Source organism: Corvus cornix, chromosome 13 (genome assembly GCF_000738735.6).
Source record: "Corvus cornix cornix isolate S_Up_H32 chromosome 13, ASM73873v5, whole genome shotgun sequence".
In the NCBI taxonomy this organism is placed as follows: Eukaryota; Metazoa; Chordata; class Aves; order Passeriformes; family Corvidae; genus Corvus; species Corvus cornix.
Window position 1 is genome coordinate 9217037 of NC_046343.1, and position 72089 is coordinate 9289125.

Sequence of the window (72089 nt, forward strand, 5' to 3'; positions counted from 1 at the left end):
TGGAAGAAGTAGATCACTGGAGAACAGAAGTGTGACAGTATTAAGACAGATAAAGTAATTTATTTTATAGGAAACGATTATACAGTTGAGAATCGTGGGGTGCTTTCTTTTCCATCAGAGTGAAAAGGAAAGAATATCTGATTTTATTCCACATGATCCACAAGATGTGTCATGTGCTCCTAATGGAGTCAGAGACATAAAATGGTTTAGAGAGTGGGTGAACATTTGGATTTCTACCTGATTGACAATGTGCAAGTCAGGGAATTGGCCCAGCATCAATGAGTATCTCATTAATTTTGTCATTAAATACTGTCAACACTGAGGGAAGAAAGTCATGTAACAGGTTCAGAATCAAGACATTGCCCTGTATCTGAAGAATCAGCATTGAAATTAATATAATTTTACTAATTCCCTGTCCCAGGATTTGCCCTGTGGAAGCTGGAGCAATTCCTATGTTTAGGAGTGGGGGTTTTTAACCAATGTTTCTCAGTGTCCATTTAATCTAGTGACCAAACATAAAACCCCCCAAAACTCCGTGGGCAGTCACCCACTGGGAGTTACCTTGATGTCAGCAAGAACTTCCACCCAAATCTGGCAAAATATGGTCTTCTGCTCTGAATTACAGGATTTTGTATTGCTTTGCAGCAGTGACACCATGCACAGATCAGAAAATATTCTGCATTCAGGTGTTAATGCTTCTGTCTTCTGTACCAGGTTAAGGTGTGCACAAAACAGGGCTGATTTCTAGCAGCAGAATGGTTTGTATTCTTTGTGTTCTGGCATGCTGAGGCCAAATCCTCTCTTATAGACAACCCAGGAGTTCTACAGAAATTAAAATATGAAATCTGAAATTCTGCTTGAACAGGATGGAAGAAAATGAGTCTTTAAGGAGGAGAAGCAATTTGAAGTAGCTCAAAATTATTTCAGAAATTAATTGACTTTGAAGTAATTGGCAATGCTATCTAGGCACCGGGTAGGCAATTATTTATTTTATAAAGTAAGAGTTCTAAGGGATGTTGAAATTGGAGGGCAGAATACTTCTATAAAATATATGTTTTTTCCTGCTAGTTTTCCATAATGTTGTCTGTACATACAGACAGTACAAAGGCATCAGAGCCTTTCAAAGCCTTTTGTGTATTCTTCCTCTGCGCATTAGAGAAGGAAACATTAAGAGTTGAGCAAATCATCAAAAGAAATGTATGTGCCTAAATTCTCTTTGTTTGAGTAGCCTACATGTTTCCTGAGGATCCAAGCCCAGAGACACCAGATGGTTGTTTTTCTCAGATATTTAGGCACCTACACATGCAAATAGATGCCCAGCAGTATTCTCAAGCATGTCCAACACCTCATTCTCTAAATAACCATTAAAAATATTGATGCTACAATTTTATCCTGTGATTTTTTTCTAAAATATCAAAGGAGAAAAACACTTCTGTAGAAATTTGTCAGTAACTGAAGAGATGAGCACCTGCAGGCTGCAGAGCAGGGTCCACACAGATCTGGGGTATTTCTGCCAAATGCAGCACTAGACAGCGGAAAGCCATGGCAGCAGCTCTAGGAACAACCTGGCACTTGGAGGAGTTAAAAACTGCAGTTAAAGAGAGGTAAAAACTACAGCCAAATTTAGTTGTGTTGCCACCATGTAGTTAAACATCTCTGTCCCTCCTTACCTTCCAGGGTTCATTAAAACTGAATGGGGACACAAAAATACACTTGGGAGGGGTGATTTGAAGAAGTTCAGCTGACATTTACCCTACAAAAATTCAGCAAGGAGTCCTTAACCCCAAAAAGAGAAGATGGAAGCAGCTCAGATAGGAGAAGATGAGAACTATAAACACTAAACAAAAATACCAAATTTACTCCCCCTTTCCTAGGAACGTGGACCTTGTGTAGCTGAGCGCCAGCAGAGCTCTCTGATAACCAAACAGCCTGCGCTGGGTTCTGCTGAAGAGGAATAGGGTGTTACTTCTGTTCTTAAGAAGAATATATGTTAAGAAGAATACGTGATGTTTTGTCCTAGAGATACTTTTTTTAGATTCCTGACACTTCGGCAAATTAGATTATAGCAAATTAGAAAAGAAGATGGTCTTGGGGAACAATTAGGGAGTTTTAAAATGCAATAAAAAGTTACAGGGAACAATCTCTTTGCTATAATTGATAGTTTCATCTCAAAGGGAATTAACAGAATTTTATGACTTTGATCTTCTAAAAAATGAGGTCCTTAACTTCATTAGTCGTTTTTCTTCTGTTTCAGTATGGATGCCACAGGAGAGAAACTCCCAGCCTTTTAAAAGGGGCCATTCTCCTACATCTGTCACAGCTGCCCTACTGAAGTTCCGTTCAAGAGATCAGTTAAAGAGATTTTGTGGCAGAAAATCCATTATAATTAATGAGCATTCATAATTAATGGCTGGCCTGATGTAGCCTTTGAGAACGATCACAGATTTTCTCTTGATGATCTTAATGCAACAATTTAACTTCAGGATCACAACCTTTCTCTCTACTTAAAAACTTTGCAATGGGTTAAATGATAGCAGGAGTTAGATAATTCCACTATTAACCAAAGCTAAAAGCTCTTTAGTTTGCTGTTCTCAGAGACTGTACTAACTGTTCTGATTATAAAGCATGAATTTTAATAATAATGCTGTACTGTACTCCTCACCTGCATAGGTTTAGAACTAATTAAAATATAACAGGAACGTATCTGCCTCTATGTAGGCAAGGAACATGACTGAGTAACATCTTCCATCACCTCAAAAGAACCATCTCTTAATAACACTGCTTTTCTCTGCAAAGTTAAAAATCAGGTGAAGTTTTTACTTTACTAAGGGGGGAAATTAGTTGCAAATATTTTTATTTGCTTTCTATTTCATGCAGTTTTATGAGCACTGTTAGAGGTGTGAAAAAGATAATATTGTTTTTCTAACTGATAGTGGGGTTTGAGTTTTTCAAACTTATTTCCATGAAATTATGGCAATGAAATTAAAACCAATTTGCTTGCTCTGTGAAAAAGCAGATGTTCCAGAAGCAATAAGATTTTAGATTATTAAAATAACCCTTGTCACACCCTGATAGATTTTATTTCAGGGTACATTCAATAAGCACAAGTTCCAGACCATTTTTGCTGAGGGCATCTTCCAGCTTTCCTGGGGGTGGCCAGCGAGCACCAGGACACTACAAGCTCGTGGCTGAGACATGGCCCTGCCATGAAGCCCTTCTCCAAGGCTTCCCAAAGCACAGGCTGCTCCAGCACGCTGCGCTCCCATCCCCTCTGACAGCCGTGGGCAGGCACCTTGCCTTGATCACTGCTAATTACAGGCTCAGGCAATGAGAGCCAAAGGCACGGAGCTGTCAGAGCCGGGAAGGGGACGCAGAGGACGCAGAGGACTCACAAGGAGAAGCTGTGCCAGCCACAGGGATGAGTAAGGGTGGATTCCCCTCCTGCAGACATTGACAGGTGGGCTTCCCACTCACAGATCTCATTTTCCATCCCTCCCTGGCACCTGGGCTTTCTTTTCTTCTGGCTCTCCCCAAAGCTCTGACCAGTAACTGCCCACAGAAACGAGGAGAGGGTGCTCCAAGGTTTGCAGAGAGACTGAGAAATCCTGATCACCAGAAAAAATTCGTCTGATTCAAGGCTGGGTCTGCTCAGGCAGGGACAATGCATTGTCATCTCTACAATAAAATATATCTGAAATATAAAGTGCTGACAATATGCAAATCCTTCTCTGGGATTCAGACTCCACAGAACAAGGAATAAACAGACACAGAAACCTGATGTACAGGTCTAAGAGCCTTTTGTCTCCCTTTTTGGGTGAATATCTTCAGTGAACAGTACAAATCTTTCAGATCAGCTCTTCTGTAGGAATGGAAATGACAAATTTACCCTTTCCTTGTACATCGGCAGGTGTTTTTAGAGAGCATAAAAATAGGGAAGAGGTTGCTTTTCTCAATTAAGGATTTCATACAAAGAAATCGAAACAAAGTTTTTGTTCTGCCATCCTACAGATAATTTACGTCGGTTTGGGACGCAAACAAGATTTCAACTGATGGAAACCTTGTGTCTACTGAGGACAGAACATCCCCTGCTATGGGCAGGCCCTGTTTTCAGAGGTGCTCTGTGTGATTTAGAGAAGGTTTCTATCATAACACCAAAAAGACCCTGGAGTTAAAAACAAGCAATGTGATTTCTTCACTCAGACTGTTCTGAATGACAAATTAGGAATCACAAAACTGTTTTTCTTTATTGAGCAGCACACAAGCAATTAAATTCTCCAATCCCCTGGTCTGCTGGAGAACACTGTGTTCAATTTTCCTTTAATTTTTTCACAATCATAAATGAAAATATGTCTTAAAGCAGCAACCAGCCACACTGAGGGATTGGTATTTCAGTGGGATGATGGTTTAACTTTCCAGAGTGTCAATACCTTATTAATATTTCAGCTTCATCACCCCCAGGGTTCAGCTCCATCTTCCACCCTGTTTTAGATGGTTCTTTAGTCTTTTTTTTTTTAATTTTTTAACCACACCAGAGCACCTTGCCACCTTTACTGATTAATCCTCTGGATCCCTGCAGGGCAAGGAAGTATTACCAAGTCTGTTTTTCAAACTAAGGAGGAGTTTGAAAACAAAGATATTGCAAAATAGGCATCTTGTTGCACAGAACATGACCAGAGATATCCAGGCTTAGCATGCGTGCAGGGAGGCAGGAACACCCCCAGTCTGTAAAAAAACCTTCCATCTGTATGTCTAGGGCATCACCCAGGTTTAATAACTCCCCTTATTACTTGGTGTTGACTCCTCTTGGAATTTATAATTAATACCAACCTTAAGAAAAACAGAGCAAAAATCAATAACCAGAGAAGAAAGAGGAACCTCATCTCCCCAGCCTGTCACCTGCTGCCTGACAGACACAGCCACAGCTGCCCACCACTGACAGACCCTGCCCAGGGGTCAGAAAGAGAGGAGGAAAAATTTCTGACACCAGACAGGTGAGTTGTACCAGCAAGAAGCTATAAATAAAGACAGATTCTGGTAATAAAAGATCCCTGTGATGATCTATAGCTTCATGAACAATCCTTGGCTCATCCCAAATACCTGATGCTGGCAAAATTAACGTAGGAAGAAGGAGGGCAATCTCTACCTGATTTCTACCCGAGAGTTCAACACTTTTTCAAAAGATGATGGGGACTCCCAGCCACTCCTGATCTGAGTTCCCTACAACGAAGTTAACATTACAGTTAAATAGGAAGTTTTGCAGCATACCAGTGGAACAGGCAGGAGGAGGGTTATACACACAGGTGGGATGTTTTTGTGCAGCAGCCTGGAGAAAGACTCCTTTTAATCCTTTTGAGAAGAGGCATGAATAGGAGAGAGATGAAAAGCACAATTTTCCACAGCCTCCCCAAATCCACTTCTGATCCCCAGAGGATCTATTCAGGATGGGACTGATACTGCCTTTTATTCATGTTGCAAGCTGGTAAGGGACTGCTAACACCAGAAGCAAATAATATTCAAAACTGAAACCTTGTAGTGAGTTGTAACCCTTCATCTTTTCTTAACTAAACTTCAACCCCCAATAATTGGGGTTAAACGCTGGGAACACGGCCCCTGTGAACAGCACACAGCCTTGTTACGGCACGTGCCTGTTCTTGGACATGTCTCCCTGTCTGAGAGAGCAACAGGCTGGGCCAGAAACAGCCCCAGGGAGAGGGGAGAGTCCTTGTGCTGCAGGAACAGGACTAACATGGTCCTGAGCCAACATGTGCAGGCAGGCAGCCCTGAGAGCAGCACCCCTGTGTCCAGCCAAGGACTGAGCTGACACCCCTGACCTGGGTGAAGCTTTTCTCCTGCCCAGAGCTGGGCTGCTGCAGAGCCCAGAGCAGCATCCACGGCCCCTTTTGTTCCCAGCTCAGCTGACAAACCAGTGCTGTTTGACTAGAGATCAGTTCAAGTGTAAAGGAGGTACCAAAGACAACCTTTCTCTACAATTAAACCTTTTGCTTTTACTTCCAGAACCCCTTCCTGCTCGTGTTCTACACGTGTGGATGTACGGAAGCTGCATCCCCAGGAGCGCCACTGGATGCCCACCCACATGCTCCTGGCTGTATGAAGCTCTATCAAGCTGTGCTTTGCCTTCTGAATGCACCAAAAAAGCTACTGCACAATGGCAATTTTTGTCAGGACACGGGGAATCCATGCATGACCACACCCAACCGTTCACTATGGGTGAAGCTCTTTGCCCTGCGAAACCCCCCGGAAGCCGTGTGGAGCTGCCTGCTATGCTGGACCAGTGAAGGCAGGGCAGGGAGGCTGGGATGCTCCCCCCATTCAGGTAACAGCCAGAGTCTTTTCCCTACATCCACTGGAGCAGTGGCAAAGCTTACTGGGCTTGCAGGAGGTGTGTGGTGCTTATTGCCCACCCAATGCCTTGATGAGTCACATTGCTCCTCCCAACCTAGAGAAGAAAAAAGGATCTGGATGCAGCACTGACCAAATGCACACAAGCTCCCCTTTATAGAATCATAGGATGGTTTGGGCTGGAAGGGACCTTAAGATCATCCAGTTCCAGCCCCATTGCCTCAGACTTCTCTGGAAACTTCCTAAATACTCCTCCTTTAGCTGGTGCAAACATGTCCTCAGAAACCTAATGGTAGAAGTGAGTTTTAAATAATACACACAGGCTCTTCTGAAGCAAAACATTTTCAAGACTTCTCTGCACTTGAGCCGATTTCTTCAGGCATCCTGCCCCATATTTAAGAACCAAGGGCAAGATCCCCACATTAGATGTCTAGTGCTAAGTTTTATGGCCCTGAACTTGAAAATATGTTCCTAAATATATGAATCTCAGGCACCTGAAAATAAGTATTTGCCTTGGGATTGAACAAAAAAGGAAATAATCCCTGTATATTATTTTTATTTTCTTTCCTTTATATGGTTTTAAGCTGCTTTTATGCGGCACTGGAAAGTTACAGCCCGTGATTTGTTGCATTCTGGTCTGGTAATAGAAACATCCCCCTGACTGCTGCTCACTCTGCAGAGCAGAAGGATCGTAACGCAGATTGTAAATGGTTGCATTACGGAGAAAGATAATGTTTCTTTCCACTTTCATTTCCCTGGGTTGGTATTTATCGTGGTAGGGGTTGCGTAAGCATATGAGAGAGAGATCATGCATTATTTACCAGGCTGAAACAGGGGAAAGGCTCCAGCCTTCACAGTGTGGATGAACGCCCAGCAATTCCCACCTGCTAAGATTTGTGCTGTGTTTGGTGGGAGCTTGGCTGAAGGATTGTTAAAGCAAATAGGATCATCCTGCCAGCCTGGAGAGTGGCAGTGGATGGGGCTGAGGGTCACAGGCTCTGTTCTCCTACCTTCCATCTCTGGACAGTTTATGTCATTATTTATTTCACACCTTGGCAAGACTGGACCAGCACTGTCACCGAGTCACCACAACCATCAGCAAATTCCTTAAGGTCTGCTGGGGCTCCAGCTCCAACACATCTGAAGCACATTTCTTGCTCTTTAATGTAGCTGAGGGCAGACAAACCTAGAGATGGGGGTGACACAGGAGGAGGCAGAAGCCTTTCCAGCTCCATGCTTGTCCCCATGATGCCACCGGAGCCCGTGATGCTGACCCAGTTTCTAATCAGGACAGGAAGTTGCAACACTCTAAGGTTTATTATCATTAAACTCCAGCCAGTGTCAGAGGCTCTGTGTTTGTCCTTGCAGTGCTACTGCCAGTGCACATAAAAACTAACAAAATAAGCCACAAAATGCTGACAGCCTTGGGAAAGAATTAAAAAAATCCCAAAAACCAAGAAACAAACCTATTGAAACTCCTAAATAAGGAATAAGTTAATGAGGAAAAATTACAAGGAACTGAAGACTTTAAATGCTCTTCCAAATTAAAGAGAACAAAGGGAAAGGATCACCTCTTATTTTTGCAATTAAGGTGCTATTTATGGCAATTTAGCTGTTTTAAGATTAAGCCTGGATACAGTGCCACAGAAAATACATCTGATTTACTCCCAAGGCTTCTCATCAGTTTCTATATAAGCACCAGCCAGCCAAAAAGCAGAAGTTCTGAACTCCCTGCATGCACACAAAGTGGCTGTAAAACACCCCGAGGATTTATCCCCATGCTGGGCAGCTGGACTGTGACCACTGGAATCAATCCTCAACCCACAGTGCTGGCACTGGAGCTGAACTACTGCATCTTCTGAGAATGAGAGAGAACATTTTGTAGGAGCAAAAGGGAAAAATAAAGATTCTGGTTCTGTGTCTACATGCAACCTGCATGTGAAGAGGGGTGGAAAGAGGATGCTCAGAGGGGCACCCTGTGTTTGCAGGGAAGGGACACAGCCCCACGAGGCCGTTTGGAGGCACTGACCTGGCAGAGTAAAGAGCCCCTCTGCCCTGTCCCAGCAGTGAGGGAACCATCCCACCCATGGGACTGTCCCATCCACCTCCAGGGACACATCAGTTGGTGTGGGGGAATGCTCCCCACAGGCTCAAGGGAGGGAGGGAGGTGAAAGATGCCAAGGAGCGCCTGGCAGAGCCCTTTCTTCTGCACCACACTTCCGTGCAGGGAGAAAACACACAATGACCATGACATCCCTATGCAACTTTTGTAGTATTTTCCCCCTATTACAGAGTTTATTTGCAGAGAACCTGTATGTTAAACATTACGACTGTGCACACTATTTGTAGGATTCAGCCCCACATGCCTTCTTGTTTTTCCTACATATTAATAAAGGAAATAAATAAAAAAGGATGTAAAGCTTGGTTAAACTCAAAAACAGATCAGAGAGGAGAGAGCTGAGGATGGGATGGTGCTGAGAAGACGTTCAGCCTTGCTGTGCTGCTGCTCACAGACTCCCTGCTTTGAAGGAGACATGAAAGGAGACATTGCAACATGACAGTTGCAAACTCTGTGGCTCTGTTGATTTTTCCAACCCCCACGGCTGCCTGCCTCGGCGTCCTGTTCTTTGAACCCACACAGAGTAAACAGGTGTCACTCCTGTGGCTCTGTGGGCAGGAGATGTGTTCCCAGAAGGAGCACTGGGGGCAGGCAGGAAAAGCCCCCGCTGCCATCCCGGAGAGCAGCATGTGGCAGTCAGAACACTCGTGCTGAAAAAGGGGGGAAAGAGAGAGAGAGAGAGGAACAAAAATCAAGAAAACCTTCCATAGAGGAAGATCTCCTTGTGAATGAAAGGATCCCCAGGACTTGTAAGTAAATACACAGGTAATGGCTTTTCTGAGGATGGCTGCAGGAGGATTTGAACAGGGATGTGACAGAGATGTGTCAGCTTTCTACCACCCCAGCAGAGCTGCTGGAGGACCAAGAGGTTTAACTGGAGCACCTGGAGCTTGGCAGGAGGTGAGAACACACTGACCAGGGCCTCAGAGGGTGTTGCAGCGATTTGATTTTATTAAAATCTGACTGACCAGAAGATTTCTCTTCTCTTCATTCACCCTCTCTCAGCAGAAACACTTATTATGCTAAGTGAAATGTTTAACCACTGGCACTGTTGGCTGCAACAGCTCATCATAAGCAGCTTTAGCATTTGCTGGGATCAGCACCCTGGGGCCGGAGATGGTGTTTTCCTCTGCCCAGTTACTCCTCTCTTCCCCGCTTCTCTCGCCTCCAGCTCTGTCCCCTGTCCCTTTTTCAAGTTGCAATGCGTTAAAATAAAAGTATTAACAGTGCTGATCTGATGCATGGGAGACTGTGAGAGCAAGCTGGCAAGCAGCCAGGAGCTAATAGCAGCATAAAGCAATTTGCTGAAAAAAAAGAATTAACATGCTAATTGTCAGGCTGGAGAGGGTGCTGGGGATCACAGAGAAGTAAAAAAAAAAAAAAAAAAAAAAAAAAAAAAAAGGAGAAGAGAAGACATTGATTACTCTAGATTTAAACAATAAAGGACTGAGGAAGAAAGAAAGGTTTTGAGGCAATTTTCTTCTTTTTTGTCCCATTCTCTGCTACCCTCCCCCAGCTCAAAACCTCCAGCCAGAGCCTCAGGCACTCACGGGAATTTATCCGAAGATCTCTTCCTCTTTAGCATCGTGTCACTGCCAGCTGCACCACGGGCTGCGGAGCTGGTCGGCACCACCACGCAGCTCTGCCCTTCCCACGGAGCAAGTGGAGCGGCTGTCGAGGGGAAAGTCAGGTCTGACAGACCCTGCACAGTCCCAGCTCGCAGCTCGCCTAAGCCCAGCGCAGGGAGGAGGTTTCCAAAGAACTGACCCTCTCCCATTCCCAGGGAGGCTTTTTTGGTGTTTCTTTCTTGAACAAAGGGACATTGCTCTTTTTTTTTAATTTCTTTTTTCAATTTATTTTTCTCAAAGCTATGAAAGGAGTGCCTGGAAAGCTCAAGAAGAAAGCTCAGCCTCTTAACACTGGCTCCACAGAGCGCCGTTAACTGGGATTAAGAAAGTCCACTAATGCTTCCCAGCACCAGGATTTCAGCAGCACGGAGACTCCCGAGGCAGAGAACCGCGACGGCAAATCCAGCAGGATCTCAAGGCAGCAGCTGCCTCTCCATGCAGATGCCGTTTAACTCCGGATTTATGTGCATCCCACTTCTGAAAATCGGCTGGAAATCCATCGTGCCTCCCCGTCACGGACAGTGAGTGCTGCCAGCCCAAGCCGTGGCTGCTCTGTGCCTGGTGCCAGCACCGGGGCTGGAAGTGGCTCTTTCCAACCCCATGCAGGTGGAGCGGTGGCACGGGGCTCCCAGCGCATCCCCAGAGCTCCCAGCACATTCCCAGAGCTCCCAGCACGTCCCGGCTGACCAGCAGATGAACCAGCGCATTTCCCCAAACGAGGCGTGCTGGGGGAACAAGGGCCAGGACACGAGGTACCCGTATCATTTTTGATTAATATTTGTGGATAAATGCTGTTAATATGAACCAAGAAGATTTAAAAGAAAGTCACTGAGCCATGCAAGTGAATTAATTTGTTTTAGACAACATGAGGCTGGTTTGCAGCCTTTTACAAGCAGGAACATTTTTTCTTTCCTATGCCAAAGACTGACTGCATTTGCCCTCCTGCTTTACTTCTACTGTGGAGGAAATTTAAGCAAGAACATGTATAGTGAATTGCTCAATTCAACCAGTGCCACTGAAGCTCACCTAATCATTCAGACCAACACGCCCTACCTGAGCAGCACTCCGAGACCCGTGAGCTCCTCCGCTCTTTACACGTCGACAGCCAGGGTGTTAAAAGAAGGGGAAATAAATAAGCCAGACCTGGTGACTTACATCATTCTGTTTTTCTTTCTGTTCTTGACTGTGACATTCATTGTGTTCTTCATAAACTGCCAGCTGAAAAATTCTTTTTTTGCTACTCTTCCTTACGACAGATCGCTCAGGGAAGCGAGGAACCCGTGGAGGACACAAGCTGTCTGACACTTCTCATTCCGGCAGGAGCAGGCACCAGAAACCCTGTGCAATAAGGAGTTAATGCCATGTGCCAGTGCATGGATTTGACCCCGTTTAGAGTAATGGGCAGCAGGAGATTGCTGAAAATTATGCTGTATGCCAATCTGAGTAGCTGTAAATAAAAAGCTGTTATGAACTGAAGAGAATGGTTTAGCAAATTCATACAGTTTTTGCAAAAAATTGCCCCATGATTCCAGATTAAGCTCTGTGTGTATGCAAATGTCATCATCCACCCATTCAGTGTCCATATAAGGATAATTGTATTAACAACAATCTCTGATTTGGGCATCTGGTGGAGCTTGTTCCCCCGTGTTTATGAAACCAAGCATCAAATGTAAAAACCCTGTGTATTTACCTAACAGCTCCACACTGAGATGAGTTTACTTTCCAGACCCATTTCTCCCAACTGCTGCTGGAACTGCATGGTGATGCCTTGGGAGGCCTACCAGGCGGGAGGAGAAAATGACAAATGTTTATTTAGGCTTTAGATTGTCATTCTGTTAAGGGTGTTTTTGATGTTTGAATGTGTCATCGATCAAGTTTTAAGTTACTACTTATGTGAAACACTTATTACACAAGGAATTTGTTTTCAGCTTTCATAAGCTACAAAGGAAATTATTTGCCACAGCATGAAACCAAAATAATCAGGATGGGGAGAAGGGGGGAAAGGAAATGAATATATTTAATATTATGTAAACTAATGAAAGGGGTGAGCAGAGTGTTCCAAGCTTAGTACACAAAGTAGGTAAGTTCTGAAAGCCATAAAACACAGCTTTATAGGAATAGTTGCTTTACTGCACAGTATCCCCACTCCTTGCTCTTCATCTAAATCTAGCCCAATTAGAAGCATGAATTATCAATATGGCAACAGCTTGATTCAACACTGGTCACTGGTACCCCCCACCATTTTAAATTATTAACTATCTGATTTTGTTCTAAAAGCTTCTGCTCAACACTGGTAGCTGACAAGCTATTTTGTGGTGCTGATTTTTTGTAAACTTGCAATTACAGCACAATTCCAGATCAAGCTGCATGAACCCGGGAAGAGTGTCCATAATTCCCACAAACAGTGGGCAAAGGGCTTTTTTTTTTTTTTTTTTTTAAACCCAATGGCTCAACGTACAGGAGAATTGCAGCTATCCAGAAACACCCAGTCCCATCCCATATCGTATTTTAGCTGCAGTTTTGGGTATTGGATCATCTGAAATGGGGTTCAAAGTGGAGTCAGACGCTGTACTCCTAACCCCGTTCTTGACCAGCAGAGTACAACAGAGGAACTGTGTGTATATATGTGTACATAACTTCTTTCATCCAAATGAGGAGCTTTTACAATGCAATTACACACACATACAGGCTTGCACTTGAGCACACAGACAAAATGTGTATATATGGAAGTCTGTTTGCAAGCATTTTCTTTTTTAACCCAAAAATTGTGCAGTTGATAACACTTCCATGTCGTTGTCTTTGTTACCATGTTTTATTTTGCTCAAATAAGCTAAACTACTACTTAACAGATCTCAATATTTTATTCCTTGATATGTGGCCAATATTTCCTCTGAACCAAATTTAACTGGTGTAATTCCAAGTAGTTACTCTAATGTAGAAAGCAACAGTAAATGCAAGCGTGTTTCTCTCAGCCCTTTTTGAATAAATCAAGTTTTATCAAATCAGGCATTTCTTATTTATTTTTAAGTAATGACAGCTTGTTTTCAGCTACCAGCCATAATGAGTTGGGTCTAAGAATTTCTGCTGGCAAAAGCCTCAGAACCTGACAGAGCACATGTTGTGTTGCACTCTCTATTTAAACATTCAAGAATAACTCTGGAATAATCCTATTTTTCTCTGCAGCCTGGTTGGAGTAATACTACAGAAGAACCTGTCATGCTGAGGGTGTTAACTGATTTTCTGGGAAAGCTTTTATGCATGCCCTGTGTTGCTCTCATCAATATTCAGGATCATTTCTATTGCAGAAGAAAGTTGTATTAATGATATTCAGAATCACAAAATCCCAGAACAATATGGGCTGGAAGGGACCTTAAAGATCATCCAGTACCACCCCCCTGCCATGGGCAGGGTCTTCTTTCAATGCCAGGTTGCTCCAAGCCCCTTCCGATCTGGCTTTGAGCACTTCCAGGGATGGGGCACCACCACAATTTTAGCCAATGTGTGAAAAGTGCATGTAAGAAAACATTCTGTTTCACCAGGCTCAGAATTCAAGCTGACCAAAAAATCCACTTTCCAATCACAAGCACAAGGGAGGGACTGATAGGCATTGCTTCCCTTGCTGGAACTGCTCTATTAGATGTACGACACCTGTGGGGTCCCACATGGATTCTCCATTCCTTCCCATCACCTTCTGCCAGTCACAGTCCTGCCCCTGACACAAACACACCATTCCCTGTGTCTTTTACCAAATCCCACTTTCTCAATGTGTCTTTTGAAAGAGTCTCTGAACACAGCCCTGCAGCAGCCTCCCCCCTCCTGACGGCTTTTCCTCAAGGCAGACTGGAGGTCAATACACTGCTACACGAAGGATGAGCGAAACACCAGGAATCTGGGGCACGAGGCTGTGAGAAGCAGACTGGTCCCCATTCAGAGGAATTCTTAATTATAGGCTTTGCTTTCAAAAGATGAGCAGCTCCCGTAACACTCTGAGGAGCAGCCATACGCTTCACATCCGTGGCTAAGTGCTCCACTCAATCAGGAGCTGTGTGTTAAACAAGCTTCTAACTCTCCCTCTGGGCCAGGGAAACAACTCATCACTTCCACCTGGAAGCAGTGAGATGCTTTGAAGCTGATGCCATCCTTTCAATAGATTATTATTATAAATATTATTATTATTGTGATATTTCATTCTGTTGGCTTCAACCACTTAGTCCATGGATGGTTTTGAATCCAGCTGCCCAAGCTGTTGGCACAGGTAGTGCCCACGGGGAGTTTGCCACAGCACTGTACTGAGTAACCAAGGAGAAACCACCAGCTCCGTGCTCCTCTGCGAGAGCATTCCATAACTGGGAGCTCACTCATCCCATTGCTCTGCCTGAACACTGGGTTTGTTAACATTTTGGGGACCCAGCAGGACCCATTTTTCTTCTCACATTTCCTGCTGTAGGTGGGCTTCCCCATGAGCATTTGTCCTCCTGCACTTCCCTTTCCCCAAACAAAAAGCAGGAGCTGAGGGTTTTCTGTACCCCTTGCCACATGGCCATCACAACTTCTGCCTGGAAAGAGCTCACCCATGGGACTAACAAGTCAGTCAAACTGCACAGCAAGACAAAAGGCTAAGAATAAATCCTAAGAGCTAAATATCCCACGTCTGTTTGGGGTGTCTCAGCCTGGTAAATAACCCAGTGCTGCATGGCAAGGCTGTGTTGCATGATCACACTCCAAACCTGTATCAAAGCACTGGAGCCACAGCAATTTGTAACTCACTTTCAGGAGATTTCCTCTAGCAGGTGCAAGCCCCAATTTCCTGGTGACAAGCGGCTGCCTCGCTCCCACACAGCAGAGTCTGGCCAGACCCGATCCCAGCGGATCAAAAGGCTCAGTTCAGCTCTCCAAGGCAGTGTCCCCACTGAATGCTGCTCTGCCCATTTTGAGGGCAAGGAGCTTTACCTACCTGATATTTGAAACATTTAAAACAATGAAAGACATGTCAGACTGAGACAGTGAAAGGAAGACCTGGATTGTGTTCACAGCACATTTGTCTTTAGGAGGTTCTTTCTTCCAGAAACTACAGGTATAATAGAGAAATTTGCTTTATATCCAATAATCCATACAAAAAGTCTCCCAGGCAACAAGGTACACAGTCACATCTTTTCAAGTTTTTTTTCCCTCCTCTTTGCCCTCCTGGTATCATCAAATTCCTCCTTGCAGGAAGGAGCATCTGCATAGAGTACCACTGGTAAATTCTATTCATGGACACAACCTGTTCAGTCCTAAGTTTGCACTTCTAGGTTTAATATACTGTATTTACCTTAATTTCTTCGAGGAAACTTATGAATTCCTTCTATAAAAATCTTTCAGTGAGAATGCTAGAGACCTGAAATCTCCAAAAAAATAGTCTGCATTTAGCTTTTACAGAACAGAGCCCATTTTGTCTGTTTTGTGTCTGAAGTCAAAGTCACACACACAGCACAAAGCTGTCTCAAGTGGCTCCTGAGTTTGCTGTCAGCAGTTTCTCTAAGAGACTTCAGAAAATCAGAATTTGCAGGAGTGACTGGGTTACACAGCACTTCTAATTTAGTCCTGGAAATAAATTCTGTTATTGTAAACAACGAAGTTATTCCTCAAAAAAATAGAAAAAAAAGGTATTTATAAACAAATTAAAACTGGCCTTAGAACAGAAAAGCTGCTAATTTAAAAAGTGTGGGGTTTTTCTTCCAATGTCTTATGGAAAAAAGGAGTCCTGTAGGAAGCAGAAATACAGAATGTCTGGAGATGACCCAACAGCTCCACCCCCCAGAACCTCACCCTTCAACCCCCTCACCTCCCATCTCCGTGGGAGTGAAGTAAATTTACAGGGTTTGTCTTTGGGAGGGGAAATGGTATCTTAGTACACTTATATCTGAACACAAGTTAGAAGCTTATTTTCAAGACTTAAGTCTGATGAAAAAATTGATTTCACATTAATCTGCTGGTGTGTATAAATACCACCTGTCATTTTGCCTTTATGAGACTTTTACCTTGCCCTTGCAGTCCCACATCACCTGTAGCAGAACATTTCGGTGGCATAGTCCCTGTTTGTGCAACTCCCACCTGCAGAGCAGCAGCTCAGTCTCTGCTAACTCAGCATCCCTTTGGTGGCAGCCAAAACCAACTCCTGCCTGAGGCAGGGGGCTCCAGGTGATGACAGTGACACAGCTGCCCGTGACACCTCTGCATGTGCTGCCCACTGCTTCTGTCCTGCGGCTCTCCCTCCAGCAGAGCACAGGCAAATCAAACAGCGAGTTCATCAATTAAATATGGAACTGACTGACCTGGCAGAAACCTGCTCTGCACTCCACGACAAGAAAGCTCTCTCTTGTCACAGGGTATGGGACACCTTACTTTAAATGACAGTGAGATACTTGCTTTTCACATAGCAGTGAACAGAAATAGTCTCTGACTTATTTGACACACAATGTAGGTTGGAGAGGGAGTGGAAGAGAGGTGTTTCACCCAAAGCGTTTTTTCCCCCCTGTGAAAATCCCATGAATGAAAAATTTCAGAGGTTACTTTTCAGAGTTGTTACTGTACCTCCAAATGTCCCAGAAAGACCAGTAAGATTTAAAAAAAACCCTTCATTTCTACAAAATTATTTAAAACTTTTAATAATCAAGGTATTTTGGTTGCTTGCTTTTTACTTATAAAGCTGTTCATAAAAATGCACATAAAGCTTCTGAAAAGCCAGTAAGCCACTGAAACTTAATCTGGATCTTGCTCACAAACTAGACTGTATCATCTGTGTAACACTATTACAGTGTATCTTCTGGGGATTTTCATGGCAATCATTGTTTTGGAAGCAAACCCATCAAAGCACCAGAGGAGACACTGATATAAAACAGTAACAAGAGATTAATTAAAAAAATAAATTTTTACCTGAGTGATTGGATTCTCATATTCAGAGGGAAAAAGCTCTTATGATTGAGAAAATGACAGAAATTCAGAGTGATACTGCAGGTGGCAGTCTGCTGGTAAAATTAAATCCCAAAGCAGGAAGCCCAGACAAGATAAAGTCCTAGCAACATTTTCATTTCACTTTTATACTAGAGAAATCATTTGTCATTGCAGAACTGGGATTCAGGGGTTTTGTACTCACTCTGTCCAAAAAAGATTTAACATATGCACACCACTTTTCAACCTCTATTTCTACAGTATCTTGGTAAACAAGGGTAAAGTTTTCTTCCCTTCAATCTTTAAAAATAAGTTCACTGAACTTCTAAATTTACATTTTGTTGCAGCAGCACTGAGTTACAAGAGATATCTCAGCAGCCTTCAATTCATTGAAAGGCTGTTGGTCAGCAGTTCAAAGCTCGACACATTCAGACATGATGAATTGTTTCAAAATGTTATGGTTGGCCACAATGGTAAAAAAAACCCCAACCACTCCCAACAGTAATCAGATTGCTACAGTCTTATATTTTTCATACTACCAATTGAAGTATTTCTGTAAGTACTATCAAAATGATACCATTTTGGCTGGCTGCATTCTGCAAGAAAAAAAGAACTCTTTAAAAGAATGAAATAATTTAAGTCTCTGCTTCTGAGAGCACAGCAGCTTCTATGTCACCAAAAAGCTACAGAAAAGTATTTTTAAAATGAGAGAATCACCTTTGCACGAGGAGGAATATGGACATGGAGAGGCATCAGCAGCAAGTTACATGTGACAAATTAACCCTCGTAAACAAATACTTGAGACACAGAGTTACAGAAGGAAATCAGAAGAATCTGTGTGGTTTTTGTTTTGTTTATTGAAATATGAGCAGCAGTATGCAAAAAATATCTTTTAAAACATAACATAGCAAAACCTAGTAATTTTAAAATTAACAAAATAAAAAGATGTTTAGAGTTAAATGAAAAAACGTCATTGCTAGAACTGTGTTTCCTACAATGTAAACAAAAGCATAAAGGTTATGCTTGCAACAAACACAGAAGCAGGTTTATGGAGCAGCACAAGAAAGCAACATTATGTTGTAATCTGATCGTTTGGTCTATTGATTTGAATTCAGAATGGGAAACCTTCCTCAACAGAAACTTCACAACTACAGAAGAAAGTTAGTCACATGTTTGTCATCTGAAGCAAAACATTTAGAAAATGTTTTGCTTTCATTTTTGGTTTTTGTTTGTTTGCTTTTCCAGAAACCATCACTAGCAACACTTTGAGCAAGTAAAACAGTATCCTGAAAAAGTTATTATTTCAGACTAGTGAGGAAGCCTGACACATTTTAATTTCCTCCAGAGTTATACTGCAAGAATCCCAAGTTAATCTTACACCCAAGAATTGACAACTTTCACATTTTAATACTGTGGGGGGAAAAAAAATCATTGCTTCAAGCAAAAACAAAAAGAATCCCAGTATTTTAAACAGTTCTATCCTGAATCCTAACACCTGGGCTGTTTCATCATTCTTTTGCCTGTTGGGCTGTTCTGTCAGATTTGTCTCTCATCGGTCAGTCGTACTGGAAGGTTTTATTTTGGTCCTGTAGAATCTATAACCCACTGTCAACCCTTCATGGACAAGTACTTCATGCCTAATGCAGTTAAATGAGTGTGATACACAAGGCACTGACTGACTGCCAGCAAGACCCAGGTGTCTAAGGAGCAACAGCCAAGCTGCTGTCTTCCCTCAGTGACCATAAAAGCAATCCCAAGAAAGGCTCAAGTACAAGCCTGCTCCAGGCTCTCTGCTGGTATTGCCAAAGCTGTCAGTCAGTGCTGGGGTTGGTGCAAAGCACAAAGATGCCCAGAAAGAAGGAAATACACTACAAAAGCCAAAGCAGTTTTTTACTGAAAGTAACATTCAGTCTAAGCTGGGCTACACTGGAAAGGCCCCATCTGCCACTACCACACCACTGGCTGAGTTAATTTCTCCATCCCTCCGTCTAGACCAAGAAGTGAATTCTGCACAATGTGCTGTACCAGGAGCAGCACTCCCTGCTCTCACTACACTTCACACATCGTTGGCATCTAACAACTTTCCATCCAATCCATCTGTGTGCCCATATCTGAATTTTGTATCAGCAGCACAGATGAACAAAACAGGGTTAGGAACACCATGAACCAGTAGCACACAAAATCTGCTACGCAAAAAGCTCCCAAAACGCCCTACTATGAAAGAACAGAGAAGTAGAACACAGACAAATCTTACTGGGTTCACTCCTGCAAGCCTGCCCTGCCAAAACCAGCAGCCACAAGGATATCCCAGCACTGCATCTATTACAGTTCCAGAATATGCACACAAGCAGAAAAATGCCAGAGCACTTCAGTACTTAATGACAGCATCAGAAGTGGGTTAACTGGATATTATTGCAGAAATTACGGTTCAGTGCACGGGTAGCCAATCTAACCACAATACCAGCACTAAGCACCAGCTCTGGCTCACAACAGCCACTTCAGCACCCATTCTTGAGTCATTCAGTTGGCCACATATAAGCATACAAGTGAAGAGAGATGAAGCCAGGTGAAAAACATTTTGGATAAAGTAAAATCTTGTACCTACAACTGCAATCTTTCCTTAATTCAATGTGCCATGTCATTTATTACATAAGCAAGTCAAGAAATATAACATTCTGTAGTGTCAAATATACATATTCAGCAACTTGACGAAAGTCAGGCCCCAAGAAGAAAATAGAAGCTGGATCCTGTGGCCAACTGACTTGGCATCTTATTCAATCAAAAGAACTGTCTGTGGGTTGCAGCTCCAAAGAATGAAAGGGAAGAACCCAAAGCTAAGTGGCAAATAATGTTACTCCCCTTCTCCTGAAGATGCAATCATCTGTTTTCAAACATACTTGAAACACTGTTTAAAAAAAAAAAAAAACAAAACAAAACACAAAAAACCAGAACAGTAATACAGAAAGTCCTGTACATTAAGGTTCTGCAGAAGTGTTACAGTTTATTCCTTTAAGGCAATTCATAAAAAACATTTTAATGACACGTAAACAATTTTAATCCTTTAAGATCATTTGTTACTTAGGTACCATATGATGCACGATTTCCACATTTGAGGAGAAACTGTCATTCAACAGAAGACACAAGAACTTGTTTAAAAAAACCATTGTTTCAGGACTGCAGTAATTAACTGCAACAGATCTTTTAATAAGTATTTGCATATTAGAGTTTTCAGCCTCTTCCCCAAACACTGAACCCTTTTCTGAAGAGGTGTTCAGGAAAGAGAAAAATCAAGGTGAGAAGTTAAAAAATATAATAGGGTCTGTCTGCATGCAAAATTTTGTATATAATTAATTTCTAACTATCTTAAAATGTTTCTTTCAGCCTCTTTTTTATTACATAAAGGGGGGAAATACGTGTATGTCATGTAATTGATTTTAGTGTTTAGTACAGTGTTTAAATTCTCTACCAGTTTGCCAAATGCAAATGGCATGAAGTTCAACAAAGCCAAGTGCAAGGTCCTACACCTGGGTCACAGCAATCCCAGACACCCCCTACACAACCTACACAACCCAGGTTGGGCAGAGAATTGACTGAGAGCAGCCCTGCAGAGAAAGACTTGGGGGTAGATGGCTGATAGAAAGCTCACCATGAGCTGGCACTGAGCACTCACCGCCCAGAGAGCTGACGGAATCCTGGGCTGCATCCAAAGGGCAGCAGGGCGAGAGAAGGGATTGTCCCCCTCTGCTCTGCTGTGGTGAGACTCCACCTGCAGTGCTGAGCACAGTTCTGGGGCCCTCAATGTAGGAAATGGAAGTGCTGGAGCAAGTCCAGAGGTCACAATGCTGGTAAGAGGACTGGAGCACCTTCCCTGCGAAGAGAGGCTAAGAAAGTTGGGGCTGTTCATCCTGGAGAAAGAAGGTTGAGTGGGGACCTCATAAGAACCTTCCAGTATCTGAAGGGGCTACAGGGAAGCTGGAGAGGGACTCTTTGTCTGGAACTCTAGTGACAGGACATGGACTAACAAGTCCAAATTGAAAGAGGGCAAATTTAGCTGAGCTATACAGAAGAAATTCTTTACTGTGAGGCTGGTAAGGCACTGGCACAGGTTGCCCAGAGAGGCTGCAGATGCCCCAACCCTGGTAGTGTTCAAAGCCAGGCTGGAGAAGGCCTTGAGTAACCTGGTCTGGTGGAAGGCGTCCCTGCCCATGGAAGGGGGGTTGAGACTGGGAGGTCTTTAAGGTCCCTTCCAACCCTTAACATTCTGTGATTCTTTACATGTGAGATAGAAATTCCATCATCATATTAACATAGTCCTTCAATCCCATAAAGATGCCGACCACAGTTACAAGTCTTCTGACTGAACCCTGCCATCAGGGACAGGATCAAGAGCACTGTTTCATGCAGGCTACAAAGAAGTGATTACTTTTGGTCATTACCAACAGGTCTGTATTAAATTACATGATCTGGAAGTAAAAGCTTCTGCATTCAGTTACTCATTTGCTAAGCCACTCACAGTCTTCAAAGAGACTCAAACTCATACTTGAAAGTGAATTAAATACAGTGTAATCACTAATACTGCATAGCGTCTACTGAGAGACTAAAAAGGCCTAAGACAGATCAATTCCAGACAGGTAAAATAAAAAGCTAGAACACCAAAAAGAAAACAAAAAACTTATTCCTTCCAAAAAGTAGTAAGCATTGCCATTTACAAATAGTAGTGTTTATGTTAAAATAGAGAAAGGTACCTAAAAAGAAATAGCCTTGGCAACCAAATCCAAATGGCATGAGTGTAAATCAAAGCAAAACAAGAACCACTACTCCAGAAACGTGCAGGATGTTTACCCTGGATCAATTACTATTTTAAATGGTGGTTAAAAGAGATATTACAAAACCAAAGTGGGAAAAGGCTAAGAACTGCTATTCTGCATTAATATACAATGTGTTTATGATAGCATTTTCCAATAGAAAATACAAGTGTTTTTACACCACTCCAATATTTGTAAAAAGTATTTTTCATGTGTACACTTAAAAAAAAAATCACATTGTTCAATCTGAGGCAAATGAGCCACAAAAAAGTCTAATTTTGCTTATGACAGATGTCAACCTTAAGATGTTAAAACACTATGCTAAAAATACAGCTTGCAAGCTGTAACTGCACATATTCAAACAATTTCATAAACATTAAAAAAAAAATCCCAAATTATGATATGTATTTATTGCCTGAAGTCAGTCTTCATTAATTCTTGTCCCTACAGGACAAAAAGGTTTTCCAGTTAAGACATTTGTCTGTTTAAGTTCTAGGGGAAGAAGGGAAAGTGTTCTGAATTTTTCAATAGACTATTTTTTTTCCTTAGGGCTCAACTGTCACTTAAGCATCACAAGAACAATTTGAAATGTAAAACTGATTAGCTATACACAATTGAATTGGTCACAAAGGGATCTAAAAAAAAAAAAAGTTAAATCATAAGATCCATTCTCCATATAGCTCACAGTATCCACTGGAAGTTTCTCTAGAATTAGAATAAGTTCGCTAAAAATAAGGCTGAAGATGGAATTTCAGCACTATGAAACAGATGAGATGGGATTAAGAGGAGAACCCATTTGTGTAAGTACTTTATCCAGCCACTGGAGGGGCCCATGAAGATGAATTTCTATCCAGCACGGGGTGCTTGTGACATCCTGTCGGTGATATTCAGCTCCCCAGCCCTAGAAAATGAACAAAATGGTATCAGTCAATTTGAGGAGATGCTTGTCTTTTAAAATAGCTGCTAACAAGAAGCTGGAAATCATGATCTCAAGATACTTATCTGAAGGTAATTCACAGTCTAGTAACACTGATCTAAAGGAACAAACCCGAGGCTGGGAAGGAGCAGGAGGGAAGCTGCACCTGGAAGCCTGAATTAAGTCTCCCGTGCTACAGCCTCCTGTGGAGTTCACTGCTGACTCAAGGATGACTCCTGGCCACGGCCACATCTCTTCTGTTTCAACCTCCTGCTCCCTCTCCTCTGCACTCTCAAACTGAGCAGTATTTGTCATAACTGACAAAACCAACATCTTTTGGACAAGATGCAAAAACACCTGGAAAGCCCAAGTTTAGACTCCACACTAAACTGAGACAGACAACATCTTGATTAAACAATGCTCAGAAAACACTCCTGTGAGAATAACAGCACAGCTTGACTTCATAAACTCAAATCATGTCTTTTTTCCATAACCAGGGTTTTTTTTAAACTAATAATCAATTTGAAGAAGTTAAAAAATTTCTTCAATAATTATGCTGTTTTCTAATCACATGCCTTTAGTGGATTTGTTATTCACTTTGCTACTTCAAATTTAGAGCATGAACTCAAATCTCCTTTAACAAAATTACAGCAACCACAATGAATAAATTCCTGTCCTGAATACTGAAGTAACTGAATACACAGCCAACATTCAATACAGCAATCTGTGCTTTTCCTTTCTTGCACTGATTTCCCTCTCCCCCAGTTAATCACTTTAAATATACTTATCACTGAAAAGAATCACATGAGGCCAGAACAGTGCTAATGGAATTACTGCTAAATACCCAAACCCACAATAAACTTTAATATCCTCAGAATAATTTACCTTTACAAAACTCATTCGAATGGTGCACATTTTGGTGAGCTCATACACTGCTTCAAATCCATGGTTGACAGACTGAGCTAAAAGCTGAGCAAACTCCTGATTGTTAAAAATTTTCAGACTGCATCCACTGGGAATCTTGCATACAGTTGTTGGATGAAAGCCATGGTGGTAGTTGCAGTTCCTGCTCTGTACAAATATGCTGCTATCACTTAAACACTCAGCATAGACTTCTCCACCAACATAGTAGAGATGAACTCCTTGAAAACAAAGATAAAAACATTTCAAATTATTTTGTTGTCTCTGATTTCGAGGCAGTTGTTGTAAATTCTATTTTTATGGAAAAAAAAAAAGAGTAAATTTCTGCATGAGGAGGTTTTCAGAAAAGCTTTTGCTCGCACTATAACACACTTTCAACACAGCAGGCTCATAATACACCAGCCACTAGATGTCCTTCTCTGATCAATTAAAGAATAGAAAGAAAAAATTACTGCCACATTTCAACTGCTATTTCAAGCTTTTTCCTATAGAATTTATGTGGATTTTAAAACTCCAATTTTATACACCTGGCAGCTTCTGCCTATGCCAAGTACAACAGAAATAGGTGTGTCCTGGGAGAAGGGTCAGTGATGGACACAAATGAGAAAGTATATCCATAGTCTGCTCTGATTTTCAGTACATTTTATCAAGCCGAAGGACAACTAAGCCCAATTAGTTGCTCAACTTAATTACCATCAGGCTTTAAAAACCATAACATCAACAAAGTCCCTAGATTTAGCACATCTGTGTGTGTACAGCTATGCACACATTTTAAAGTCCATACAACATTATTACTAACTAAAAATTAACATATAGAAGCTGCCCATCCCCTTTAGCACCCAAACACAGGTTCTCACTGCTCCTTCATCGAAACATCTGCCTTCCTTCCCCCATCCCAATTTTACATAGTTGGGATATAGCTCAGTTTAAGTCTTCCCTGCAACACCCTGAGAATCCACTATGGACTATCCCATGGTGTGCCAGAGGAGGCTGCAGCAAGTCAACAGATGCAAGTTAATCTTTCAGACAGCAGCAACTGTTGTGAACATTGCTAGACCCACTTGGGACCAAGGTAGGATGGAGGCTACAGAGGAACCATTGGCTTCAACAACTACAAGCAGCTGTCAGAGAATCTGGGGTGGGCAAGAATGCATTTTCACAACACAGCCCTATTTATTTAAAAAGACAGTGACCACCACTTGCCAGCTACAGTAAAAAACCTTAGCAAATAGGATTGGGTAGTTCTAAGGAGGCAAAACCTCAAGACCTTTCGAACATAAGCCATAAATAAACAGTACTTTATCCCTAAGCAATCTTACTTGTTGTCAGAACAGTTACCATACAGTTACCATAAAGCAAAGCTTAAGTTCAATAATTACTATTAGAGATGCAAACATTTTAAAGTTCATTACTATTCTACAACGTGATGATGTTTCTGGTTACACTTCTGACCTTAGGCAGATGCACAAGATTTCTCTGCCAATACCATCAAAAGGAGTGAGCCAAAACAAAAGAACCTGACAAACCACCCACACCCCACAAATTACTTGTTCCCCTTTATAACATTATTTTATTAATAAATTTTTTTGGACAACTGCATTGCAGAGCTAATGTTTCCAACAGATACAAATAGAACTTCTGATCTCCAGATTATCTGCAAAATTTTGTCATATTTATAGTAGTTTCTAATTAAAATAATGTTATGTGACAGGGTGGATTTTCATCAATCAAAAGACCAACTTCACCAAATGCTCTTAGGTAGTAAAAAGGCCTCTAAATATGTGCAAGAGAAACAGGGTTCTCTTCTCAGGACTGAGTTAATCACAAAAAAAAAAGATACTCAGAGAAAGCGTTCTACAACTTAGGATAATCCAGGCACATTCCATCAAAGAGGAAAACTGTGCATCTCTATGTGCTATCAGCCAAAACAGTAAAGGAAAACTAGAAGATCTTGCAAAACCTGCTGTCTCCAGGAATCCCTCCCACACACATCCACGCCCCATGGATTCACTCCGACAAATGAGCCCTTGCAATTTTGCATTAGCACTTCAAAGTCCTGCTGCCAACTCACCAAGATATTTGAACATACTGTAGACAGCAGGTAATACCTTACAACAACAAAACAAACAAACAAAATCTTTGACATACTGTAAAGATGCATGAAGAATTTGATTTAAGAAACAGATATAATGTAGAGTATCATGGCATATCCTGCAATGTTTCTTGGTGCTGAAACACAGAATTCTACACATTATTCACCCTAACAGGCAAGCCCCAGTGACAATCTAGTTTGGTAAGGAAGGGGTAATACGCAGTCTTTTTAATTAGTGACAAAGAAAAATGTATGCAATTCCTGACTACTTAGAATCAAACTATGCCTAAGTAAGTTGTTTTCTGATACTGGAGAGGTGGATAATGTATCACATCTCAGATTACCTCTAGCATTCTCATCTGAGAATAATCACTGCTGCAGTACAGAGAAGCTGAAATAAAACCAAGGACTTGGTTTCTCACTCATGAGTAAGACAACTCAGTTTTACCTTTGCCAATGTGCCGTCGAGTGTTCTCGATCGTTGAGTTGCGATTAACGTTGGAGAGCAAACCTAAGCAGAACCTGTTTTTGTTATTGGAGGGATCTGTAAACCCATCTACTAAGACACTTGTGGAAGATGCGTGGAAAGCCTCCCCAACACGATTATTTAATTCATAATACACAATGGAACACCAGTGTTTGGGTTCTTCATAGGCAACGGGCTGAACATCTGAAAAGCAAATGGAAGTAATAGTTTACATAAGTGTTAAAATATTAAATCTAAAACTGTCAAGCAGACCTTCCAAAACACCATCAGCTAAGTAAAATCTTAGTAAACAGTTACGATGGGCAAGAAGCGTCCTGATTATAATCTTAATTATTTTGACCTTCATGGATTTTAGCTTACCTGTTGATTTTATGATTATTTTCCAATTTTAAGCCTGATATTAAACAAAAACAACCTTACACACACACATAAGACTATTGTGATAGCCAGTAAAATGCACCTCTTCTGTCCACTTTTAAAAGATCTGTTATAACTGGTACTTTGGGACTCAATTTTCAGAGCCTTTGTGCAAATATTATTCCAGCAACACACAAAGGTAGCAGAAAAGAAATTAAAAAGTCCAACTCACTGTAAGCCACACTATGCACCTGAGGCTTTAAAAGCAAAAGATGAAAATTAAAATAAGCAAGGCAAGTTTTATTTCTCCATTTTGTCTCTTACAGCCCCAGTTTGAACTGCTTCCACCTATCAGCAAGATTTACTGGCCCATTTGAAGTTATTCATTCAGTTTCGTCATGAGTTGCAAGAAGCCAAACTATGTCATTCTACACCAGACAATACAACTTACCTCTGGTAGATATATTTGGCATGATTTGAGGGATCATTGTATTGCTTGTGTCCATAGACTGTGAATTATCCTGCCCCATTTGCTCATCAGGGGGCATATATGCAGGAGGTGGAGTATCAGCTACAAACATGAAAAAGTAAGAATAAACCTCAACAATTTAGAGTACGTATTTATACATTCTACAGTTGTAAACCCACAAAAATATTCCCCAACCAGAGATGCTAAAAAAATTGGACTCATTTTCAAAGAAATCTGAACACAGCCAGCTGTCTTCACAGTAAACTCCTTCAACAGCTGAACTTTTACCTATGGGACCAATAACAAGATTGGAAACTTGAAAAAAATATGAGATGCACTTCTTTTCTTTCTGCCTTTTTTCTTTAATACCTGCACTCCTGCATTTGGGCAAGATGACTCTGCTTCCCTCTTTTTGTCACACGAACATAAGCTTTCTTGCCTACCCTCTTCTCCATGTTCAAAAATAAAGCAGTAGAAGAAATAACTATTTGCTTAGTATAACGAAGGCTTAGAACAGTTATTTTTTTTTCTGCTTCTGCAGGCTGAGTTAATTACAAAGTGTGGATCTGTTTTCTTCCATCAGCACAGCACTCAGTGTGTCAACACCCCACTATGCCCCATAAATGCATATACTCCAGAGATCCCAGCACTTGGTCAACAGGGATACCCACTGACTGGGACACTTCCTGGGGAACTGAGCAACCAGAAAGAACAAAGATTAGGCCACTGAGCTAGTGGAAAAATAAAATCTTTAATCTGTTAAATTCTTGGCTTTATAAACCACTCCAATAATCAGACAGAATCAATAAGACTTCTTTCCTTTGTCTGTATCAATTGTTTTTTCTGTCTTTTCCAACTCAGTTAAACAGAATCAGTTTAATCTGATCTGTTCCCAACAAAAATGTTACTTTTTTCCAGTTAAAAACTGTATGTTAATTGTTTTTATTCAGTGAAAGACATCAATAAACTTCCTGTTCAGCAGCCTGCCTTTGCTTTCTTTTCATTGCTAAATATTCTTCTAAATATGGATTAGTTATTCTATAGTGAAGCCATGCAAAATAACTCACCAGTATTACATCCATGACAAAAAACATTTGGAAAAATAAAACTGTAACAATTAACTCTGACCAGTGACAAAACTAGGAAGAAAATCCCATAAAATACAAATGAAAAAGCCATTTATTGCAAATATAATGAATTCCTGAGGTCATAGGTCACAACAACACGTGACATCTCAATTATTTTTGTTAAACTGACGTTCAGGCTGTGCTCACCTGGTAGCTGAAAGGGACTTGATGGCCCAGAGCTGGCTGGGGAGCTTGGGTAAGTGCTGCTGGCTGGAGAAGGGGGGTAGGGGCTGTTTGGAGAGATGGAGAAGGGAGTGCTGTTGGGCTGCTGGAAGGAGTCAGGAAATGTCGCGTTGTGTGGCATGTGGGGCTCGTTGTGGCTGAGGTTCCTGAACTGAACTAGCAGACTGTGCTGGGGGTTGAATTCACTATGTCTAGGCACTAACACTGGAGGTAGAACTGCAAAAAACAAACAAAAGCCAGATACATTTAGGTTAAAAACTGAGATACAAGGTAAGAGATACAAATAATGCGCTATTCTGCTCATCATGATAATTTCAACAGTAGCTGGGGTGGGAAGAGGAGCAGGGGATGAATCTGGCATGCCTTTACTCCATCCTCTCTCCTTTATTTTTTTACATCATGCATGATGGAAGACTCAAACTTTACCCTTGCAAAAATCACAAAAACACACATATTTCAGGCAACTCAAAGATCACCTTTTTTAAAAAATAATAAACCAAACCAGTCTGGCACATACTGAAATACTGACGCAGAAGTGTAAAACTCACTGCCTGCATACGTTCGCAAATCAGAGAAAACAGAAATACAGTCCCCATTACTACAGTCAAACTATACAGTTACAGATTGTCCTTTCCACTGAAGACAAACAAAATCTATATTGCCATATAAAGCTATAACTAAGCTGGAGTTTTAACTTCAGGACTGGTGGAGTCTGGAATTCCAGTGCTGCAGCAGTGCACTTGAGCACTACAGCTGGTTGCCGCAGAGTTACAACCACTTTGGCGAGCAAGGGAAGCAACTTCTCACCACTGTCCGGAGCAACACTCTTCATCTCTTCCACCCAATCCCCCTCAATTTTTCCCACGGCAGCACACTTTACCAGCAGGCTCATTACCTGACACACATCTGACACATACCTTGCTCTAACTGATCATGTCTCTTGGTTCCATTAATCTCTGCTGTCTCCTAACTGGAAGTCATGTGGGGAACTCTCATCCTAGAATTTTATTCATTTTATTTTTTCTCTATCTCCTCAATTCATGTCACACATTGATTAAGTAGCAAGCCCCTGAAAGGCGGCCACCAACCTCCTTGCAAGGACTGAGATTTTGAAACAAGTTTCTCAAAGAAACTGAAAGAACACATCACTGCTTTCTATTTTACGAAAAATTAGAACTTTGCTACTAACTTTAAGGGCAGCAGACTTAAGAGGTCTGTGGGAAAAAGGTGATTAATCCCAAAGAAAACAGCTGGTACCAAATGGACAACACACCTCCCCCAAACCCCACCAGTAATGTACACTTTGAACATTCCTCTCCCAAACTGCTCATACACCACTTTTAATTGGTTGTAGAGTACCAGAGGAGGAGGAGAATGGAGTGAATAGTAAGTGGTTGCTAAAGATTCTGTTCAGTTTTTAGGACAGTAACTTTCAAACATACCTGGGCTCTCCACCCTCTTGTAGTGGTATGGATTAATGCAGACTTCCTTTTGTTTGGATCCAAAAGGAAATTCACAAATATCCAATGGCTTCAGCTCATGATGGCTTTGTAGATCCGGCCAGCGCCACACACGACAGTAAATCACATGGGGAAGGCCTTTTCTGTGAGAAACCTGGAGCCGTCCATCTAAAGAGCGAGGAATAGTAACACACTTGCTGGGCTGTCCTGGACTGCTCAAGGCTTTCTCCAGTTCTTCCATAGCACCTTTTTTCTTTTTCAGCTTTTTTACCAAGGCATCAACAGCTTTTTCTGCCCATTTTTCCTCTTCATCTCCTTGTTTCCAGCCCAACAGACGCTTTACAGCTGGGCTAGTAAAGGAGAACAAACTGGCCATTGACGTCATTTGACACAAGTCTTCAAAAAGTTTGTTGGGTTTTGTCTGTAGGGTTTTTTTGTTTATTTGGTTTTTTCCAAGTAAGTGTCAGTGTATACCCAAAGCAGTTATTGCAACTGATGAGCTGTATTATTTCCTGGAGGATGACAAAGGAACATAGAGATGGTCAGTGATGAAGTCTTCACATCAAAAATGATGATTGATGCCTCCAATTTAGTTCTAGTAAAAAGGTAATTTAACAAGGAATTAGCAAACAAGCAAAGGCTGTGGTAAAACAAAAAGGCAGATATTAAAAGACTTACTGTTTCAACCCTAGCATTGCATCTGATTTTGTTTCAAAACAAAATCCCAGAAGTACTATGACCTCGCCCCAAAAAAGTGATTAGTCCTCAAAGCTTGCACTACTGATTAGTGGGAAAAGGGACCATTAAGGGATGATAGGGACAGCACAGTTCCCGTTAATATTCCTTAAACTGACGACTTTCGCTCAGAAGACAGGCTTGAGGAATATGCTTTAAAACTAATAATATATCCCTGTCATGGTGCTGCATTAGCAGACTAAACTTGCCATGAAGAAACAGGGAAGAGGCAGAGTGGAAACACCAGTTCCAAAGCCAGTACTGCACGGAAATACTCAGCTTCTCAAATGGATCCTTATTTCCAAAAATGAAAAATTCCTAAAGCATCTGCTTTTTCTAGAGCTCTAATTAGTTACCCCATGTTTTCAAGAGTATTAAAAAAAAATTAGGAAGAAACTGTAGATAAAGAAAACAAAGCACAGTTAAAAGAAAAACCCAATACAAAGCACAAACTAAACCTTCTCCAACCACTCAGAAAGATAGTCAACCTTTTTTTAGCTGTAGCTAATTTTATGCTGCACTTCCTTGTATCTTTTAAGAATATCTGAAGTGCTGGATATTTTTAGCCTTGGCAAAAAAAAAAAAACCTGTTTTCTTCTCCCCAGAAAAAAGAAGGGGGGAAAAGACATGGTGGAGTAAGCACTAGAAATGTGACCTTTACTACAAACTGTCTCAGAAAGGAGAGGAGCAGAACAACTCCCTCATGAATGGTGTTTTACCACTCACCAGCCCTAATGCAAATCCTCCCCCCAGCAATTTAAGGAGTACCGATGACAAGAGGAAATGATGTGCTGTGGCAACGAACTGATAAGAACTTGTAAAATCCCTTGTGAATACTAAATAAGCAAGTATAGACAATGAGCAGCTGGCAAAAAGCAAGAGCAGAGCTAAGAGAAAGGATGTCAATAACAAAAGATGCTTCCTCTCTTGCTACAGAGACTGCCAAACAACATTGTCTCTCCACTTTTGATAAACCACGGTGAATTAGAACACCTACCCTAGCCCAAGACACCAAATCTGCACATAAGAGAAAAAAAGGGGGGGGTGGGGGGGAGGAAGCAAGATGTTAAATATCTCTGTGCTGGTTCTCTTAGATTGCTACCTTTAATCAAGATCTTTTTTCCTCCCATCTTTGATAAACTAAAAGTCATCTGATAAGACTTTTTAAGTGTCTGGGCACATTTACAGGCTCACTCAGGCACTTGGACAGATACTTTTATGTAACAGAACCGGGTACTAAGTACCATCAACCAAAGCTACAGCAAACATCCCTAGGCAAGGCATTTATGTCCTGCATGGAACCATCCTACATTTTCTACTGTGGCGTTAGAGGGTGAGGAAAGCAGGGAACAAACCCAAGGACACTTGGTGTTCCTTTACAGGAAAAAATCCATTCATTTCACACAGTAGCTTAATCCCATTGGTACCTCTTTGATTATTCAGCTTTGTTTCAGTAATATAAAAAAAAAAATCGGAAAAGTAAAACAAACAGAAAAACTGTTTGAAGGTCTTTCTTTCTAGAGCTCTCATAAAAAATATGGAAAAAAAGAAATTAAGAGAATAGAAGTCTTCCACTGCTTCAGCCACTCCCTAGAAGGTACTGAGAAAAAACTAAAGAAAAAAACTCAAATAATTACATATCACCTTTTTTTTTTCAGAAATATCACCATGTCTGCACTTTAAGACTAATTTAGTTCCCTAGGACTATTACACATGAGAACCTTTGCACCCTTCAAAGTAACAGGAAATACATAAAGGGAGATAAACTTGGCCAGGAACTCAGACTGAATTTTTTCTTTTACTGAGGATAAAAGTTTACTGTTTTAAAAAGTAAAAGCTGTTTATAGTTGCAGCCAACTTACTTTCAAGCCTTGCATACATTCAATAGCTGCAAGATCAGCAACTGTTCACACCCCTAGAAAAGGAAATGAACCCACCTAGAATCTCAGACCAGAAGACAATTAAAACGTTCTATTTTTGTTTCTCAGCTGTGCTTTCAAAGAACCTTAAGCATCATCAAGGCAGAAGATGCCCTGGAAATTCCTCTAGTTAAGCTGAGCTCAAAGGAGATCTTCAGAAATGTCCCCTGATCTATCCCATTACAGGAGCCCCATCCATATTAAGAAACAAAATTTAAAGATCTACAATTCTATGCTATGATCATGTAAAATTTTATTTTGTTTTTTAGTATTTTGAACATAATGCACCCATACTAGGGAAGATATTTTATTGGTTTTATATAACTTCAACATCATTTACCTGCAAGTATGCTCATGGAATAAACAAGCTCGCTAAAAGAAAAGGAAGTTGGAACAGTTCTACTAAGAAGATATTTTGCAGTAACTAGTATTTGTAGGGAAAGCGTCAAGGGAATTATGATAAATTACTGTCCTATAAACTCTCATTTTAGAACTAATCTGCTTGGAGTAATGCAACACTAAAAACTTCATATTTGTCTGAGGGCCCATGAACAAAAGCAAAGCCTGGTAAAACAGGTATTTTAGAAGCATCAGAACACATCTGATCAAAACTGCTTCAACGTCTTCAAAAAAAGTTTCCACGTACATGCTTGTAACTAAAACCACTGAAAAATGAGACTGTTGAAGTTTAAAACCTTAATACCATTTACTTTAACTCCATTCTGGCCACCCATGAGGCTTTCAAGACTCTTCAGTAGAAGTGTATTTTAACCTGTTCAAAAAAACCAAGGGCAAGAAAGAAACTACAACAAAATACTAATAGGCTTTGAGAAGTACAAATGACATTGAATTTATCTCATTACATACCTTCCAGAAGTTCATTTTGGAAGGCAAAACACTGAAGGTTTACAGCTTTTGCCTTTTCCTAAGAAAACAAGGTAGAATTAAAAAGCTTCATGAATCATGAGCTCGCTTCGTGAGCTATTTAAGACCACAAAGGAGTAGGTTCAGGTATTTATGTAGAAACCAAACATTTCCATGTAGAAACTGTAATTCATGTAGGGTTTTTAGATTTCTGAATGTGTGGCATAAACCGCATTTAGAACATTTACTTGCATTTGCTGTAATTTCAACATCTAATTTGCAAAAGGTTTCTAAGTAATCATGACATCTGCCAGGAACAGCTTCCCCAGATCATCTGTACTTACAATCAATTTCTTCTGAGGCTTAAAAGCACAAGTTATGAGCTGTGATTGCAGTACCACAGAGCATCACTGAGCTTTGAATACAAAAACAAATGCTTTAAAGAGTCACATTTTCATTCAGTGGTGCACAAATTACTCGTATTGCTGCACCTCTAGACACAGCTGGTAACAACTTTCATGGGGAAAAAAAGCTTACTTAAATTTCCTTAAGAGGCAGAGGGTCTATTATGCATTACCTTCTTTTATTAAATAATTTTTCAGGTGAGCTACAAGAGAAAATCAACTGAAAACCATGCTATTACATTAAAAAAAAACAGTTACAAACACTCTTTAAGGAGTGAGTGTAATGAATTACATGGAGTAGCATGAGGGGGCTTTTAATGGGCAAGTATAAAAGGAAGTAGTCACTGTATCAAAATTAGACTTTGGGGCATGCATTATTTATATTTTTAAAGTTCTTGTTAATGACTACAGCAAATGGAAGGAAACTAGCTGGGTGAACAGGTCCATTGTTTGAATCCCCTCCGTAATACTTCAGCCAGCCAGACAGATATAAACACAGTTGGCCAACAGCAGAACTTACATTTCATTTAAGAAGATGGAAGAAATCTACCACCTTCCATCTGCCATCACAAATACTGAGCAACTTAACTTCCTTTTAGCAGTTCTTGTGAAATTTTCTTAGCCTACTGCCTTAAACTGGCAAGTTCAGTAGGTTCATTTCATGCCATACCAAGGAATTTCCTGGCTAAAAGGCCCTGAGCAAGAGTCACTGCAGAACAGAAAATGTAACATTACATATGGTGTATCCATTTTCATGAGATGCATTTTGTATGTAACGTGTTCTCTCACTGATTCCAAACTAATTTTCCACCTGCAAAATCTAGGTTTGAAGTACCATTAACTCAGCAAACCATCATCCCAAGCAGCAGGGCAATGAATGATGCTTTCACAAGCACAAGAATAAAATGGGTAAAATCATTTTAAAATGGGAAAAGCAATGTCCCTCATCCTTTCCTATTGCCAGTATTAAGCCTGGGTTCAAATGTACAAGGACCACTCTCTTCCCACTAATTTACTTCTTCACAAATTCAGGAAGCCTCCTGTAGCATCATACCCAATCTGAAACAAGAAACTTCACTGCTGATGATTAGAAGCTGTTTTGAGACTCAACTTCATACAATAAACAAAGCACCACTTATAACCAGCAGCACAACTGGGAGTTCATTAGAGCTGCTGCAGATCTGCAGTTAAAGCTGTTCTGCAGTCAGCTCTTGTGCTTAACTTTATTGCCCTTCAGACTCAGAAATGCTCAGGTTTTTTGACTCCATACACACATTAACATACATACTCATACAGAAAGCTCAGAAACTCTACTGCAGTATATTACAGTGTATTATGCTATTTACACAGATCAATACTTTCTTTAAAACTACAACCTCACGCATCAATTTCACCTGGTTTTATTGAAATCCTTCTTTCCTTATAAATTTCCTGACAGGAACTGTGCAGGATTGTGCTTGGGTTTTATTATCATTTTCCCAAGTCTACAGCTTACATTGCAGCCCAGCATTCAGTCCTATGCAATGGCACACTTTAGTCTTTTCTTGAGAATACAGGAGAAATGTTAGCTCCACAATTTCTTCGTACACATCAAGCATAAACAAAATCCTAAGATGACACAGTGGTTAAAAAACTTGTTTAATAAACTTGGAAGGGCCTGCATGCTGCAGACCACCGCCACAGCCTCTCCACGGAAAGGATTTTTCTTCAACCACCCTGTGCAACATCTCACACAAAGAATACCACCAATGAAAAAACTTCTTTTGCCCTTTTTCCCTTAAGTAAAGGATGAAAGAGATTTTATAAAGGATATCAAAAAGGAACTTGTGGTATTTTCATCAGAACTGGGCTTGCATTACAAATGTACATCCAGTTGACCAAAATCTATGGCAAGTGCTTTCAGACTAGCACTAGACTTCTTGCTTCAAACATGCCTTGCAAGGCAATATAATCTAACTGATAATATATGTAAACAAGAACAGAAAAGAACTGTCTGGTATCTTTAAAACTTTTTACTAACCATGACTGTCCTCTGAACAGAAAAACCTACTGACAGTTGCAGACAGGGCTTTCTCACACAATACTTTTGCTTTTAATTTCCCATCTGTACACCATCTAACACAGCTTAAAAGAATGCCGAAGCATTTAGCTCTGTCAGCTGAGAAGTATTTAACCAGCACTCTCTTACAAGAAACCTAACAAACTCTGAGGCCAAGCACAAGCAGCAAGTAATACAATGTACATGGAAAATACAGCTCAGATAGCAAAGTGACGCTTTTGTTTCTTCTTAAAGTTTTTTCAAAAACTACTGTCAAAAAATAATACCAGTGATAATGATTTATATCACAAAAGAGGTCCAGACAAAGAGATACCTAAGATCACTAAGAGAGCTCCACTGCACTTCCAAAGCACCCTCACTTCCATCTGATGCCAACAAAAGCCCAGAAAAATTATAATCAAAGAACAGTTCTGAATTTGTTTTGCATCATGGTAAAACTTAAGTTTAAGTGTGATACAGGGGAAGAGAGAGGGAGGGAGAAAACACAAAAACTTGCCATGCCTAAAAAAGTCCTAACTATTTCTTAAAGCATCCACATTTACAACAAAAAAACATCCAATGCTCCCATGGCCTTGGTCTCTGCAGCTGCTCTAATTACTGAGCAATCAGCTTTTGTAGAAATTCTCAAAATTATAAATTCCATCTTAGAACCAAAACCTGTCTCCCTTAAGTGTTTTCTCAGAAGTGTCCATTTTCTCACACTTCTATTTCAGCTAACTGGCACTTTCCAACAGAAGCGTTATGCTGGAAAATGCCACCATCAACAGTAGTCAGCCCTGAAACTGCCTCCTGTTTTTAAGGTTATTTAAGATCTACCCCAACCAAAGCAGATAACTACAATGTAGAATCCATTCCTAATTAAAATTCCAGAGAAAAGCACTGCTGCATTTCACTAAACATGAAAACAAAGGCCTATGCCTCCACTGGTAGGTTGGTGGATGTGGACAAGCAAGTGGGTGATTAGGAATGACCTCAGTACTACACTTGGGAGACAAAAATGGGAAAATAAAGGGCATCTTGTACTTTTCACAAACCCCAAAGTATGCTAAAAAATTAACAAGCTGGACAAAGCCTTCCAGAAATTTAGATGTTCATGTGCAAGACCTTCATTAAAGATTCTAAATACTATGAGTTGGCAACAAAAAGTATAACCTGGAAAACAGGACACTCAAAAAGCTTTAAAGGAAGAAGAAAAATAAAGATGTGTGTGTGTGTGTATACACTTCCACTCCAACTGAATTGCATTAAGCCTGTGACAAGTTTACAAAAGCTACAGGATTGGAGGGAACACTGACAATACTAATTCAGCAAGCTTTTTTTTCCCCTTGCACAGAGTGAATGAATGGCAAAGTATTCTAAATTTGTCAGTTTGTGACATCCACTGACCCAGAATTCAGAGACACTACTTCATAGTTGGTGTATCAGTAGCAGGGACTCTGACAAAGATCCTCTGTCAAGGATGACAGTGCTGGCAGGCTCAACCTTGGTGGTAGGTCAGTAGGGATACAGACTTGGCAAGCAGCGTCCTGCACCTTGCCAACCCACGCTGGTCAAGCGCGCTCAAGTGCCAGCCAAACTTTTCTACGTGGTCACAGGAACATGGCGAAAAAGGCTTCCAGAAAGCAGTGCAGGAACTTGCACTGTGACTAATGATAACGGCCAAAGCATTAAATTACTGTTCAACTTGCTTTTAATGAGCTGTTTATTGTTAGCCATGAAGATATCTCAAGTGCACTCAGCTCACACAAGAACAAATCTTCTCATTTTGAGCACAAGCTCCTTACCTGTTTTCTAAAAAAAAGTCGTGTAAAGACCTTTAAAGAAACATTAACAGATTAAAAGTCATTCCACCAGATCTAACACAGACATTTGAGGAAACTTATACTTTAATTTAAAAAAAACAAATATTAAAATAATCAACAAGGCCTTAACTAGAGGGAAAGGAAGACACAGGGACTTGCACAGAATTGCCACAGAAGTATTTCTGCAGGTATGTAATTCAGCCAAGAGCAATAAGAGTTCCTAGCATTTTCTTAAGACATCTATAAAGAAAATACGGCAGTTTTCTGCAATTTAAAGTGTCCTCCAAAGTATTAAAGATCACAACATAATTTGCAAAAAACATTCAAATAAATCCAAAAGGTTCCTTAATTGAGCATGAGCATTCCATCTTGGGAAACAATTTTTTCCAGCTCAAATAATATTCTGTGATGATAAAAACTCTGCACAGTTCACCCACTCCAGGTGCAAGAATAAAAATCTGACTTCCTAACAAGTATGAAATAGTATAGGGTCAACAATTACAGTTCCTTCAAGTTCCATCAGAGGTTAAAACTCCAAAGCTCAAAAAAAAAAAAAAAAAAACAAAAAACAACCCCACCCACCACAGCTGTACACAGCAGCACACCCTGTTGTGATCTTTTGTCATCAAGAGGAGAAAGAAATGCTGAGGAAGCCTCTCTTCCTTCTTTTCCATTTCTCAGTCCCATCATGATTGTCCATCTGGGCTTCCACTAGGAAAGTCCTCTTCAGAAAAAGAGAAAATTCCTATCTCAAATGTATGTCCTCCACGTTTGAAAGGAAAAGAAAAAAACAGGTATCCCAGTGAACACATGGTTTGTTGGGGTTTTGTTTTGCAGAAAGAAGTGGCATTAAGCACTTAGCAGCAATTTCAAGGCCAAGTGAACAAAATTTCAATATCAGAGGTAAGAGTAAACCACTATCAAACGGTAGGGATTAAGACATTAAATCCAACACAGACAAGGCACTCTCAAAAGTTACAACACACTAATTGTGAAACATCTTCAATTAAGTTATTTGCTGCTTCTATTAACTTCCACTACCACTAGCTGCCAACTTCATAAAGCATTACAGGTTTTGATGAGCACAGGCACATGACTGCAAGTGTTTGCACCTTTTTCTTTACTCCAATCAAACTGTGATTCCTCAGAATACCAGGAGGATATTCTGTGCAGAACTTCTGTAACTGACACATGAAATGAACAACGCTCATTTCAGTTTTCAGTATTTTAAAGCCACCCATGGAAGGTTAATTATCTGAAAGTAATAAAAGAATGAAAACCAGCAAGAGATTTCATCTAAAACCATCATATACTGACAATCTAATTTCCCATGACAGACTTAACTTTGCTGATCCGAATTTTGACAGTTAATCCTTGGAGGTTTTGTTAAAGCAGCGAGTCCAAGTGATTCACTGCACGGAATTTCTAAATCCTTACCTATTCTACCAAAAGATTCAACAACTATTACTGAACCTATTCAATAATATAGTCAACACTACTACTGAATGAGTTCTTCCCTATCTCATTTTCCTGTGAAACACCATTCAATTACCTTAAGGTCACATCAGAAACCCCACAACTGGAACAGAGCACAGATCACTTGATTTCCAGTCTTGTGCTTTTAACCGCAAGAGCGTATTTCCTCTATTAAATTTACAACCCGCAGAAGACAAAAATTTGCCGTTCTAAATCGCCGAAGCTGTGCATCTGTTGTCAGGCAGCTGTCAGGGCTGGGCGCACGCGAGAAAGGCCAGGGTGGACAAGTGTGTGTTTGTGAGAGCTGTGTGTGTGTGAGCCCTCACATCGCCTCCCGCCTCTTTACCAGCGGCTGCAAACGTGCGGGTTTGTTGCTCTCCCCTCGCTCGGCCAGGCCTGACTACAGCTAAGAGAGTCCTCGTCTTTAAAAAAAACAAAAATAAAAAAACCAAACAAACAAACAAAAAAAAAACACCCAAAAAAACCCACACCAAAAAAACCCCACCAAAACAAAAAACCCCAAACAACAAAAAATAAGAGACACTCCCTCGAGCCTCTGCTGAGCACTGGGATGTTCGCTCCTGTACTGGCACCACGCGTGTCCGAGCAGCCCCGCGGGCGGCCCGCGCTCCCCTCTCCCTCCCGGGGCTGCTCCTTCCCCCACAGGCCGCTCCCCGTCCCCTCCCGCCCCGCCAGGACCACCGTGTCACTGCGGGCCCGCTCGAGGCCTCGGCCCCGCTTCCCAAAGGGCCCGTCCCGTCTGCCCCCCCACACCCACCGCCGCCCGGAACCCGACTCGCAGCGCCGCGACCCCGCGGCCCGCAACCTCCCCCGCCCCATCCCACCGCCCCGACCCACCCGGCGCGGAGCAGGCGGCCTCCCCAGGGCGGGTGTCCGTGAGGCGCCGGCTGGGCCGCGGCCGCCGCTGCTGCTGCTGCTGCAGCGAAACTTTGCCGGGGGAGCGGCGGGACGGGAGCGGCGGCGGCGGGGCCGGCGGGGCCAGCGCCGGGACCCGGATGTGCGCGAGGGGCGGGGGCCGCGCGCGCGCCGCGGCGGCGGCGGGAGGAAGCGGGAAAAGGGCCGGGCCGGGGCCGGGCTCCGGGTGCCGTGTGGGAAGGGGCCCTGTGAGGAATGGGCCCCGCGCTGTGAAAGGGAGCGAAATAAATGCAAATAATAAATCAACAAATAAGTGTGCAGGGTTCGGTGTCCAGAAAGTAACGTACCACATAACGGAGGAATGGAAAAGGCTCCGAAGGTCCCGCTGCGTTGGCGGGCGCTGCTGGGGCCGAGGGCCGGTGCTCTCCCCCAGTACCGTGTGCTGCTGCCGTACCTAGCGGCTGACACCGGCCCTGCGCATGGGGGCTGTTTTCACAGAATCACGGAATCAGTTAAGTTGGATAGACCTGGGAGGTCACCGAGCCCAACCTATGACCCAACACCACGGTGTCAACCAGACCATGGCACTGAGTGACACGTTCAGTCTTTCCTTGAACACCTCCGGGGCAGTGGCTCCGCCACCTCCCTGGGCAGCCCCTTCCAATGTCTGAGCACCGTTTCTGTGAAGAAATTCCTCCTGATGCCCAACCTGAACCTGCCCCGCTGCAGCTTAAGACTATGTCCTCTTGTCTTGTCACTTACTGCCCGGGAGCAGAGCCTGACTCCCACCTGGCTACAACCTACTTTCAGGGAGTTGTAGAGAGTGGGATGGTCCCCCCTGAGCTTCCTCATCTCTTATGGGATGGGTGTTATCCACAATGTGTTGGGGCTGTTGAGGTCCTTCAAGGGGCTGCATCTCTGAGTAAGTTGCTAAAATACACAGTAAAGCTTCAAGAAAATGTGTCAGGAGTGTTATGGATGGCTCTAGAAAGGATTGCACAGATGAGGATTTTCCTCACTATGGGACAGAACTCTTACTGTCCTCATCATGTAACATGGAAGTCACTGTTTCCTCAAAGCTACTTTTGAATTGCACAGAAGAAAGTTTCAGAGAGGCACCGGGCCAAAACCACACCCAACATGCCACAGCAGTGCCTGCCCTTGGTTAAGCATACTGCAGGCACAAGTGTTTCTTGTCATTTTTAACTGAGTGAATTATTAGATATGAGGATATATTAAAGAAGAATTGGATTCCACACCATGACTTGATGTAAGAAGGTTTTCATTTTTTTAATTGCTCTTAATACACAAATGACTTTTGGAACTCCAAACACCTCAATTTCCACTAAAGCTAAAGAATGTGCTTTCTTCCACTGAAATCAGTTATAAAAATTAGTTGTCCATGCAAAATCCTCTCATGGTAGGGAAGGACTGGCCAGGCCTTGTTTGCCTTACAAGAGATGAGGTGCCATAGAGCAACACATGCAAGGCTGACCCATGCTCAGCTCTGCTCTTCAGGACCAGGTGGAACCGCTCACCACAAACTATTGTTGAGGTCTGAACTCTGATGCCTTTGAAAAATTTAACTCTATATGGGCAACAGGAACATCCACAATTAGAGGAAAGTATTTCACACTTCAGCTCACAAAGTGATTTTAAGAGGAAACTTTTCCTACAGGACAATTACTTCGTAACTCAAAGGCTGCTTTCCTCAGAGGAGGCTGATCATGGCTGGCTTCAGACACACTACTGAACTAAGCTAAATCCTACTCTTGTAACTACAGAAATTCCTACAGGAAAGTTTCTCCCTCTGGCCAAAAAAAATTGTGTAGGAACAGATATGTGGGGCAAACCCATCATTTGTACATAAATTTGTATCTCTGTTGTAGAATATGTAACTACACCAGATTTTCTAACTTGCCACAGCTAGAAATCTGGCATGCCAATTGTATCTGGCACGCCAACTGAATCTTGCTATTGGATTCCTTTTGGAAAAAAACCAGAAGCATGCAAATGTAATGAAAAGTGATTTTCTATATATATATTTACATATATATATATAATATGTTATATACATTAACCTAAAAAGAAGCCACATTTGAAACCCTATCTTTTATTTGTGTAACTTAAAGGTAAAACATCTACCAAAAAGAAAAAAAAAATCAAGAAAAGGCAATATAAAATGGATAGATATAGGGAAAAATATCAAATGAGCCAAGCCGAAATTTCAATTTCAAGTATATTTGAGCTTTAAAGAAATTTTCTTCTGGTTCAAAACTGCATGGCGCTTGATTATTTTGAATGTAAACAGAAGTTCTTAAGAAGTCAATTAATAGCCCAGCAGGCTATCTACTAAAGTTCATGGCAGCGGTGAAGGAGCAAGGCTTTGGTGTAATTTAGTCCCAGAACTGAGCTAACCTTTGGGGACTCCTCCATATCTCTGCACCAGCAATTGTTCTGCTTTGTCCCAGCAGTCCAAAATATGGGACAAAAAAACCTCACAATAACTGTTGGCCTTTTTCCAAGTCTTTTGTGTAACTTAATTAATAAACCAAGTAACAAACAACAAATTGGCAGCAGGCATTTTAGGTGTTCATGTGCCAACCATCCTGTCTCTAGAAAACAAAATGTTCTCCTCTGCTGAGGAGTTACAAAACAGTTGTATGCTGCTGGGTGAATCTGTACTGAGGAACACTGTATCACAGAGCTCCAATGCACTTCCTGCTGCGGAGCTTTCAGAGTTCCAATGATGACGAAAGCTGAAGGTGTGCATGCAAGAGCATGGGAAGACAAGGAAAACTGTAAGATTTTCAAACCTAAGTTTTCCTAAACGTTCTCGAATTAAAACTACAGGCAATTGAGACATGTCTGCTTGTAGCACACCCTCCTCAGAAAACAGTCATTCTTAAGCACGATGCTGAGACTGTTTTGGAGTGTGGTAGCAAGGAATGTGATAATTCGGCTGAAAAGTAGGTTTCCTTTTTTTTTCCATGCCATTTTGTCATAGAGTAATGTTGAATGGGCAAACCCCAAATGTCTGAAGTCAAATTATCTCTTTGTAGTCAATGAAACCGATAAAATACAAAATAATTGACATTGACTATCTGATGATTCAGGTCTGTGTGCCCTTAAGGTCACAGGAAAATTAACACCACTTTCAGCACTGCCTATTCATACATGGTCTCCATCATTTGGATCTCTAGTGACACAGTCCAGTGGATCCACTCTAGTAACATATCAAGTTCAATAAAAGAACAACAAAGAGACTCAAAGCACCCTGAACACATTTTCCAGAAATCACGTGATTTCACAAATTCCTGAATTTTACAACTCATGGAACCATCAGTCTTATTTTATCATTGTCAAACCCAGATTTTCCAGCGGACATGCCGCTGTGTTAATCTAAGGAAAAAGGACTAGCTAACCTTCCCCTTACCTGAATGTTTTAATTATTGAATTATGTTAGATTCTGCAGAGACAACTGCACATGTTTAGACTTTGGGGCCTGCCTTGTAAAGTCAGTTGAAGTACAACTACTTGTTTGGTATTCCTTTGTGCACGAGCTAATGGCAATGAGGGCAGAAAAACACCTTCCCAGAAAGCTGAGTTACTGTAGGAGTTTATGTCAGAGTGAAAAATAACCTCAAAGTCTGATCAAAGTGCAAAACAACCAACAGAAGAACTACCTAAAGCTATCAGACTTAGTTGAGAAGTGTGAAGTTCAAGAACTATCTTAAATTCCATTAGTTTTATTTTACTCCCCAGATTTTGAATACAATTCCTATATTTCTTAATGAAATTTTTATTTGGTTAGAAGTGAATTAGTATGAAAATCAAATAGATTGAATTATAAAGAAATAGTCTTGAAAAAAAGTTGCTTTATTATGAAACTTTGGCCTTCCTGTAACTTCTAAAATGGCTGTATTGTTCAATTTAATTCTCTATCAACTTTCTAAATTGCTGGGGGAAGAAGGGGGAATGTTGTTTAAAAAAGAAAAATAAATATACATAAACAGTTGCCATGTCTCTACCCACATTAAGCATTTGCAAAGCCACTTTATGTTAAAAAAATCCTGTAGTGTGAAAGATGGCTTGGATATTTAAACCAAATCTAGCTTAACAACAGAATTGGGGGAAGTGGATAGGATAGCTCAAGAAAGTTCCACTCTCACAGCTGTCAGCTGAGAAGAAATGGGGGAAGGGGGAAATGCTGAGAAAGGAATTTATGGGGTTTTTTGGCAGTGAAGAGAGGAACATGCCATCCCTGTTTGAAAAGTTTCAGGGTGGGAAGGGCTAAGGAGGGGCTAACATACTATACATACCTTTATGTATATTTTTGAGGCAGGAAAACAGTGTTGTGTTTAAGCAGAGTTCAGCAAGTGAAGAGGGAGGTGACATTCGCTCTGGCCATTTGGTTCTCTTAAATAAGCCCACAATTTACAGCAGGCTGAGAACAAGCACAGGAGGTGGCAAGAGGCTGCCTCACAAGAAGACAATACAAATGTTGTGTACCTTGCATCACATATGTAAGAAAATGGAAATAACATTTAGTGTCTGGAGGAAAGATATTAAAAGTGTTTATCTCCAAGGCCCTCAGAGGTGTAGGCTCCTGCAAAGTCACACTCACTGGCTCACAGCCTTTGAATTCCCAGAGCTAATTCTGAAATTAAGTACCCTGTTATTGTTACAGCCACACTTCTGGGTACCTTGCATGACAACTCACACAGAGAAAGGGAGAGAAGAATTAGTCTTGTTTCCTGAAGCTACAGGTAGAAGACATTAACATGAAATTGTAGACCAGGGGAGAGAGGGAAGGCAAGCCAAAGGTATTCTTCCCAGCAAGTTTAAAGCTGCAAACTTTTCTTCCTAGACTGGAAGAAGAAATGGGATGAGACATGTAGCTGAATAATGCTACATCTATGGGGATGTTAGAAACAAAGACATAATTATGTAAAAGTTTTGTAAGTTCTGCTCCATTCCACAGAATAAAATTGTGAATATACTAGGGATGGTATATCCAGTTCAACATATCTGAGAGTCACTAAGGATGCAAAACTGCACATATAATTCAAGAAAAAAAAAGTCTGAAAAACATATAAAAAAGGCAACATCCTAAGAAAGGAAAAAGGACACTGCAGGAAGAGTAAGATGTGTATGAAGTAATGAGTAACAGAAGCATTTGTTTGAGAACTGTCACAAAGTCCACCTCAGAGTCGGAACCACCATCCATTGACACCTGTGGATAGAGTCCGGACAGGGCAGAGTCCTCCAATATCAGATCATCTTCTTGGAATAGGGTGAAAACCTTCCCAGAGAAATGGAAAAAATGTCCCAGCTGATTAACATGAAGTATTATAGTGCTCTCAGAGAGGAAATGATAAAGAAGATATTTTTAACCGGCTCAATTTCTTTGAATATTCTTCTGCTGTTGTTATTTTTGTGGACCATCCCCAGCTTGCCCTCACCATCACATCAGCAGTACAGAAACATGCAGTGCCCTCACTCTTCTAAACCAGTGATTTTCAACTATTTCCAGAATATGACCTCGCATTACAAGAACACTTTCTGGAGTCTGACACCTGCTCCTAAGCTCAGAAAAAAGTTGGCCCCTGCCTCCTAAAAGCTGTCTGCAACTACCAGACCGATTTCCTACAGACAACAGAGAAGCTGGACCATGGAATTGGGATAGAATATGTAGAACAGAAAGAGAATGAATCCAACATCACAGTGAACTCCTTGCACATACCATAAGCCTGTGTTCACTATGAGCTTTCTTCTTTGATGAAAACTCAGCTCAAATTAGAAATGACCAAAATTGTGTCTTACTTCCCTAAAGGTTTACTCCCTTCCCCCCACCTGTTTACATCCCATACCATTAGCCAAACATGGAGATTCTGGGTGAATCCTTCAACATTATCTCCTGCATGGTCCCAGTTTTTACTAGAGTTTTTCAGTGCCCAGCCCAAGCACTGCCATCCAAGCACGGTCCCTTTTGGTGGTCCCTGGCATTTGGGTGGGACGCATGCTTACTTCAGGATAGTGAGGAGATCTGACATGCAGCCTCACACTCAACATAATCATCTGCTGACACAGTCATGAGCTGGAAATCCATTTCTTGCAGCAATAGAAGGGACCAACATCCACAATAACTGTGCACTGAAAACTTGCATTTGTGGCTCCATGGCCAAAACCACAGGAAAACTATTTTTAGCACAATGGAGCTCTAAATAGTGGAAGCACTGAAATTTTAGCTCACATCATGGGCCAAATTCTTCTCCTGGTTACACCCACTCTATGGAGAAGCTTGAGTATAGTAAACAGAGACACTCTGAAACAGAATTTTTTTTTTTTTTTTTTAAGTGAAGTTTTTGCTTATGAGTAAAATAAGTATTTTAAACTTTGAATGAAGAAGGGCACGCATCCTCCAGCATTTCCTCTGGAAATAAATGAAAGGAGAAAGGAACAATTTGAAATAGAAGCTCTCTATTACTGTAACTGTATCTGTTATGATAAAGGTAATTCTACCCACTGTATATGTGTGAACCATACCCAGAGCTGACATCTCTCCATTCATTACACAGCCACTTTTGGCTTAGACCAGTGAAAAGAACACTGAGTTTATCTGTATCTTGAGAGAAGGTGACGCAGATGAGTGTAGCCTATGAGTAACAAATCAGGTTTTAATAGCTAGACCTACACTTAATTACTCACAAGCCAACTTTCTAACAGCTGTTTTATCACCTCAGGATTTCCCAACACAAAACAATTAGTGATGGCAGTGCAGAGCACTCAGGCTTTCTCATGTACGAACTGACAGGACCTGACTTTCTCCTTCTGGGTGTAATTCCAACGGAGTCACCAAGTTACAGGGTGCTGGGCCTTTATAACTTGCATTTAGATTTTGTGGCACACTCAGGGACACAATTTTTTTTTCCAGCCCCATGACCAAATAGTTGGGTTTAATAATTTCCTCTACCATATCAAGATCTGCATATACAAGCATAATAATGTCTATTGTAAATTAAAGTGCTTTTGGGCATAGTGTAGTACAGGTTTTGGACAGTGTGTTGCAAGCTATTTGCTTTCTCTTACCAAAATTTCCACAGAATTTTTTTTCCTTTTCCTTTTTTTTTTTTTTTTGGTTGGTTGGTTGGTTGGTTGGTTGGAGTTTTTCTTTTTTTTTTAGGAGAAGAGGAAACTGGATCAGTTTCTAAAACAGAAATTTTTGGAAAAGCCATCAGATGAGAAAATCACAAAATAGTAATATAGTAATGATAATGTTATTTCTCATTCACTATCTTATTGTTGATGAGTTTTCTTGCATTCTTTAAGCACTGCCCTATGACATATGTTTTAAAAGGAAGTACAGGAAGGAAAATTAAAAGGCAAACTTAACACATATTCAATTTGGTTACATTTTTTATAATCTGAAACAAATTAGGATTATTGTTACTGTCTAAATACCTTCATATGTAACACAGTAAAGGGCAAAAAATAAATTCATAAATGCTCCAGCTGCTTAGCTGGGCCCCGTGTAAGGCACTGCACTAAAATAGTCCACAACCGTAATTACAATTCGCCACATCTTGGGAATGACATTTAGGATTCTCGAGGCACTTTTAGATAATTTTTAGACTCTGCGTCGAAGTTCAGCTGTCACAAAGTCAGTTTTATTTTGTAACAGATTTTATCCTTTGGAATGTTATGTTTGGAGTGAGCTGAAGATATGGAAAAATACATGCAATATCGTTTGCTTACCCGACTGAAATATAACTCCTCAAACAAAGCTGAAACTTTTTTTTCCCCCCCCTAATGTTCCTATTCCAGCCTGTGCTTGTCTACAGCTATTTAGATTTGGAAGAGGGGGCGACGGGGGGAGGGGGGGGGCAGGAGAAAAAACTCTCCCCTACTGCACTATTCTGACTCCATTAGTGCCGTCAACGAGAATTCCTGCTCTCTCTCCAGTAATTAAATAAATATTTAACATTGCGGGATTTAATTGGAATCCCAGAAGTTAACAATAGCCTCAGCTATCGGTGTCGCTATCTCAGGGGTTCTGTTTTCACAGGGGTATATTTAGATCTCGGCCGCATCGCCCACTTGCATTACGAATAGTACCACCCCCTCTCTTGAAAAAAAATAAAAAAAAGGAGAAACGAAAAAAAAATCCCAATCAAACAAAAAACAAGAAGCTCGGTAAAATCTGGAAACTTTCATGAAGTGACGCCATCTCCGCGGACCTCCTTCCGTGCTGCACAACGTACTTCAAAGCGTAACGAAGGCAGTGGCCGGCAGGCTCGCGTAAAAAAAAACCCCAAACAAAAACCCAACCACAACAACAAAAAAAGCAGTAAGGAATGAACACAGCATTACCTTCCAGCAACTACTGCCGCTCCAGTTTCTCACCCTGTATTTTGTCACTAGCTCCCTTCCAAGTGATCCCCATTCCCCCTCTCTCCCATGCCACGGCCGCGCCCGGGGAGGAGCCCTGCGGAGGGTCCCCAGCGCCCCGGGAGCAGGGACGGGCGGTGACACCCCCGAGCTGCCGGCAGAGAATCCACATCCCCCTTTAGAAACTTTCTGCAAAACTCGTGTGTCAGGTCTATTTTTGCTTCCTCCTTTCATCCTGTAATATCGCTCTTCGCTCCGATGCAACGCAGCCATCTTTTGTGCTGTGCCTTTCCTACAATCCCTGGATTTTGTGGTGTAAATCCTGGCTTTGCCAGAGCAGGCTGAGCCTTTTTGGTGATTAATTTATCTAGTTTGCAAAGAGGGAACAACTACAATCACGGGGTATTGAGTCTTTGCATTAAGTCTCTCTGCACAAAAAGAATACGCACAATCTGAGTTTGTAATGGATATAAATGTGTGTATGCATGTGTAATACCTATTAACAGATATGTATACACATATTTAAGGTATTCACATGCTGTGTCTATGCTCACATTAACACACACACCTCAAAATTGGGAGGTTTAATTAGGATAATGATGCTTTTCATGTAAAAATTACAATTATAAAGTATGAATTATTTTTATACCAGGCCTATGTTTTCATTTTACTACTCTGTGTGAATAATCAAGATGGCAGAAATAGTAACATTTGTAAGTGAGAATATAGGTCTGTAAAAGACAGATTGTTCTCTGTGTATCTGCTGAGCTGAACACAATAAAAGCTAATTAGTCTTGTTGACAACAGAGCTCACAGAGGTTCCAAAGTCCAGTTAACAGGAACAATTTGACAGCTGCACCCCCTAGAAGAACCACTTAAAACTGAAAATAAAGTTTATGCAATTAGAAGTTTGCAGAATCAAAACATTTCTTAATTAAATAATGAAATTACTATGATTATGGCTAATCATTAGCCCTTGCTCTTCATGAGGATGACTAGAGCTGTGCATGAATTACCAGCTCAGCCCTCTCAGACCCAGTTTGGGAGAAACCTTGTGTCTCTCTCACGCTGCAAGCTTGAGTTCCCTTGCCAGAACACCAATGTTCTGACAAGATTTGAGCCAGCAGCAGAAAGGAAGGTTAAGACCCCCTGTAAGGTGTTTGCTCGTCAAAGGAAAGTCAGACTTTGCAGATCACTGCTGGTTTTCTTGGAAGGATTCAGCCAGAGTGTGAGGAAGAAAATATTCTTCTTGATGTATTCCACCTGGATTTCTAAAAGGCTCTTGGCAACAGTCTCCCACTTTTCTTAGGGAAGATCATCTGCCAGAGGAGGTAATGGTCTCCTAAAAGGTATAACTGCTCAACAGAAAGGCAGCAAAGAGTGGCAGTTTCTGGTTCCTTTTCACAGCAAAGGGAAGTGGAATTTCGCAGACAAGAGTGTGCCCGTTGGCGCTGCTCAGTGTGTCACTGGGTGAGCGGGAAAAGGCACTAAGATGAGCTGTGGATAACAAAATCATGTACAAAAGTGAAGATGAGGACTTGGTGTGAAGAACTGAAGGAGGAGTTTCCCTTACTGAGTGGAAAATAAAAGGTAGATGAAATCCAATAGCACACATGGGGTGAAGTAACACCCAAGATTACATGATCTAGCATATAATAACCCACTAGCTGTATTTTGTAATAGTTCACTGCAGTATTGAATGAATTTTTGATCACCAAGGAGTGCACTGAGTATTAGGAATTGCTACAAAAGCAATAGCAAACAAAGCAAAGATTGATTCCATGTTGGGAATTCCTGGTGCACCTGCATCACAGGTTCCAAGCAGAGGGCCAGTTCTCCATCTCAAGAAAGAAATGCCACATCTGGTAGAGGTACAGACAAAGCCAAAAGGATCTGAAGATCAGATGGGTCTCATGCAGAGCATGCCTAAATAGTCTCTTCCATCTGGAAAAGAAACAGCTCAAAAGGGATGTTAAAGATACCTGCACAAAGCCCAAATTGAAAAGGTCAAAGAAGCCTTTGTCTTCAGGTTCTGGAGGAAGAAAGCTTAGCTGCAGGCTTTTAAGAAGAAAAAGGTAGTTCTTCACTCAAAGTGTAATCACCAGTTCAAGTTTCTGCCACCAAACATTGTGGATACTAAAAGTTTACATGAATTCAAAAATCAAAACTGGTGACAGAGCAAATTCACAAAAGAAAAGCTCCTTTAAAGTCGTTAAATCCAAGACACTGGTCTCTGGCTCTGGAAGTCCTGTGGTTGCAAATTGCTGGTGACGATTCCATGCCATCACTGTTTTCCCAGCACTTGCATTCTTCCTCTGGGCATCCCTGTTGTGGCTGTTGGACAGGGCACTGAGCTTGACAGGCTTTTGATCCCACCTGCAAGGGTCATGCTCATGTTCTTCACATGCTGTCAGGAGAACTGTTTTTCATCCTGGCACTCATCTCTCACTGCAGTCATATTGTCTATAATATCACAAATTCTGGTCGGCATTTTTTCTAAATTGTGTGATACCCCAGTTCTACCTCTCCACCATTCTACAAATATTTTACCTCTATATAAATTACACATATAAACACATCTGTTATTAGGAAGCCTTCTATTCAAAAACTGTGTCATTGTTTTCATTTATGTACCATGCTGGCTTTCTCAATAGGCTCAGAAGCAAAGATTCCAAAAAGTCAGTAATGAGTTTACTCTCTGAGTTTTGAGTTTACAACTCAAAAATGCATCAATTACTCTAATCTACATTAAGAAACTATTATTAAGAATTCCACATTAAAGGTAATTTAAACAGAAACCTCAAATTAGTGAAGCTTCAGTATGGTAGAGCGCGACTATGAGAGCTCATAGCCCAGTGCAGACACCGAGTGAACAAACCCTGTTGCATCTTTTCTTCCACATTTTTGTATCATTATGCACAACAATGAATGTTATGTTTTGAAACACGCATCTGGTCTCTTCCAGTGATACCAGGGCTGTGTAATAATGGGAAACTTCCCCTCATGCCAAACAAGACACAAAAAAAAAAAAAAAGGCTTTTTTGGATTTTCTGTGAAGGGAAAATGGCAGCAGGCAGAGCAATCATTTAGCATTTGAAAAGTTTTGTTTGATAGAAAAAAAAATCCTTTTGAAACAGTAGTGCCAGGGAGGAACATCTAATGGAAAAGTAACTTCCAAAACTTGAGTTTTGACAATGGTGCAATGGGATTGCAGCTGAACTTCTCCTTTTGTCCATTCTCTTCCTTCTCTAAACTAGCAGTAAAATGTAATGTATTTCATGAGGTATTTTAACAAATTTATATGGGCCAGTGGAACACATTTAGACCAGAGATTCTTTAGTCCAACTCAAAAGGATGGCAAAATACTTGAGGAATATTTGATTATTACACTTTTCAAGAGAAAAACATTTGTATTCCTGCTAGAAATACAAAGTAAGGTTCAGCTAGAAAATGCCACATGTCCAAAATCAGTGAGATATATCAGTGACAACTTCAGAGCTCAGGCTTTTAATTCAACCCCCAATTTTGATGCCAAAGACTACTCTGATGCAGAGCATCTTGGGTGTATAAACACAGAGCAGTTATAGTTGCTCTGCAGTTCCCACTACCCCTAAATACTGACATTTTGGGGTTTTGTAGGGCAAGAAGGTTTTTCCATTCTAGATTGCCAAAGAGCTGTTTCTGCAAAAGCCACACAATTCAACTTGAAATAAGCTCTTTCCTGCCTTTCTTATACCTAACTCATCACACCCAGATTTTAATATTTGTGTTCTTGTTTCAAACCTACTCTTCTAATTTATTGTACAAGCAATGTCTTGATTTTCATTCTGTTGAAGAAATTTCTTGGAAAAATCCTGGTTTTAGTGCCAGGTATTATTAGTGGGATAGTTGGAACTGCTGATAGAAGGCTATAAACTTTCGTTTTAGGAAAATACTGATTAGTGCTTACATTTAAGTGTAAGAATAATCTCCCATTTATTCAGTGAAGTATTTATGGCTGTGCTTTACTTTAAGCACACATTTAAATTCAGTTAACTTCATTTTAATAATGGACTTAAGTGCTTTGCTCTCTCAGGATAATAAGACCATTGGCATTTCATTTAGCTGGCTGAGCTTGTTTTTAAGTAAATTTTGTACTCTCAAGCACAAACTGACAAACATGCAAATAAGAGTTACCTTTTTGCCTAAAGAAAGAAAATGATAAACCAAGTAGTTTTCCAGTCCATGAGGGGAAACACCTAGGCATGGAATAGATTTTCGTTTCCCTGATACTATCATATTAATTGTCTGGAAGTGAAACACTGCCTTGCAAGGAGGCTTTGTGCCATCTTTGATCTCCTTCTGTACTTGAGCAAGGAGGGACATAAGTGTTGTTTTCCATTGAAATGAAGAATGTTTGTTTGCTTGTTTTCTAGACAAAAGCAAATGTCTTTGAGACATTGTGGGCCATAGCTCCACTGGATATAAATTGGCACGTCTCTTTCATTCCAGGGGAATTACACTAATTTTACACCTCAGAGTACATCTCCGAGACTTTCCACGTCATGTATAAACTTGAATAGAGAGATTCTGTATCATGAGGTGAGATCATAATATGCAAGTGTTTCACAGACATAAAACTATGAGGTCTGGGAATGCTTGATGGTAGCCAGTAAATACAGTATGGTCCAGTCATTAAGTTGGACCAATTGTTTATAAGCAGAATAAACCAGTTGGTAGGCAGAGCCAAAAAGCAGTTTTCTTTACCATGGCACTCCTAATTAACAGCTTTTCCCCACTGAAGCAATAAAATGAAAAATTATGGTTTTATTAAGTCTTACGTGGCTCAAAAATAAGCCCTTTCAAATGTCATTAACACTTGATCTGTTCACCAGAGAAGTAACCATTTTAAAAAGAAGTAAAAGAATAATTGAAAAATTTGAGCATAAACCAGCTTACATCACTGGCAAGGTTATTTCTGATGCAAATTGCGAACTGGCCTAAAACAATGCCAATTTTACCACCATTCAATGTTAAAGGAAATAAATTGTGTTATGTTGTCATAGTTACTTCAATTAATGTGAAATAAAAGACTTTCAGTGTTTTCTAACACTGTTAGTATTTATGGAACCAGACCAAAAGCAAGCCCAACAAAATTGGAATTTCTGGATTTCTAACAGTTATGTCTGTGAATAATATTAGCAAAGGCTCGGTGTGAAAAGATATGTTGAGCACATGTGGCACACTTCCATTTCTATATTGTGGACATTACTGCGATTATTTTCACATCCAGGAAAAAGTATTCCTAGCTGAAGAACAACAATACTGAACAGCTGTTGGGAGAACGTCAGACAGGAAACTTGGTACCTTCAAAACCAAGGGTTTTCAGTGATTCACAGCCAGCTTAAAGCAGCTCACCTCTGCAAGAGCTGGCAGTGGATGTGGGTACAACCAGCACCTGAGCTGCCACACACATTTGAGCGTATCCATCATGCACCCCAGGGAGATGGCCTGGAGGAGGCAAAGTCCACTCTCCTTCCACCTCTCAGGGCTAGAAGGAGAGTGGACTTTGCCTCCTCCAGGACAGAATTGCTGCAGGAAGTTCATATGAGTGAGAGTGAAATGAGACCTTGAGAAGTTTGCATGAGCACTTAAGGGATTTCTCTCAAATTACAACATATTGGTGCTGCTGGTGGCTCAAAAATTTACAGACAGCATAATGCTAAGTAGGATGGCTTCCCCATGTCCTACCCTTGACTGACAAACACCTTTTTCTAACTTGAAAAAATACTGGGTTTGGTTTGAAGAGGTCCCTCTGGCTGACTGCTCCCCATTGCCTGCCTTTTGCCCTTTCCACTTACTTTCACAGGCTTTGCATAATGCCGCGTATAAGCCCTAAAGATATTGTTTAGTCCTTTTTTCTAAAAGGTAAAACAAGTCTGAGGACAGAATGATTTCAGGCTGTTCAAATTCCCAACATGGAAAACCCTGTGGTTAGTCAAAAATAATGCTGTTATTTCCACCAGTTTTACAACACTGTAGCCGTCACTTCCCTTTGGGTGGTTTTGAAGCTACATCAATGCAAAGGGAGAACAAAGTTAAACCAACCCATCTTCTGAGTACAGAAGGGCTTTGGAACCTCCATAAAAGTTCACTTCCTTGTTGTAAACGATAATAATTCAGGACAATTCTTCATAGGTTCTTTGCATTTAAACATCAAATGACATGCAAGGCTTCAGAAGCACTCACAATCTGGGCTGCGAATCAGAGGAAAAGAAAGCAGTAAAAGTTAATAACTTCTTGGGATCAAATAAACATTTACAGCTGGTTCACCATTAATATGTACCTGAGCAACCACTCTGAGTTCATAAAGTTCGGTGAATTCAATAAATTTAAATGAATTATTGTATATTACAGGGCAAGTCATATGTGCTTTTTAAGCAGGAAAAAGCTTCGCTGTTTCTTTCTGAATAGGGCCTGATTATCAACAGCAAAACTTAGATCTATGTTAATGCACTATTTAGTGCCCCGCTTTTGCACACTGCCATGCTGCATCTGTGCCCATTTCATGTTCTCAGCTAAGTTAAAAGCCAAAAAGAGTAGATTGAAATGGTGCATTGCAAGTATCTCACACATAGTCTTGCTCATAAGCTGAATGGCTTTTTTTTGTAACCAAAAAAATGGCCTCCTTTCCCAACTGAAGGCCTTTTCTAAATCTGAATCTGGCTTTTAAAATTCTTTATGGTAGGGGAGAGAAAACCCCCATAATCTACATTGATGATGTGCTAACAGATTGTCCTCCTTGCACAGGGCACAGAGCGCTGCCCTGGCCAGTGCGTGGTTGTGCGGGAATCATCCATTTTTATCACTTTCAGTTATTGTTTCGTTCCCTTGCCACAAATATTTCCCACAGTGCCACTGTTTTCCCTTGGCCTCCTTACTCATCCAAGCTAATAGTTAGGGGCACACTGGGCATTTTGTTATGCTTTTTTTTTCTGTGTTCTGGTAAGCATGAAAACACTCAGTAGGGATTCCATTATGTTTTAGCACTTGTGTTGAAGGGTGAAATAACTTCACAGCCTGTCAGAGGAGTGATGCATTATGAATAGTTCCTTCTTTTATTCTACATATTTTTATTTAAACATTCCTAACCATGTTTTATAACAGCCTGCTTTCACTGTACTAGACTGTCTGGAGGAGGAGGAGGATCTGTTTTAACTTTCAAATGACCATGAAAGATTGGAGAGAAGCAATAAACAACGAGATCTCTGTGTTAAGTTACCAAATTTTTTGCAGGCATCTGAGGCTGGAGACCCAAACATTAGGAAAGAATTCTTACCTTTGCTCAAGGTTTTGCTACCCTTGTTTTCAAAAAATTCCATTGTTTTCACGTGGGTATTGATTTCTTGTCAAACTGTGACAATTTTTTCTCTTTTGTAATTTCTTTGAAGGCTGAATGTGTCAGAATTTACATGGAGAGCGCAGTGGACAAACCAATGACAAAACCCCATTTTTTTTACTGATAACCTTCAAAGTTGTGTCACAAAATTCTGTTTCGAACACAAGAAAGTGTCAGCTTTTCCATTTTTACTCTGTTGCAAGAATTCATCTCATTACCACATTCAGCTAAATAACTGCACCAAGCCTTTTATTAATGGACATCTCTGATGATGAACCCAAACCTCCTTTTACAATATGAAGTGTGTGAAGGCCATTTAGCCTTAGCAGGTGGCCCTGCCTGGAAGGGACTGTGACACAGTCAAGAATGGACCATCTGGGAGAAGAGGAAAGGGCATTTTCCTCCCCTCAAGGCTTTTCACAGTGCAGTTCAAGCCTGAAGTTACTGAGTATTCCTGACTCTTCCTCACCTCTTTAAATCAAGTACGTCAAGAATGGAAGGGTTTTGTCTATGCACAAGTTGAAGTCAAGTCACAAAAAGTTTGCAAAGTCTTCTCTGTCTGATAGTGTCCTTCTGGTTTACCCAGCTCCCTTTCGGGTTTGCTTTTGGAAATTCTCAGGGGTTGGTCAAAGCCACCAACTCTGATGGTACATCAAACCAGGACGACACATGAACAGCACTAAAGCCTTCATTATCTTGCCTTGTGCACTGACCTTTGCTTGCTGTTAACATTTCTTAATCAAGCCACAACATTATACGTTCCTCCAGATGTTCACCTTTAAAAACAATCTAGATATAAGTTCTTGAATGCTAAGTTGAAAACCTGAGAGGAATTTTTTCACAGTACTTGAGTCTGGAACATCTGTTGTCACTTTGCTCTAAACCCCACTCATGGTGAGCATGACACGTGCTGCCCAGAGGCAGGCTGAGACTTAGGTCATGACTCAGAGTGCTGTTAATCTTCCTTCCTTGGGGTTTCCTTCCTCCCTGTGTCCAGGAAGTGGGTCCTACACCAGCTGTCTGCCTGGAACAAAGTGTGGCCCCGTGGCGGCATCTTGAGCTAACGTCTGGCAAAGGAAAGGAGTTCACTGCACACACAGCCCCATCAGTTCCTGTGACATCCAGGGGAGGGACAGAGCTGCCTTGCTGAGACTGCTCACTATGATGCTACTCCCGGCAGTAGTATCAGGAGCATCAAGAGCATGGAGCTTGGCCAGGGATGTGCTTAGAAAATCCAGACCTGGCCAGGTTTGAGCACTCTGTGCGAGTTTCTTCATTTCACTCAGCATCCACAGCCCAGGATGCCGGTAGCCAGCAGCTGTGAAAAGCAGGGCCATACAGAGACTGCAGACTGTGCTGGCTGTACCTTGCCCAAAGTCACAGGGACATTGTGACGGACCTCCAGAAATCGGTGGTCTCATATCCACCGCCACACTGAAACCAGAGCTCTGCTTCCTAGCTGATGCACTGCAGTCTGGCCTTGGTAGTGGACACCAAGGTACTTAAATGCAGTGACAAGCTTCCCATCTCATCTTCTGCTCCTGAAGTAAAAAACTGGGCAGGGGGGACACAGTAGTTTTTAAATCAGTCCCTTACTCTTTGGAAAAGATGGCAGTGAACTGGATTTAGGCATCCTGCACAGTAACAGGAGACTGAGAACCCTCTTCCTAAATCTCTGTAGTTCTGTGCTGATTTACAAGTCCTAAAGACAAAGTTCATTAACAATATACCCCTTACAACCTGAACTGGGAAAATTCTTTTTCACCCTTGGCTAGGAATACAACCTAAGAATGGTAACACAGTATTATCCTATTGATGCAGCAGAAGGTTCAGGACTGATCAAAATAGATGGCTGTGTGGATTCAGTGGCATAGATGTGCAAACTAAAGGGTAGCACCAAAATAATACCAGAAAGCTTTAGAAAAGCAGTAAAACATTTTGGATCAAGCTGCATTGTCCTTGATTTACTGTAATGGGAAGAGCTGAAAGCAAGCTTTAGTCTCAAAACTAGAAGGAAGCAATAACAAGGTCCCTAAAATATAATGGCAAATTTTAGGAGAGGAGAAATTTTTGGGAAGTTCTTCACCATGTAAATAGGCTGCTCTTTTAAAGAATTCCACATAGTGGCTGGGGTTTGCAATAGCTATTCAGTAAATTTAGCAGTATGAAGGTAAGAGTAACTTGGGGATTTTTTCAGTTCCACAATTTGATAACAAATCCCTTTTCTTTTTTTCAGTTTTCTGAGAATTTTGAGAGAAACCCTTTTTCCATTTTTTCAAAATAAAGTCAGCTTTTCTTTTCTGATCCATTTGTTATGGATATAACTGTGAACCACAGGATAAAATTGCTGGCTGCATGCAGTGTGTACTTAAAGGACACAGACCAGACTTTGGGCTCCCTCCTGCCTCACAGACATCAGTTGGAAGAAAATTAATAACAACCCAGAGCTGATTTGCATTTGCAAGCTCAATAAAAGAGAGGGAATGCAGGAAAAGTAATCACACGGGAATGTACAGAACATTAAAACCAGCAGCAAAAGGTAGTGTATAGTCAAAACACAGGTGCTTCATCACCGTATTTTCACTCAAGTACCCCTATCCTCAAATAACCTGCACAAAATTCCCTGGAAGAGGTGGTGGGAGGACTCTGGAGGATGAAGGAAACAGTATGAGGAGACCATGGAGCTGGTACCAAAGGATTACAGGGTGCAAGAACTTTTTGGGTTAAACTTCTTCACATCAATACAAAACTGCCCAGTCACAGGCTGGGCTCTCTGCTGGGTGACCTGCTTTTATCTTCCCAGAAGAACAGATAGGACCTAAAAAAAAAATGGACCCTTTAGATTTTCTTGGTTGTGAATTTTACAGTTAATAAGTCAAAAACATCAGGTTGAGAAGCAGACTCTAGCTGAAGAAGGGGAGAGGAGAGGGCAGGGCTGGACACACAGAGCTCAGCAGTGCCAGCTGCTGTAGCAAGTGGCGTTCTTCATGCTGAGTGTGCTGAAACTAAATCACAATGAAGCAGATGCTGTAAGTCTAGAAGTGTCTGCATCGTGTTACTCTGGTCACACACTCCTCTCGTTAGGGGAAAAGGTGCTTGGAAGCCAGAGCCATTGAAGAGATGTCTTGTACACACTTTTACCATCTCTGGTCGGAAGAAGGAAGGAGAGGAACCATGTACACCCACAATTATGAACCAGGGGCTTGATCCAGAGTCTAGTGAAGTCCACTGAAAAGTTTCCATTGACGTCAGCAAGTGCTGGATGAGCCCCTAGAGCTTCACTGCATGCTCACAGCATCATGACTGATGTCAGCTGGAGCTTCACTGGGTGAATTTCAGGACTGGCTCAGATGCCCAGTTTCCTCTCCTCTCATGATGGGTAAAAGGGCAGCCTGCAAGGACATGGCTGCAGGTTTTTAGGCTGGTTCTGAACAAGGACCAAGCTTCTGCATATTGTGCAGCCTTGGGCTGCGCTAAATTAATGCCATCTGCTCCTGGCCTTCCTCCCCTGGCCTCCTCCTACCTCCTCCCTCAGGGGGCTTCTGACAGTAGAGAATAGCTGGAGTACAGTCACAAGCATCACGCCTCTTCCTGTCCCTAACACACCCTTTACACCCTTTGTTTCTCTCTAAGTGTCATGGGTGGAGTAGGATCCCAGTACGCTGGCTCCAAACCAGCTGGCAGCATCTGGCCAGGCTCAGCCCCATTTCTCCCAGACTTGGAGGACCTGAAGCAGGCAGAGCCTTGGCTCTACAATCCCCAGGGGTCAATGAGGGCATTTTTTCACCCAGGAGTGGAGTTATTTTCAGTGACGTCACTCCCAGCTGAAAGCTTATGAACTTTCCAAATTCAGAGGAGAATTGCCGGTACCGTGTGAAATCTTTTCTCACCCGAGGTTGGAACCTTTGCCAAGAGCCCTCTAGACCACTAGTCTGAAAGTTCAAAAGGTAGGAGCCATTTGTCACTATCAGTGTTTGTGAAACCCAATTGAAAGGAAAGATCCTAATTACATTTGGCATTTCTAATAGTCAGTCTCCCGCTAAACAAATGACATCATTTGTGGCATTGGCAGTAAAAGAGCCCACTGTAAGGGACGGTAAACAACAGTCCATCCAGCCTCATTCTACTCTAACAAAGGAAAGGGAAAAGGGGGAATCTCGCTAAATGACCATGATGTCCGCTTTTTTTTCAAGGATTAGACATGTCCTGATACCTCTGCAAAATGGTTTTGAAACAGTGGATGAAGCACACTCAGAAACTGGGACTTTTGGCAGCCCTGAGGAAATCCATGCACTCTGCAATGTGCAGCAGCTCAGGCTGGGGGCTTTCTGGAGCTGAATTTTGTGGGTCTTAAAGATCTGTGAGGTTGGTTTGAACCTTCCCCTGATGATGGAATGCTGATATTTCTATGGGATGCGTTTTCCTAAACAGTGCTTATATTCACAGTTCCTCTTGGAAAAATGCATGCTCCTTCCTCTTCACCTGCAGGGGCCTCAGCTCACCCCTCTGTTGAAGGGGGAAGGGATGGTTCTATGTAAGCCTAGAAGGAGCTCACTCTAGAGAGGAGCAAACCAGCTCTTTTCTGGCCTTACCAAGGAAATACCACGAGGCAGGAGCTGTGCACCAAATCATAATTAAGGGAACAGAGAAAAAAAATATATGTATAATATCTAAGACTGCTGAATTTCAGTCTCAGGTTGTGTATTTTCTAGTTTTTCTATGCAGCAGCCTGTCCCAGGGCTGTGCTGGGAATCAGGACAACGCCAGCTCAGAGTGACCCTTGCTGCCAACACAGGAGGATTCTTCAGAGCTCTTCTTTCCTTGTAATGATCCTGCCTGGCTCTGCTTAGTTTGTGATATTTGAGGGCTTTGCAGCATGAGGTGGTATGAACACAGGCCATTAATTGTAACAGGATGCGGGTAGGGCCGGTTTGATATCTGCATGCCCGTAACTGTAACCTGCATCCAGCTATTTTCAGCCCTTCATGCAAATAAAAGCAACATTTGCATTCAGATTGCCCTTAGTGCATAGATGTGATGGATGATAAATTAGAAGTACAGTGCAAGGACAATATGTATCTGTTCCATGGCAAAGAGAGACTTTTCTTTTTCCTTGCTGGGTTCTGTATATGGATGCCTTTTGCCAGATTTCTTTTTAGGCAATTGCACTCATCACTGAAAAACAACTGTTCATTTGGGCTGGGAGCTGGAGTATTATCTTAATACTTTCCCACTACTCAATTTTTGAAATCCTGTTCCTAGCTGTGCTTCAGATAGCTTCCTTATCCTAAGGAAATGGCCTCACTTTGGTCTTTTTTTATTTGCAAAAGTATGGGATACATTCTTGATCCAAGCCTATGGGAAAATCCCCTCGCTTATGAAAGGGGATGCATTCATAATGTTCCTTTCTCTTATTAATTTAGTTACAAGGCGCTCTCTGAATCCTGTGCAGTATCACCATGCAAACCCTTTCACGCTAGTTAGGCTTCATTCATAGGAGCACTCGCCTTGCCGAGTGTGAAAGAGGCCATTTATGCTTAATAATGATAATAACCAGCAGTTGGAGACTGGGAAAAGAAAAGAAAATAAAACCCTGCAGAACTTTACAGGAAAGGACATTTAGTGTTGCCAGGAGGGTGAGGAGGTCAGACATCTGGTGGTTAGTCTTGCCCTGGATTACAGGCAGGAATGCTTGGCCACAGAGGTGGGGCTGGGCCGGCCACTGTGGCAAAGGCGCTCGTGGCCGATGGGATGTTGGGGCACCCCAGAGTGCCCCACATTTGCACCAGACCTCTTTTGTTTGGAGATGCAGAGCACATAGTGAGCTCATTCTGCATAGCCAAACTCCCAGGGAATTAACAGCAAGGAGAAGTCAATGCCCTGGAAAAATTTAGGAGATTAGGTTGGGGTAAAGACTCCCAAGGAAATATTTAGAAAATCCCCCAGAAATCAAGTCATATTCATCCTTGTTAGCCATGAAAATGCCCAACATACAGGATCACAGAGACCTGTGTGTTCTCACTGGGTGGTCCCAAGCTTTCTGGGCCCAGAAGCCAGTGACAAACCATCCTCCCTCTTGTAGGTCCTTCCATAAGGAGCCCCAGGCATTGCTGCTTCATTCTACTCCTGCAAGGAAGAAACATTGCCAGAGTGCTGCACCTGAGAGTATCAGACCCCTGCAGAGTGCTCCTGAGGGAGCAGTATGATGGAGAGCCCCTAGGGTCAGCTCTCATTTGGCCAAGGTCCCTGAAAGATGGAGAGTAAAGCCTAGAATAATGCTGAGCCCACAAGTTGTATATTAGTGTCAAAGTGTACAGTCTTAACGATGTTTTTCCTTTGGTGCTGCAATTCCAACACCCCCAGCATTTTATTGTAAGTTTTCTCAGACATTCACTGTGTTCAGTTTATGTTCATCTCCATCTATTTTTAACAAAAAATAAACTCAAATGTACATTGGAGCACTACAGTATTTCTCTGGAGTATCATGAGACTGCTTGATCACATCTTTTCCTGGCACTTAGTCCATCAGTTTATGAATTATTTTGTTACACTGAGTACATAGTTGATAGTTTAACGGCTGGGAGTGATTGTTCTCAAAATATGGAAGGAGTTGTCATGAAAATACATAGCTAGGGTTGCTAAGGCATGGTTAAATTAAGGCATGCATTGAATTCTCAGTTGTTTTAGCTGTTCTTTCCCTGCCATGTTTGGAGAACATCCTATCTGGCGCAATCCTCCAGGACATCTTACTGGATTCCCCATTAGGCAGTGACTAACCCAACGCTTTGAGTCACCAATTTGCCATCCCTGGGCTCTGGCCAGGCCCGTGCAGCAATGGAGGGGCAGTGATTGGCCTCCAGCACTGCCTGTTTTGCAATACCAGGAATTCCTTCCAGTCCCTTTGAACTAAATTCTGACCAGACTTGCACTTCAACAGAGCACTTGGCTCCATGACACACAGGAAGGTTTTCAGAAGCACAGAGAAGTTCAGACAACAGTAAGAGCTGGTTTTCTACTATTTGTTTTTTAAGGGTTTTAAAAGCACTGATAGCAACAGATGGGGTCCAAGGAGACTTTCAGAAACACGTATTGAAAATGTCACCCTGGGTTTGCCTCCCACAGGCCCATGCAGCAATTTGTTCAGAGAAGGGCACCACAGCAATTCCAATTAGAAACTCTGATAAAGAAGATTTTCATTGGGTATCTCCGTACTTCTGACACACCACAGCATCTCTGACTTCTCTTGAGAGAGCTCAGTTGACACCAGTTACATCTCTGGTCATCTGTGACCTGTCACTGGGGGTATTTTTCATGCAGCCTTACTGACAGAGATCACGTGCGTGGGTGGGATGTGGGAAGCATAATTACCTTAAAGGGGGCTCCCCATAACCAGCCCACTTCAATATTCTCGGTAGATTTAGTCTGTGCCTCCCCATCTATGCACAGTGAAAAAGAATATGTACCAAATCCTTATTTCTGAGCAAATATCTACGGGAAAAGAGCATTATTGGCAATTCCATGCAAGGTCTCAAATGCATGAGGGTATTTGAAACATGAGTAAAGGTAAACCTTCAGACTGAAATTCAAGGAGAAAATAAACCAAACCAAAAACAAACAAACAAACAAACAAAAACCCCACACCACAACCCAGAAGAAAATAAAAGGCCAGTCTATGAACATGTGGAAATACAATTTTCAGACTTGCTAAGTTAAACAGGAGCCCTACGTTTATCTCAGAACATCCTATTGCTCTGGACAAAGGAAATCCACAGCAATAAAAGCTAGCAAAGAAAATAGTTTATCATCAAATCCAGTGACATAGATTAATAACTACTTGTTGCAGCTGCAGTCAACACCTTTCTTGTAAATCCAGCAAATTCACTGCTCTGTACGTGATCTGCAGCCTGCAGTGAAGATGACCCCAAGTACATCCCAAGCACATGGGAAAAGGATCAAAACAAAAAGCACATGATGATTCTTAACAGAAATGACATTATCCATGGAAGGGACAAACACACATGGTCTTCAGATTCATGTAAAACAATACCAGGGCTGCAGCAGGGCTGTGACTGGGAAAAGCAGATGCTGCCCAAAGCAGGACCTGCTCGCGAAGTTTAATGTGCACAACACACATCAGGAAATCAGAGCCCTTTCATGTGAGTCAGAAGTGCTCATGAAAAGTGCTTTTCCAGCAAGCATCAATGAACCAAATGACAGAGTCGAGAGGCAGAATTCAGCCCAGGATCCCTAAGTTCACTCGATCTGAGTTTGCCTGTGTGTTCAGCTTCTTGTGGAGAAAGGAGCCAGCTACAGAACAAGGCCTGGCTTAAGGTCAGGAGCTACTGAAAAACGTAGGAACAATTCTGCAGCATTTCCTCTTAGAGATGCTGTTATCCACAGGAAGGAGCAGAACATTTCGGCTGGTGCTGGTTCATGTAAAATTAAAAACTCACGCAAAGCACAAGGGTCCGTGAGACACATGGGAAGGGGGGAAATCCCCCCCAAGCCATATGTTTTTGACTCCTCCAAAGACAAATTCAGTTTAACCCTCAAATCTAGAGCTGTTTATGCAAATGTAAGAAAACCATCTCTAGCTTTTAATATGTGCCAAATCCATTGTTTTGGCTAGAGAATCAGATTAGCTTTGGGCCAGTGTAACAGACTAAGTGATTTATTAAAGTCACCTTCACAGTGCCTGCCAAAATTTTATAAACCAAATACAAGATGCAAAGAGTTTTAGAAGCATCCAAAGGCAATGTTGGCCTCCTCGTACAGTACAAAGCTGTGCAGACCACATGGAAGTTACCAGCAGTGTTTCTGACAACTAAAACATCTTAATTCTTTTAGCATTAAAGGCAGTTTGCAAAAACATCTTAATTCTTCCGCATTCAGAGTAACAGACGTGGAAAATTTAAGGCATGTTTACAACTGAGTTAGAGCTAAGACATGTCTCAAACATGAAAAAAATGACAAATGAATCTCACTAGATAGAATAGACAAATATTGGTGGTGTTCATGTTCGTGGTGTTCATGAGTATCTCCAGAGGAATTATCTCCATGAATGGTCCCAGTGGAAGGCATGGAGCTTCCTCTGTGTGTGCAGTTGGGAATGGATTGTTTTCTGTGCACATAGCTTGAAAACAGAAATTGTTTTCTCCCCCACACAGATGGGGGAGAAAGAAACCTCCACACTCAGCCACAGCTGCCTGCAGGAATAGCAAAGGTCAGGTCACCACATTTCAGGGCCTCCATTCTTCTCCCACACCAAGGTATTTGCAGTGAAATCTTGGAGCTCTAAGAAGGCAGCGAAGACTAAAGCTTTTCTTCATCTGTCATTAGCAGGCACAAAGAGGTGATACTCAGAGTCCCAGCAAGGAGGTGCAGGCATCTGCATCCTCGGTCCTCACCACTGCAGCACTCCAGCCTCCAGGGATCTCCTGTGGGACCTTGCAGAGCCTTGTGTGCCTTATGAGCGGGGTCAGGTGAACGGCAAAGCTCAGGCCAGAAGTGACCTGGGAAACAGCTGGGTCCTGTGCAGGGAGGTGGCCACAGCACCGGTGTTGCTGTTGGCTGCCTGCCCTGCCTGGGGCATCCGAAGGGCATGCAGGGAGTGCAGGGGCTGCAGCTGCCCAAGGTTTGGGATGTGAACAAGCCTGTCAGGGCAAAGGAAAAGCAGCTTGTGCCCTAAAGCTGTTCTTCCCCTTCCTTTCTATACAAAAAGCCAACTTACTCCAAGGCCCAAAAGATTATTAAGAGCACAGGGGTGACACTTCTCTAAAAGGATTTTTGAAAGAATCCTGTATTTTTTCAGAGTGTTATCTTAGGGAGTGTTATCCCATGAGCATCACGTGAGGCTAAAACTCGCCTCTGCACCGGGGCAACAGCCCTCACTCGCAGTGAACCCGGCACTGGCACACGAGCTGCCAACCAGGGAAACATGCAAAGCAGCCACTTGAAAAACAAAATTCCCCACTTTCTCGTGCATGTGGAATGAGCATGATTTATCTGGGAAGGAATTTGCCCTCAGTGTTGATCTCCTTAAAAGAGACTGTAACAAAAATAGCTACAGGCTGCTCGAAAATTAACCAGTTGTCGTGTGCAGTGGCCTTCCCATTATTTCCCCTCATGCTAAACCCAAACTCTCATCCCAGTATCCATGTCAGTATGCCCTTAGCCCCTCTCCCCAGCAGACAGGGCAGAGATGGGTGTCCCTGCAGGGTGATTGCTAATTCCACAGAGGAGCTGGAGCACCACTGTCACTGGCAGCTGGAGCAGAAGAGCTGTTCCCAGCCTGCCTGGCAGAGGGCTTCCCAACAGTGGGAGAGTTATTTGGGAGGCAGGGAAGAAGCCAACTGACACAAATTGCTTACCCAGACAAACAATCAGGATTGCAAGTATCAGGAAGCAGGATTAGAATCACAATTTGTTGGCACAGACATTATTGGCTTAATATTGTTTGTGAAACCTAAAATGAATTGATTAGGGGGAAGGAGGGGAATCAACCACCCACCAAAAAAACCTCGCAAACAAACAGTCTGTCCTTTGTAGGTTCGTATACAAACTCTCCCACACAGCCTGGGACCAAGTTTTGGATCAAGGCCTCAGCTTGGCTTTCATTTACTGGCCAAAAACAACGGAGTGGATTTACGGGGGGGCAGGGCTGGGCGAAGCGAGGGAGGTTGCCGTCTCCTTGTGTTGGCTGGGCTGGTTCATGTTTCCCTGTCTGCATCCCAGCTGTAGCAGCCTTTGCAAGGAGGAGGGAGAGGAATCCAACTCACTTTAAAAAGGTCCTCACTCCTGATGAGTGCCCAGACCTGGGTAGGGTTTAACCCCTAACCCCTACAACTGTTTGTAACCAAGAAGTGATACCAAATCTGAAATGCCTGCGGTGATGGGGCACACCTTGGGCAGGAGAGCTGCTGAAGGCAGTGAGTGCCTGGGGAAGCTCCAGACAATTAGGTGCTGTCCCACACTGAGGCATCATCAGGATGTTTGTTCCAGCATCATGAGGATGATGTGGTACCACATGATGCAGCAGCGGGTTTACCAAGTCTTTTAACTCAGGTCAATATTCACAAAAATAGTCTTTTGTTTAGAAAAAAACAAGAGGTTTTAATGACCCTTTAAAGACATCACTACAAGGACTGCCAGATTAACTTGCCAAAACAGCATTATTGAGCTCCTGGAAATTCATGGCAAGGAAACATGGCTTTAATGTACCTCATTTAACTCCTCTTATTCAGAGGAGTCAGCAGGTGTATTTCTGTGAAGCACTTGAGATGCTAATGGAGACAGCATGCAGTCAACAGCCTGTGCCTTGCTAGAACTGGAGTAACACAGTTGGAAAGAAAAATACTCTTTTTCTCTTCTCCCCAGAGGTCTCCAGAGGCAAAGGGATTTTTTCAGTCTCTCAAGATCCAGCATTTTTATTCCTCTCCACTGCTTCAGCCAGCATTTATCCCCACCTCGCTGTGCACTTCACACAGGTCAGATACCCCATTCCAGCAAACTTCCCTTGATGGACCAATGCCTAAATATAGAGGCACTTATTTATGTGCTACTCTTGCAGTGTCAAAGTAAATACTAAGTGATTTTCTGGAACACAGCTTGAATATCTTCCCTAAACAGCTGATTATTGCTTTTGGAGGAAAGCGGCACAGCCTGGCTCAGTTGAACCAATGTCCACAGGAACAAAATCAGGGCAAAGTCACAGGTGAGACAGGACAGATCTGTGTTTGCGGCACGGAGCAGGAGGCTTGGCTCCATCCCAAAACATGCCAGAGGCATCCCTGAGCCCATCTAATGCAAACTCTGTTCTCATTTTGTGACCAGGCTGTGACCCTGAAAACCCTCACTGCCCTGCTCACTCACCTGGGGAACTGCTTTAACACATCACCTGAAACATCACTACACAGTGTCTGTACTCGCCCCGTGCTGTTCCAGTTCCCATGACCCAGCACGGCCTCTCCCATTTTCCTTCCTGCAGATCCAGCTCTCCATGAGGTGCAGTCACTGCCAGCCCCACACTCACGCAGCACTCAGTGCTCCAGGCTGAATTCCTATTTTTTTGCAAGAAGAAACTGAAAGCTGCCTCTTGCACTTCCCAAGAGAGTGACTACCGAGAGTGACTTGTGAATCCACTGTTTTGCCCCACAGATAAAGGCTCTCAGTTGAACATTCGCCAATCTGAAAGCAGGACGCTATAGCACTGCTTATCCTGGCCTCAGGCAGAGTGGAAGTGGAACAGTTCTGGTCTTTGCTTCCAAAACTGCTCCATCTGATGGTGAATTGATGTAAAACATAGCCATAACCCTAGAGATGCCCTTTGCTCTAATCTTCCACCCCAAACACCAGCTCCTTTGGCAGCCTCGCAGCAGGGTGCCAATGCTCACACCCAGCAATTCAAACACCTCAGCACAGAGGCTCAAGTGCTTAGGAGGGGGATGTTATGAAACTACCAAGCACAGATACCTGTGGAAGGGACCCTCCAGATCACCAGCTCCAGTCGAACATCCCCAGGGCAGCAGCCTGGCACCTGTGTGAGAATTTAAAGTGAGGTGATGTCTACCCCCTCCTCCCCAAGCCTGGCAGCGCTCCCAGATGCAGCCTGGCCCCATCAGAGCTGCTGTGTGTGAGTGTGCAGGGAGCAGTGCCACCCCCAGATTTTGCCAAAGGGCATCCTCTACTCCTGGGAACATAACAGCAAGGGAAGAATGACAGGAGAGGAAGAGACAGATCTTTGTTTCTTGACTTTGTGCTCCCTAGGGAGAGCAATGCTGGGGACCTCTCCCAGCTGGCCAGTGCTCACTCTCCCACTTGCTGCTGGTGCCAAGTGCGTGGCAGCAAAGATCAGGATTGCAAACAATTGCTACTGGGCTGGGTGCATCCTAACGTGAAACAGGAGACAGTTGGAGGAGATAAAAAGGGAATTATTCTGCTATTTCCCACAACGGAACTCTAGATTGTGCTAATGAGAGACGAGGATACCTTCTGTAAGTGGAGCAGTTTGAAGCAATGATGCTGTTTCCCTTGTTTCATTAGACCTTCCTGTGTGGCTCTGAAGAATACAGTCCTTCCTGATGTCCTGTATCTGCTTTGTTCCATATCCATGTTCCTTTTTCTCCACTTATTTTCCTTCCCATGCAGGTATTTGTAGAGCAGTGCAGCCAGCAGCTGATGGGCATGAACTCCCCAGCCCCTCTGCCCTCTGTTTCCCACTGTGCAATGAGTTTCTGGAAACAATGTTGGATTGCTCTGGTTTACTAAATCAGTCCTGGTTTTTACAGCACCATTTAAACTACTTCCTCAGGAAATTTCACAGGCACACTGGCAGGCATTGATTTCAAGCAGAAAATATCCTTGCAGGAAACTTAAAAAGGAAAGATGTGCTGTAATTATATCTGTTCTGGACTCACAAGACAGAGGAAGACGAGATATACACTAACACATGCACTGGAGCTATAAGGTGCAGTAATGCTGTCATTAATCCAATCAAAGCACTCCAGAGCACAATTCAGAGCACTTTTCTTGCAAACAGAGTTTTGAAGCCGAAGTGCACAGCTTTCTGTTTGGTCACAGGCGTGATCCCAGCAGCATCAATGCTAAATGGCACAGACCATCTCCTCTCGTCACTCCACAATCCAGTTAGATAGGCACAAACAATTAAATACCCATGACAACTTCTGGTTCACAAAAAGAGTGGACATGCAAGTCCAGGCTTTCAGTCAATTTCTAGAAACAATAAATGCTTTAATAGAAGAAAGAAAACTGCACAATGAAAGGGGATAAAAGCTCTGAGAAGCATAAAAGTACTTCACACTGTCACAACAACAGACATTAATTTTACACAGCTTCTCTAAAACTGCCTTTTTCTCAGCCGGTTTAGGATCTCCACATACAGTCTGCCCTTTACCTAGTTGAATTTATCCGTGGTTCCTTTTTCCCTCAATGCATACATGATTTACAAAGCATGGATGGGTTTAGGGTGATACCCATTTTCAAGTGAAATTCCCAAATGAAGAAATGAGGGCTGGGGATGACTAGATTTACAAGTTCTTTTGTTTCAATTAAACAGATTTCAGGTCTCTTCTCTGAAAGGAGAACCCTACTAATCAAAAGGGATATCCTGCTCTGCTAGTGTCCCAAAGCCAACCCCCCATGTTGGACAACAACATGGACAGTCCAGAGCCAGAGAGGGATTAACCTTGTTGGCCAAGGTCAGTGGGGATAAGACTGAAACCACAGACCACATTGAACAGGCTGCAAGTGGGCACCAGGAGCCACTGAACAATAATGTTTTCACTTGTAATGTCCTTGAACCTGCACTGGTGAAGACAGCTGCCCTGCAGAGCCAGTCCTTCTCCAAGGTAGCAAAACCAATAACTTCACCCAAGGGATGAATACAGTGAGGATTTTGCTGAGGTTTAGCCATACTGTTGAACAAAAAAAACCAAAAAAACCACTATGTAATTCTTGTATCGGAAAATTTGTCAAAGAGAAACTTGATTCTTTTTTTCTGAACCTGATTTTGAAGTGTCATTTGTATTTGTGGCATACAAATATCACATTTATTTATAACAGTGGAAAGCACTAATTATTTTACATCTCTGCTCAGAGCAGATTTACCTCTTGTAGTTTGCAGGGAGGAAAAAATCTTATTATTGGTACAAACAGGAAATTTAGGCACTTATTCGGGACTTTATAACAATGTTTATTGATCTGCTTTGTGGACAGGGCATTTCTGGAAGCGCTCCTTTCTCTCCTGGTGACTTGTTCCACTTTCCTCTTTCTTCTTCAGAGCTGAAGAAGAAATCAAGTTTTCATTTCCAGGCTCGGTTTTGCGTTGTTACAGCACAGCTATTTATACTCCCTGGAACAATAGCTGACCTTGGCCCGGCGCGAGCTCTTGCGCACCCCGTGCCTGCATTGTCCCTCAGCATTCCCACCCCGCTCCTGCGCTCCCTGCCCTCCCCAGGGCTGCCCAGCCCTTGGACGCAGGGTGGGGACATCACAGAAATCATAAACAAAGCCACAGCGCTCAAGGCTCCACCGGCAGCGTGTCCAAAGCGAGGGAGAGGTGATTTCTCCCTCCCACGGCAAACGCAGGGATGAACTTCCCTGCTGACCTCTGTCATGGGATCGTTTCTGTGCTACCAACAGCTGCTTCTTCCAGCGCAAGCAAACTTCTCCCTTCCTTTCTTCCTGGCAAACAAGCCAGGCGTCCTGGTTTTCCTCCTGGGTTGTTTTTGCACTAAGGAAACTGCAACTGTAGAGGCGCAGGGCGTACCCCGCTGCCTTCACCCTGCCGAGTGCCCATGCCCTGCTCCTGGGGCAGCCCCTGTGCTGCAAGGGAGAGGGATGCTGCCAGCCCCACCGCCCTCGGACAGAGCCGGGATCCCTCCCTGGGAGATGCCGGGACAGCCTGGCAGGGCTCTTGGGCAGATCCCCGGCGCGTTTGTGAAAGCGAAGCCGCGCTGTGCCACCCAGCCAAGGCCAGCGAGCGGCTCAGGGACCCGGGAAGGAAAGGGTGTCAGGAATCCTTCCCGGAGCAGGGCTTTCCCTCGCTTGCCGTGGGGTCAGATGGACAAACCCGCTGGCGTCCGGGCCTGCCCGTGGGGAGCCCAGGGACGCAGCGGTGGCGGTGCCGCTCCGGGCCGGCTGTGGAGCGGGGATCCCCAGCAGAGGGACCTCTTGCTCAGAGCTGGGAGCGCCGGGCTCCGGCCGGGCGGCATCCCGCCCGTGCCCAGCTCCCCGCTCCGGGTGGCAAGAGGCAGCTCGGTGTTGTCCTGCTTCTCCCTGGGTCAGCGCCTGGGTTCAGCTCCTCCAGAGGAGAGCCCAGGATTTTCTGGGGAGGGTGGGCGGCTGATGCAGGCAGCATCCCGTCTCCCGCAGCACGGGGGTCGGGGAAAAAGGGCAGTCCCGCCTTGGCTGAGCCCCCTGAGCACGAGGCCATCACAGCTCCCCTGAAATGTGACTGTTGGCTGAAGCCAAATCCCTGCAGTGATGGCGAGGAGCAGCAGCCCTCACTCTGAGCCCAGGCTCGGATGAATATCTTTGGATACAACTGCCAAGCTCCCAGGAGAGCAAAGCCCTGTTCTCATTTTCAAAGACAAGACACATGCTCCCTGTTCCAGCATCAGCTGCCGCCAGTGCAGGTGAGGAAGCAGGTGCAGGAGTGACGAGGTGCTTTTGGCCTCACAGCTTGGCAAAGCTGCTGAGGATCCACCGTGTACCCACTGCCAGAGCACGGGGACTTAAACATGTTAGCCACTTCTACCCTTCCACACCCGTTCCGACTCAAACCTTGGTGAGCAAGTGCACATGCCCATCAG

General features: G+C 42.4%; 2 protein-coding genes across 4 annotated transcripts; one reads left to right on the forward strand and one right to left on the reverse strand.

Moving 5' to 3' along the window:
• The first annotated feature begins 8975 nt into the window (after positions 1 to 8975).
• Positions 8976 to 13114, forward strand: SMIM32 (small integral membrane protein 32). Its single transcript, XM_039559918.1, has 3 exons — positions 8976 to 9228; positions 10348 to 10628; positions 10714 to 13114. Exon 3 carries the CDS (start codon positions 11089 to 11091, stop codon positions 11407 to 11409), a length of 321 nt encoding a protein of 106 aa, XP_039415852.1. The 5' UTR covers positions 8976 to 9228; positions 10348 to 10628; positions 10714 to 11088; the 3' UTR covers positions 11410 to 13114.
• Positions 13115 to 21577: 8463 nt separating this feature from the next.
• SMAD5 (SMAD family member 5) lies at positions 21578 to 48445 on the reverse strand. Of its 3 annotated transcripts, none has more exons than XM_039559708.1 (7): positions 39972 to 40090; positions 29837 to 30366; positions 28359 to 28610; positions 27067 to 27186; positions 26220 to 26441; positions 23644 to 23900; positions 21578 to 22743 (listed from the first exon to the last, which is right to left on the reverse strand). In XM_039559708.1, exons 2-7 carry the CDS (start codon positions 30237 to 30239, stop codon positions 22600 to 22602), a joined length of 1398 nt encoding a protein of 465 aa, XP_039415642.1. In that variant the 5' UTR covers positions 30240 to 30366; positions 39972 to 40090; the 3' UTR covers positions 21578 to 22599. The 3 variants fall into 3 exon arrangements, with proteins under 3 accessions (XP_039415642.1, XP_010398142.1, XP_039415643.1); XM_010399840.3 differs by lacking the exon at positions 39972 to 40090 and adding an exon at positions 48363 to 48445 and having other exon boundaries at positions 22585 to 22743; XM_039559709.1 differs by having other exon boundaries at positions 22585 to 22743; positions 29837 to 30449; positions 39972 to 40091.
• Between the last annotated feature and the right edge of the window lie 23644 nt (positions 48446 to 72089).

Bases quoted from the DNA above. Each gene is read 5' to 3' on its own strand.
- SMIM32 (XM_039559918.1), top strand. From the start codon at position 11,089: ATGTATAGTGAATTGCTCAATTCAACCAGTGCCACTGAAGCTCACCTA.
- SMAD5 (XM_039559708.1), bottom strand. From the start codon at position 30,239: ATGACGTCAATGGCCAGTTTGTTCTCCTTTACTAGCCCAGCTGTAAAG. The intron at 26,442-27,066 runs GTAAGTTGTATT...TTTGCTTTTCAG, and splicing joins GCCAAATATATCTACCAGAG to ATGTTCAGCCCGTTGCCTAT. The intron at 22,744-23,643 runs GTAAATTATTCT...TTCATTTTCTAG, and splicing joins TTCGAATGAGTTTTGTAAAG to GGCTGGGGAGCTGAATATCA.